The following is a 72,089-nucleotide window of genomic DNA, read 5'->3' as shown; positions in this document are numbered from 1 at the left end:
AAACAGGGAGACAGGACTGGGTAAGATAAACAAAGAACCGAGTCTCTATCCTAGGGCTAGTGACTTCTTGAGCCTCAGCTTCACTCCTGTAAAATGAGACCCTCTTAGCCTCCCTGCCTGTTCACCATATGACATTTCTTTCGAGGAGTCAGAACTTCTCTCCTGAGGTGCAAATACCTAAATACTGGGGGCTTTTCCTGACATGCTGGATACGAGGGCAGGCCTGTAACCCTATAGGAACTTTCTTAATTAGGAGGGGCTTAGGTCTAGTTGGAGGGGGGTAGAAGTTACCTAGGAAATTTGACTTGAAGCTCTGTCTCTGCAAGATTGAGACAACATTGGTTCCACAACAAAGAAAGTCCCCCCCAAAAAATGTAAAATTTTTTCTTCTATTGGGAGCATATGAAAATCTGTGTACTATTTTCTGCATGTTAAAAATCTTTCAACTAGCTGGACACATGGCACATACATGTAATTCCAGCAGCTCCGGAGGCTGGGGCAGGAGGATCATGAGTTCAAATCCAGCCTTAGCAATGGTGAGGCACTAAGCAACTCAAGTGAGATCCGGTCTCTAAATTAAATGCAAAATAGGGCTGGGGATGTTACTCATTGGTCGAGTGCCCCTAAGTTCAATGCTTGGTACACCCTCTCAAAATCTTTCCACTAGGGGCTGTGGGTGTAGCTCAGTGGTAAAGCACTTGCTTAGCACATGTGAAGCACTGGGTTTCAATCCTCAGCACCACATAAACTTAAATAAATTAAATAAAGGTATTGTGTCCATCTACATCTAATTTTTTTTTTTAATTTTTTGACTTAAACAAAAGGTTTTGGGGATTGATGGAGATTTGGAAAAAGGGTATCTGCCCCCATCCCATTGACACCTGATACAATTGTCTGTGGTTCTAAGATATCATCTTTATCTCCATCTCTAGCTTAACCTCCACATCTATCTAGCAGTTTATATATCCATCCATCTAAATCGATACATCAATGCTATGCTTCAGGCAAAGTGTAGAAGCTGGAATTAACTAGCTGGAGAGAGGAAATTTTCCAACTTTGGAGGGAGATTCACCTGGATTTCAATCCTGGCTTTATCCCTTAAGGACTGTGTGACTTTGGATTAGGGACATAATCAGCCTTCCTGAGCCTCAGTTTTGTTACATGTAAAATGGAATTTATAACAGCACAGTGGGCATCAGCTTAGTTGTGTAGGGAGAGCTCTCTGTAGGGCATCAGGTGGGGCACTGGGAGAAAAGTGTGGGGAGGAGGAGGTTGTCCTTCCCTTAGCCCAGAGGATGCTGCCTATCAATTTGCCCACTTCAGACCCAGGTGAGGTTTCTGTGAAGCACGGGGCAGGGGAGTTCTGTTGGCTTTTTGAGAAAGGCTTGGCGTCTCACGAGTAGTCAGTGTCCCCTCGGGCCACTGTGGGGAGCCTGAGCCAGGAGGCGCACTGGGTGTGGTGAGTGCATTGGGCGTGGCCTGCAAGTGCAGGGTGGGGCTGTGGCTCTGGCCCCGCCCTATGCTCACAGGCCACACCCCTACCCCGCCACTCAGGTCACGCCCTGGCCCAGCTCCAGCACGCAGTTCTGGGAGGTCGCTGGTGGCTCCTTGGGCAGTAGGGAACCCTGTGAGCAGAAAGGTCGGGGGCATGGAACACCTCGATGGATGCGATGGACAAAGGTTCCTACTTCCTCAGGACCACCCCTGCATCTCAGGCACAGCGACGAAGACCCAAGGGCTGAGTGCTCTGAGGCTGAACCAGATGAACCTGCCCACCAGGATGGGGAGGTGGCCAGCTATCGGCCTGGGGCCCTCTTTCACTTAAAAACAATTAAACTGCAAAACCTGGTTTTCAACATTTTCCTGTCTCCTTTTGCAAGGGAAGGAGTGCCCTTGCCTTCTCCCATTTTATCAGTTTGGCCCCTGAGTCCAGAAAGTTTCTGACCACCCCCCCCACCTTACTCCCTCCCAGAGAAGAGAGATCTAGAATGTGCCCTGAGGGAGTGTATCTAGTGAATCCACTGTGTCCCTTGGCTTGCCCCTCCCCCACTGGAAGTTCCACCAGGCAGGAGACCTTTTTGCTTTGCCCAGCTGCATCCCCTAGCACCTGGCCCAGGGCCTGTCCTAGGAGAGGTCAGTAAACATTCCTTAGGTGAAGAACACAAACTTTAAATTTACAGAGAGTAAGAGGTGATTTTTTTTTAATCACTGTTCTATGTCCTTGGCTCCTATGCTCCTCACAGCTGCCCTACAAGGTGGGAACAAGCATGTCCTCATTTTCAAAGATGAGGGAACTGAGTTAAATAAAAATGAACTTAACTTACTGGGAGGCAGAGAAGCTGAGAAAGGAATGACATCAGCTCTCATTCAGCAAACTCAGGATGCCAGGGCTCCTCCTTGGACCCCTCTTCCAACATTTCCTTGGTACCTGATGTTGGACTTGAGAATGTTGGCTTCAAAGATCAGCTCTACCATTTGTTGATACTGTGACCTTCTGCAACTCTTCCCCAGACATCAGTTTCCCCATGGGCCTTGGTGAGGGGGTGTCTGATCTTTCCTTCTCTGCCCACAAGCCCTTTAGGAATCCTTTCCTTGGATGGAAGGCAGCTCTGCTCCCAGGGACAGGAGAAGGTTTGGGGTGCAAACAGAGACTTCCTGAATCCTCCCCTCACTCCTGCTGTGGCTCTGGCTCTGGACAGGGGCTCCAGGGCCTCTCCCAGTGGGTGCTGGAGGCCAGAGCTGCCTTTGTCTGCCCCAGGAGGCCAGCCAGCCCCTGCCCAGGCCTGGGAGATGTTTTTTTTTTCCCTGAGTGTTGCAGCTGGGACCATTTATAATAGGAAAAAAAGAGAATGACCAGGCCAGCCAGCTGGAAAATAAACAGACTTAAAAAGAAAATGGCTAGGCCTGTTCTTCTCCTGTGGAGGCTTTGGTTAAGCAGAAAGTTTTAGTTCCTTTCTGAAAGGCATTTGGGCTTTTGAAGTCCCCTGCAGGGGCTCTCTCTTGCCCCTGGGAAGCCAGGCTCTGGCATGTCCCAATGTGCATGGCGAGGATGGGGCCAGTCCACTCAGAGAAGGCAGCAGCAGGCCCTGGGAAATGTAGCACCAGACTGGGTCCATTGGGGCCTTGGGCCCCACCCACTCTGCTCCTCTCCCAGTGGGGCCCAAGCCCCATAACCTCCCTTTAGTGGCCTCTTGCCTGAATTTCCTCTGATCCCTCTGGCTTTAAATGCTGGCTGCGTGCCATTTCAGCCAGAGGGTGGGAATGGACTGCTTCTTCATTCAGAGAACCAGAGAGATTTTGCAAACAGGGAGACTGAGGCAGAGAGGGCTTACCCCAGGCCATTCAGGAAACCTAAACATACTGAGTTGTCATTGTCCTGTAAATGTGAACAACAGCTACCATTTCTTAAGCACATATAATATGGAAGGATGAAGTTGATGAATCCAGGAATTCACCTGGCAGAGAAAACCCAGCGATCTGTCTCTCAAGGACACTGCCTGGCTAGCTCTCTTCTAGTCTTATTTAGTTCCAGTCCTTGCAAATGAGCCTCTTCTTTGTGTGGCCACCCATCGCTAGGGTCTCAGCTATATCTATTACTGATGAAGGAGCACTATCAAAATATATCTAATAGCTGGGCATGGTGGTTCACACCTGCCCAACTACTCAGGAGGCTGAGGCAGGATGATTGCAAGTTCAAGCCCAGTTTCAGCAACTTAGTTGAGAATCTGTTTCAAAAAAAAAAAAAAAAAGGGCTGAAGATGTGGCTCAGTGATAGAGTGCCCCTTGGTACCACAAAATTAAAAGGGCTGGGGATGTAGCTCACTGGTAAAGCACTATAATTACCGGTACTGCAAAAAAGGAAAGAAAAAAAATTAACAACAAGCACCTACCAGGTGCAAAGTGTCGTGTGCTAGACTAGACATGTTCCAGCTTTAGCCCTCTATCTGCTCTCCACACATCAATGAGCCTGGTCACTGTGGTGCTACCCTTCCAGGGCACCCTCCCCATGACCTACTTCCTCCAACAAGGCAACTAGGCCCTACCTCCTATAATGTCCACTACCTCCTGATGGTTTGTTAAAATATGTAGATTGATTCACTGATAAAGACAGAGCCCTCATGATCCAATCATTCCCCCAAGCCCTGCCTCTGAACATTGCTGCTCTGGGGACCAAGCCTTCAAGATAGGAGCCTCTGGGAAAGGTTTCAGGTACAAAGTGCAAAAGCTGGTAAACAGCACAGCTGGGATTATAATGCAGCCCTCCCTGGTTCTTTACATGATATGAGCCTGTGTGCTATGTGGCAGACCTCTCTGTCCAGTGCCCACCTCTGACCTCTGGGCATTGCCCTGACAGCTACTCCAGTCACCCCTCATTCACTGGGCAGGGAGTAGACACCATGATGAGATGGGGGTATATATCAAAATCTAGGCCTCTGTCCTGAAAGAGTTTTGGTTTACTTGGGTGGGCCAAGCTTTCTACCCCTGGTCCTCTTGTCCATGAGAGAGACTTTATGCGACAGTGCTTGAGTGCACTGTATATGGACCCCTCCTCTATATGCCAGCCAGGATGCTGGTCTTTCTCTTGATGACATCACTGCATTCCGAGCATCTGTAGGGCACAGGGAATGTAAAAGGAGCAGTAGACCCAGAGTGGATGAAAAAATTTCCCTCCTTTCTGCTGGTGGGTATTGGGTCCCCAAAAGCATTCCATGTGTTCATCTGAGGCAGTGACCACACATGCAGACACCTCCTTAATATATTTTCTGGGCCTGTGTACTTAGGAAATTCTTTCTATGACAGTAGAAAGTGGAGGTGCAGGAAAGGGCTATGCACACAGGAAAAAAAAAGTACCCATGCTGGGTGTAGGGGTACACACCAGTAATATCAGCTACATGGGAGGCTGAGACAGGAGGACTGCAAGTTTGAGGCCAGTCTGGGCAATTTAGGGAGATGCTACTTCAGAATAAATGGAAACAAACAAAAGTTTTAATTTTTCTCAGAATGATCTGAGCCAGTTTGGTGCTTCTTGGTAGATTCAGATAACAGTGTTATAAGAGAGGTTAGAGTCAGGTGTGGTCTCCTGCTGCCCTACAACCTCTCTAGCAGGTGATAGTGAAGGCAAATGTTAGACCAAATTTGCTACACAAGTTGACAGTCATAAAACACAGACATTCAGCAGCAAAGTGGGGTCTTTTTATTTTGGTGTGTGTGTATGTTGGGAATTGAACTCAGGGGCTCTCAACCACTGAGTCACATCCCCAGCCCTATTTTGTATTTTATTAACAGACAGGGTCTCACTGAGTTGATTAGTGCCTCGCCATTGCTGAGGCTGGCTTTTTGAATTCACGATCCTCTTGCCTCAGCCTCCTGAGCTGCTGGGATTACAGGCATGTGCCTCTGTGCCTGGCAAAAGTGGGGTCATTTTAAAGATAAAACAGGACCTAAAGTAGTTTCAACAGCTCAATGAAGTCCCAGCTCCATGTTTCAGGCTATCTGCCCCCTCCCCAGGGTGAGGAGCCCATCACATTCCTAGGCAGGCTTTGGTGTCCTCAGAATTTCTACTCATCGCTGGACACAGGATGGCCTGGGGGTGGAGCTGTGTGTGTAGGGGTTGTGCAGTTACCCCAGCCTCACCTGCATGCAAGGTAGAGAGCATTCTAGACTCTGTTTGTTAAACCATACCTCAAAGGCCTTGGACGTCACCAATGAGAGCCCATTTTTAAATCTACCACATTTTTGTTTGTTTGTTTTCTAATGTGATAATTAAATTTATTGGTGGCTGAATGATCTACTCAAGACCAAAGGACATGTGACTAGTCTTGGAGTGTGTCCACTGCCTGCTGGGGCTGTCTACCTGTGCACTCTGAGTCAAAGCTTATAATTCCAGGCCTCATATCACATTTATTATATTGAATTTTTAAAAAATTTGTTTTAAAATTAAAGAAAAGACTGCTGGGTATAGGGGTACATGCTGGTAATCCCAACTACATGGGAGGCTGAGGCAGGAGGATTGCAAGTTTGAGACCAGTCAGGGCAATTAGGGAGATGCTATTTCAGAATAAAAGATAAAAAGGATGGGGGAATGTAGCTGAGTGTAGCGTGCCCCGGGGTCCGATCCCTAGTACTGGGGAAAAAAATGAAAGCCAGTAACCAACATTGTAACAGAGAACAAAGCCACAAGTGAACCAGAGTCCAGCATCCACAGGCTCCAGTGTGCAGCAGCCCACCAAGGGCAGCTGAAGGTGGTTTGGGCGGAGGCTCCTGGGGCCAGGGCCAGGAGTTTCAAGCTCTCTGAGGGTGTGAATCCACCAGGGACTCTCCCAATGAGTTGCTTCCCTTGCTGCCTTGTGGGTGTTTCCTGTAAATACTGGTGATGCTTGAAGAACTAAATAATTATAATAATGATGATAAAATAGAGATGGCTTTCCCAGCTGAACAGAAACTGGAGAAGACAAGGAGGTTCCCACACACTACTTATTGTTTTTGGCACCAGGCTCCTGCAGCCTCAGGGGGGCAGATGTCTGGGTCTGCTGCTGGCCTCTTTGAGTTGTGGTCATGGGGGGGGGAAAACAATGGGGAACCTCTGGGGAATTTCAGAAGCATCTGAAGGTATTTTTCTCCCCGAAAATTGCAGGCTGAGAACTAGAAGCAAAGAAGGGGATACGCTCTTCTCTCTTGCCTTACCCTCTTGTGAATGCCTAGAAACTTCAAGACCAGCTGGGTGTTGTGGCACATACCTGTAATCTCAGTGACTGTGGAGGCAGAGGCAGGAGGATTGCATGTTTGAGGCCAGCCCAGGCAATTTAGTGAGATCCTGTCTTAAAATAAAAGAAAAGGTGCTGGGGTTGCAGCTCAGTGGCAAAGTGCTTACATGATGTAGGGAGAGGTCCCGGGTTCAACCCCTATGACCACAAAAAATGAAAAGAAGGAGAAGCCAAAACCTCAAGATGAGGAGGCTGAGGCAGGTGGATTGCAACTTTGAAGCCAGCCTCAGGAACATAGGGAGGCCCTGTTTCAAAATTAAAAACAAAAAGGACTTGGAAGGTAGCTCAATGGTAAAATGCCACTTGTTTCAAACCCCAGTACCAGAAGAAAAACCCCCATAAACAACAACAATACAACCTCAAGACCAGGTTCCTGGGGAAGAAACACTCAATCTGCCCAGACACTGGCATACTGGGAAAGAAGCAGCCAGATCCATCCTGGTGGGTGGCTACATGTGTTGCATCTGGCTACCCGACAGATTCAAGGAGAGCACATGGCCATTGCTTCCTTACTGCCCTCTTGACAGGATGCCCAGGGAAACGTGGATTCCACAGATAGATGTATCAATAAATGAAACAAAAACGCACAATGCTGAGGCTCTGGGTTCAATCTCAAGCACAAGTGCACAGAAAGCATACTGTCTCCTTGGTAGACCTAAAGCAGTAATCTTCTACAAAGCAAACACAAGTCTCAAGAGAACATGAGATGGGGGAGTGTCTGAATGAAAGGAGGGAATTTACAGTTATGTGGTTGGCTCTCTCTAAAATGGCGTTGACCTTGGCGGTGGTGAAGGTGAGATATGGGAAAGGAAGAGAGGGAAGTAAGGCCCGGTAACAGCTGTCTCGTGGCCTCTTTCTAGGCCAGACAGGCAGTGCTTACTGACATGAAATTCTCAGGACAATCTCATGAGATCTGTGCTATCAATACTCCCATTTTGCAGATGAGAAACTATAAACACAGACAGCCCTTTGCTTGAGGTTCTCCAGTGAGGCAATGAGGAAGATGGATTGGAAAGGGGATGGGATTGGTTATAATGCCTCCTTTGGTTCTTTGCGGGAGCTGTGACAACTTTTCATTGCAAACAACCAGCTTCCTCTCACCTCAGGCCCTTTGCATATACTATACATTCTATCCTTTTCCTTGACTCCTTCCTTCTCTTCCTTCAGCATGTTAGCCAAACCACTTTTGACCCTTATTTTTCTGGCTTCATTTGTATTATCTTTTTTTTCTTCTCAGGATTTGTTCAAAACTGTTTAAATCATTATTCTCATGATATTCTATTAAAAGTTAGTCTTAGGGCTAACTTTTATACCGCTAAGCCACAACCCCCCCCTCCCTTAGGGGCTGGGGTTGTAGCGATAGAATGCCTGACTAGCATGTGTGAAGCCCTGGGTTTTATCCTCAGAACCACATAAAAATAAATAAATAAAATAAAGGTATTGTGTCCAACTACAACTAAAAAATATATTTTTTAAAAAAAGTTACCCTTAGCTGGGTGCGATGGCACATGCCTGTAATCCCAGCAGCTAGGGAGGCTGAGGCAGGAGGATTGCAAGTTCAAAGCCAGCCTCAGCAAAAGCGAGGCACTAAGCGATTCAGTGGGACCCTGTCTCTAAATGAAATACAAAACAGGGCTGAGGATGTGGCTCAGTGGTGGAGAGCCCCTGAGTTTAACCCCTGGTATCCATCTCCCCAACAAAATCCTCAAAAAAAAAAAAAAAAAAAGACTTTTTCATCACCCTAGCAAACAAGCCCCAGCAGGGAAGAGTTGTAATCCTTCTGCATTGTTGTACCCTCAATCTTGGCACACAGTAGGCACACAATCAATAAATAAATGTTGAATAAACAGGTGAACCAAGGAAGTTATAAAGCTTTCTCCCCAAAATGACTGATTCTCAGGGGCTGATGCAAGTTTTCCGCACAGAGAGTGAGACTTTCAAGTAATTAACCAGCAAGCAAAAGTTGCAAATTTCAGATTGCATATATCCAAGTGACAGGTATCATTTAATGTAAGTGTGCATGTGTGTGTGCACATACAAGTAGAAATATGTAGGGGAGAAGGTGGTCACTGGGTCACTTACTGAAAGCATCTTTTTTTTTTTTAACTGGTATTGGGACTTGAATCCAAAGATGCTCTACCACTGAGCTCTATCCCTAGCCTTTGTGTTTTATTTTGAGACAGTATCTCCCTAAGTTGCCCAGGCTGGTCTTGAATTTATGCCCCTTTTGTCTCAGCTGCCCTGATAACTGGGATTGCAGGCATGTGCCACTGTGCCTGGCTTGCAAAGCATCTCTTAAAAGACTCTGGGAACTCTTCAGGATCTAATTTAGAGGCCACAAAGGGAACTCTAACATAGGATTTTGTTGGGGGTGGGGGGTGGATACCAGGGATTGAACTCAGGGGCACTCAACCACTGTGTCACATCCCCGGCTTTATTTTGTATTTTATTTAGAGTCAGGGTCTCACTGAGTAGCTTTGCACCTTGCTTTTGCTTAGGCTGACTTTGAACTTGCAATCCTCTTGCCTCCGCCTCCTGAGCCACTGGGATTACAGATGTGTGCCCTGCGCCGGGCTCTACAGTTTTACAGGTTTGTTTTTGTTGCTGACTGGACTCTTGCATTCACCAGATCGCTCTGGATGATACACTTGCCTTTTCTTGGAAATTCAGAGCAGCAGCCTCACTTGCTCCATGTTCAGAGAAACATTCTCAAGATGCATCATTTGGGAGTATGGCAGCTCTTTGGCTTCCCCTCTTCCATCCACATGACGACTGAGGGAAAATGCCTATTTATGTGAGCAAGTCTTCTTTGTTTTCAAAATCATCAACTTGTAATCTTTCTTGCATTTATGATGTTGGTTTCTTACAGTTTACTCTGGGTTTCCCAACCACTTCTCTGAGCAGGGCAGAAGAAGTTGCCTCCTCTAAATCTTGATCCACCTAAAGCAGATGAAATTGAGGTCAGAAAATGCCTTTTAAGTGTTATAATTGCCATGTGCGGTGGCACAGACTTGTAATCCTAGTAGACCTGTAATCCTAGCAGCTCAGGAGGCTGAGGCAAGAGGATCACAAGTTCAAAGCCAGCCTCAGCAAAAGCAAGGCACTAAGCAACTCAGTGAGACCCTGTCTCTAAAGAAAATATAAAATAGGGCTGGAAATATGGCTCAGTGGTAGAGTGCCCCTGGGTTCAATCTCCAGTACAAAAAAGTTATTGTTTCTATTATTATTATTATTATTATTATTATTATTATTATTATTATTATCATCATTGTGGATTGAACCCAGGAGCACTCTACCACCAAGCTACATATATAGTCTTTTTCATTTTTTTTTATTTTTGAGATAGGCCCTTGATAGATTGCACAGGCTGGCCTCAAACTTGAGATCTTCTTGCCTCCTCAGTTGCTGGAATAACAGGCATGCACCTTGGGCCAAAGGGACCTTTTTAACAAGGGAGGGGCCCTAAACCCTGGATTCCCTGCTGGAGGTAGGCAGATGCTGTAAAATACATCACCTGAAAATGACTATCTGGTACAGAGTCACCAGATTGGTGAGAAGTAAGGCCCAGGCTTCAACAAATGTCCCTTGAGACCCTTCAGGTATGAATCCGAGCTCAACAGGGCTAGGGTAGTAAGAGGGATAGTACTGGTTTTTTGCAGCTCTGAGATTTTCCTTATAACAACATTTTTCTGGAAGGAGTTTAAAATGAAACAAGCTTTAGAGGAAACAGGAGAAACGAGGCAGGAGGAGGTCGAGCTCCCTCCGCACCCTGGTGCACCCTGACTGTAGCTGACAGGGGCACAACAGCCAGGTCTTGGGTGGGGGCGGGGTGAGGGCCTCTGCACCCTGACTGTAGCTGACAGAGACACAGCTGCCAGGTCTGGAGTGGGGGCGGGGTGAGGGTCTAGTGGCAAACATGCTTCAGAGCAGTGCGGGCAACTCATCCAAAAAAAAAAAAAAAATTGTGTGCTGCTCCAGGACCTTCATCCTTGAGGATTAGTTCCAAAAGGTCTTTGGTCATCCCTGCCACCCCCCCACCCTCCCAATTTCCCCCGCGCCCCGCCCAGTCCATTCTGTTACCTCCACCTCCGGCCTCTGAGCCTCCCGCAGTTCCCTTAGGACAGAGAAAGGGCAGAGGCAATGGCGCCCCTTCCCGCCAGATGACCCCCTCCTTTCATCCAACGCAACCCATCCCCACCTCGCTCCTTTTGTTTGCCACTTCTCTCCTGGATGGGTATGATTTGCAGTTTCCACCCCCCCCCCCCCCCCCCAGAACAAGGGCCCTCTCTCCATGGGCCTGGATCCCAGGCGCCAGTGGGGGTGGGGGGGCGGCTGGTTCGGCCCCTCCTTCCTGGCTCTTTCCCAGTCGCCTAGCAAACTCTGCCCTCTCCTGGGCCCTTGGCACTCTTCAGTCTAACCCTGGCCATCCCTGGCTGCAGGAGGCGGATCCTTGGAAATGTTGGACATTCTCGGACTCATGACCTGGGGAGGGTGGTGGCTGAGGGTGGCAACCCTATTCCGGAGAAGGGGAGGACCTCGGGGTCTAGGTCTTACTTAGTGGATGACAGGCTAAGGCCTGTCCGGGTATCCTCATGCTCGGTCTCTTCTGTTGGTGTGTTTGCCTGGACATTGCATTTCCCCTGTCACCCCACTGTACCTCGGAGATGGCCTTGGGCGCATGCGCAGGGCCCCCCTGCTTAAGGCCTTTCTCCGCATCTGCAGGCCTGCTCTCCCTAGCAGCAGGGGTGCGGGGTGGCGTCTACCTCAGCAATCAGACCAGCACGGGGTTGGCGAGCAGGGTCCTTCGGGACTGCAGAAGCTAGCTGAGGGGGCCGCGGGCAGGCGGAACTGCGGAGTGCGGGCACCCTGCTTGGGGCAGCGCCGCTTCTGGGCTGGTCCAGCGCTGCTCTCGGAGGCAGCGGTTTTTCCGTGAAAGGTTGCCCTGGGTAACTCGACTCTGAGGGGACACAGCCCTCCCCTCTCCAAGTGGCAACTTATCCATCCCCAAGATTGATAACCTCCAGCTCTGCTCCGTGCACCCGCTCAGCTCTCCAGGCTCAAGGTGCGCAGGCCCAAGGTGGCGCCACTTGCCTGGGAGGGGGAGATGTGGGGGCCTCTCCCCTACTCGGGACCTGGAAGCCTGCAGCTGGCGGGGGTGGTGGACGCTTCAAAGTAAAGGTTTAGGGGAGCCGCCCAGGGAAGACTTTCCTTAAGCATGTGCCCTTCCAGGACCCCAGGACCTGCTAGGAGATCTGAGCCTCAACTAGTTCAAGAACTACAGGGACTTGAGGCGCCCCCTGGCAAAACTTTGTGGAAAGTAGCAACTGGTTTATTTTTGCCAACCTCGGAGGGAAGGGGTGCTACTGCAGTTTTCCTGAGATAAGGTGTTAGAGTCACAGCCTGGAAGTGCGCACCAGGCTCAAGAACCCTACAAATGAGGGTATAGGCTAGTCCAGTGGTGTAAGAATTTGTTGGATGTGGGGTAAAAGTGGTCTTGGAAAACCAACCCATAGTCAAAAGTCAATTGAGAGGGAACAGCTAGGTCTGAGGATAATTCTAGTGCGTGGGGCACAAGAAGCAATGTTAGGGTAGCTAACCTGTTTGCTCCCCCATTCTTTTAATTTTTGCAGTTTATAAACATAATGCATCTGGGTGAGCTTGACAGCCCTAGTGGGCCTTCTGTTCCCTCCTCCCACCCCCATGCAGCCAGAGCCCGCCCCGCAAGCCAGTGCGGTGCCCACGACCCCGCGGTGCCTGCTGCAGCCGCGCCACAGTCCGGTTTTGCTGGCTGCCAAGCCAGCGCTGTCCATCGCTCAGTGCTGTTGGCCCTCTCTCCGTCTGATCCGAGCTGGAGCAGTGCAGGCCGCCCCACGGGATCAGAGCGTTCCACTGCTGGGACTCTGCTCCTCACATCCTCCTGCTGGGACCCGGCTACATTTCCAGCCAAGCCTGGCTTTAGTCTCTGCAGTGCAGCCCCAGCAGCCGGATTGGGAGGAGGAGAGCCAGCGACCACAAAGAAGACAGGAGGCCTGCAAACTTTGCACAAAAATCCGGCAAGGGGCAGAGGAGGAGGAGAAGGAGGAGGAGGAGAAGGAGGAGGAGGGTGAGGGTGGTGGGGGGTGGGGGAGAGAGGGACGGGCCCCTAGGGGCCGGCTGGGGGTAGGTAGGAGGAGGGGGGGGCGTGTTTTTCTTTTATTTTTATTTATTTTTTTTGCATAACTGGGCTCGGCCACTCACCGCAAGTACCCCCGCTGGGACCGGGATCCCTCGGCTTCTGCATTGCAACCAGCAGGGCCCCCGGCGTGCCGGGCCTTACCCCCCCCCCCCCCCCCCCCCGCCCCCAGAGAGGCCGCCCTGGACTGGCGGTCCGCAGCCACCAACCCAGCTGCAAAAAGAGTTTCCATGAGGCAGGCAGAGAAGGGGGAGGAGGGCTGTTACCTCTGTTGACCGGTGATGAGTCCTTGCTTCCCCAATGTTGAAGAATAACACCAAAGAAGCACGCCGAGGCAAGGTCAGAGTAGAAATTAGAAGTTTATTAAAGGACAGCAGAAAAGACTTCTCCCGGAGGAAGAAGGGGACCCAAGAGGTGGAATCCGTGGAAGTGCGGTTGTCTCCCCTTTTTATAGTTTTGGTGATGGAATGTAGGTGGGAAGGCCCAGGGGTGGGACACAGGTGGGCCAAAGAAGTAATCTGGTCAGGAAGGACTTCTGAGTCAGCACCTTTTTGCTGGGGGCTGTTCATTAACATTTCTTTGAGGTGGACTTTGGCCTAGGGCCTTTTCGGGACTTCATTAACATTCCAGGAGTTGTCCTGTGTTTTCCCTGAGTCATTCTCCGCACGGCCTCCATTTTAGATTTCACTCGGCATTAGACCCGATTACCTAACTACACTGACTACCTAACTTTAAATCTGGCTTCAGGGCTACCCAGAGCGGGGAAGGGCGGCTGGGGGCCCTGGCCGCGGAGGGCGACGGAGCTCCAGGAGTCCGGGACAAGCCCAGGCAGAAGCAGGGGAAGCCGCGCTCAGGGAAAGGTGAGTGTGGGAGGCCCGGAGGAGGCGGGAGGGAAGGAGAGAGGGAGGAAGGACTGGCGAGCGGGTGGGCAGCTGGGGACCCGCGCGAGCGAGGGGAGAGGATGAGGAGGAGGAAGAGGAGGGGGAGGAGGAAGCCAGGAGCGGGAGGCGGAGGCGGTGGAGGGGGCACGCCGTGGACACCCTACCGGCCTGGACCCTCTCCGGGCCTGGAGCCACCTCTAGCCGGGGACCCGGGCCTGCGGTCGCCTACAAGGGGCCCTGGTCGCTCCCTCCTTGTGGCCCCAAGCCCCCCGTCGCCAATCAAGGGGCCCCGCTGACTTGGCGGGGATTGCGGAATCTCGGTGGCAGCGAAAGGAAGGAAGAGGCGGCGAGGACGGGCGCCCAGGAGGCTGGCAGCTTCCAGGCCCCCCTTGCTGGCCCCGGGACTCTCTGGCTTTCTCCAGCCCCCTCCTTGTTGCCCAGGGATGTGGAGAGCAGAGGGAGCGTGCTTCAGGTGCGGCAGTCTGGTCCCAGGCCACCCGGCGCCCCCTCCCCCCCCCCGTGCCCCTCCCCCCCCAGCCCAGACCGTGCTCCCAGCTCAGCTGTGCACTTCCTGCCTGCTGCACGGAGGCCAACCTGGCAGGGAGCCTCTGCCCGTGAGTTCATTGTCTAGGCCAAGGGGACGCAGGTCCCCAGGGAGCGCTGCAGCAGTCAGGAGCGCCTCTCCACGCAGTGTGCCGGGTACCCCACCTCTGGCACACTCACCTTCCACACCCTGGCCAGCTTCCTGCACCGAGTCCCCAGGGTGTGCATGTTTGTGATGAGATATGGATGTATAGGTATGCACATGCACAGCACATGCAGGCACTCCTTCTCCTTGCTTTGCTTTCTATTTACACGAGGTCCCCAGCTCCAGGGGCCCCTGGAGAGCAGAGGCCCTGGGAAGAGGCAGTGCGAGGGCTGAGCCCCTCCCCTGCCCTTTTCCCCTAACAGGCCGCCCTCTCCTGGCCTGGCCTGCTGCTTTGTCCCAATTCCAGCCCCTCAGATGGGTGCTTAGCCGCCTGGACACACTGAGGGATGACTGAGGAACAGGATGAGAGTGGCTATATGCCTCTGGAGCCTTAAAGTCCTGAGGCCCTTGTCCTCTCCCAACTCCCTTGATGACCTCTGGCCGCAGCCCAGTTCTGCTCTGAAAAGTTCATTTCCTGAAGGCCTGCACTAGAAGGCGGTGGGGCCCCTCTCTCTTCCTGCCAGCCTTGCTCTTGGCTGGAGTGGTTGAGACTGAATCTGGCAACACGGGTGATACACTAGCCACCTCCCTCCTTCTAAAGTCCCAGGAAAGCCAGTGGCAGCCGGCCTGAAGAGATGCTCCCTGTCATCTTAGAAGAAAACCACTCAGTTCAACTTTCAGCAGTGGGACTACACCTCTATTATGCTTTGGGAAAAGTTGGTCTTACTTCTGCTCCTTGTTCTGTATCACAATTCGGAATAGCCTATTCTGTCCCACAGAGGTGGGGGTACCAAGGGAAGGAAACCAGAAGAGAGACTCCCAGAACAGTAGAGGGAAGAAGGGTCAATGTTTGTCCTTTTGCTGAATAGAAGGGCACCCAGAGCTTTAAGTAATATTTGATTTCTTTTCTCTTTTCCTGGCTCATTTCTCACTCCTTCTAGAGCCACTTAAGAAGAAGATATTGGAATTGGAACTACTGGATGCAAATAGAGTTTTCTTTAAATCAGGCAGTTGATTTTGGGTTAAACTTGCAGATTTTTTTTTTTTTTTTTTTTTTTTTTTTTTTTGGTAAAGATGCAAAGCTTGCTTACCTATAACCTGGTAATGTGTCTTCAGATCACCTTATTTTAGAAGGCAAGCCACAGAAAGGAAAGGTAGAACAGTTTGCAGTGAACAGATGGGTGGGTGTTTCAGAGTTGCTTGAACTGAATTCTAAAACCACTCTGTGAATCTCAGAGAAAGACTCAAGAATTGATCTTTAGCCTTTCATGAAATGAGCCTTGAAATGATTTTAAATGAATCTACATGTACATGTGTGTATATGTAGCTGACAATTCAAGCAAATTGAGGAAGGAAGATAGCTAGGTGGGAGAAGACTAGTGAAGGCATTTTGATAAGTGTTGTACCAGCCACACAATCTCTCTGCAGAACCTTGGCATCGGAAGCCCCCTGATTCTTCCCATGGAGCTTTACATTTTCTAAAAGCAGCCACAACCTTTGTCTCTCACCATTTTGCCTTTTATTCAGTTTACTGGAGTGCATAGGGTGGAGATGTGGCCACTTATCAAGGGAGGAATTAAGAGAGTATATAATTTGAATAGATAAGAGTTACAGCAGGTGAGAGATTTATTGCTTTTCAAGAACTGCCCCCCTTCTTGAAAGCAATATTCAAAAGTGTGTTCTTAAGTGTGGACAGCTCCGTACCAAGCATTTGAAATGGCAAGGTCTTCACCTTTAAAGATGCTTGAAGGTTCTTCTTAAGGAACAGTGGTGCCTTTTACATTTTAATTTATTTTATTTTGCCTCCACTGATGTGTGTCAGGGCTAACGTGGTGGCATTGTGGACTTCCCCAGCTCCAAACATTCTGCATTGGAAGTCTCTTGACCATAATTCATAATTGATCTTGGAAATATGAAAGCCCATAGCAGGAAGGAAAGACAGAAATGTAACAATTTTGAATGGATGCTCAGAGAGTGTGATTTGAAAGCATAGGCATTGCTGCTTTGAAAATCAATCAGGCCTCAGGGGGGCTCACTTCCCACTTCAGGGACACAGCCTCCCTCTGGAGTGGGGAATTATTTGTCCCCCCAGGATGTTTGTCCTTCTTTGGAAAACCCAGATTTACTGGAGGGAGGATACCCAACAAATAGAGAAGGGGGCTGGGGTGGTAGGGCAGGGAGTGAGCAGCCTCATTGGTTTTCCAAGGCCTTGTGATTTTGTTAAAAAAAAGAAAAGAAAAAAAAGAAAAAGAAAAAAAAAAAAACTAACAAATCCATGAATGTTACAAAAGTCGTATTTTCTGACTTATTTTCCTACACCCCCTTTCCCCTTTTGTGAGTCCTGGTGGTGCGGCATGGTAGTTGCAATGATTTGTTCCCTTTGATAATTTTGGCCTCATTCTCCAGGCTGTTCCCATCTTGCTCACTGATGTTATTTCGGCTGGCAGTTCCCTCTGTCCCTCAATGTTAAGGACCCCTGTCTCCCTTTACCCTATGGCTGGCTGCTGCTGGCTTCCTCAGATCCACACAACAACTTCTCTCATTTCTTTGGAAAAGGAATACGTCTTTTTTTCCCATCCTTTTAAAAACTTTTGAATAATTTGTACTGCTGTCAGTTTTTCTCCATCTAGCAACTGCCTGTTAATTACAGTTCTTAATATTAACTAGCACTCAGGCTGTGTCCACATACCCCCACCCCAACATCCAAAACTGCCCCCAATGACTTTTCTCTCCTTCCCTCCCCTTCTTTGTCTTCTTCTGCCAGCCCAGAGCTCCTCCAAAGTCCATTTTATAAATTTGGTTGTCTAGGGACCTGGGAACAGTGTAGCTTGCCATTGCTAGTGTTTCCATAGAAATAATTGAGATGTAATAAATAGAGGCATTCTGAGGTTACAGGTTTCTTGATTCATCTGAGACCACATACAAGTGTAAATTGTTGACATTTGTTTGGCTAAATGTACATAATCTTGCGGGAAGGGCAAAACAAATCCTTTGTACATTCCATAGCTTTCTATGTGGATTGGGGTAACTGATATTTAATCCTAATATTAATCCCCCCCAATTAAGTTACCTATTCTTAGCTTTGGAAGGGCCTGTTTCATTCTAGAAAACATTCTTTATGTCTAATAATTGCTGTTTAGATTCTTACACCTGTTTCCTTGCAAAAACTTAATAAGCAATAAAATAACTATGTGCCTCTGGCAGGAGAATCCTGCTAACATTTAACCATAAGGTGCCAAGTGTGCATTAATAATGAAAGGTGAAAAATGCTGGTGACTTAGCAGTCATAAAGTAATTCCACAGAACTCGCCAGCCCTGACAAATGTTGTGGCCTGCTACAGCGTGTTCACAGAGGAGGAGGAGGGGGAACCATGCAAGGAGGAAACTGGAGCTAGGAATCTTGGAGTCGGAAGGCTGGGGATATGGTTCAATCTAATACAAAGTTGTAATAATTGCTATGTCAGTAGCCAACTCTTCAGCTGGTGGCTGTGGAATTCTTCCCCTGATGTAGGATTTAATAGTCTGGCAATTAGATGCATTGATTTATCTTAACTGTTCATTTGGATGTGTAAACGAAAGGAACTCACCACTGAGGCCAGCGTGCAGACTTGCTGCCTGTCTCTGGAAAAGACTCATTTAGGTAGCAGTGGTGGGAGAGTGTGTTTTCAAGGCAGTGTTAGGACCAGCTCCCTCTTCTTTTAACATTTCTCTCCATTTTATCAATGAAATGAAGGGAGCCTGTTCAAACACTGTTTAAAAAGACACAACAGTGTCTACTTCTGTCTGAAAAAGTAAAAGCAACCGTTGCTGCCTCTGGTGCTTTGAGAGTAACATCTTTGTCTCAGGGTGACTCGACTTGGTTGCAAACTTTTGGCATGTGGTCTGTTGGATATCAGAGGGACAAAACACTTTGTCTGGGCTCTTCAGCAAAGTGTCTTTCTCTCTTCCTCTCCTCCTTCACAACATTCTAGGACTTGGAGCTACCTGTACCAGGAGCTCTGTCAAGCCCTGAGTGGGGGTGACCTCCTTTGGGTGTTAAGGCCATCATCTTGGACCTTTTGGAAGGCTGGTGGCTGGATACATCAATGATTCAGAAAGTGTGTAGATTATAAACTCTCTTGAACATTAGTTCCCCCTTACTTCCTGCTCTGGGACCTGCAGTTTTCCTGAAGTGTCACTAACTTATGGCATGCAGGCATCTTAACTGTTTCAAGGTAATCTAGTGGTGGATGGCTAGGTTTCCTGATGGCCCCATCCATGTTGCAAGTTGGGTGGGTGGCTTTAGGTGCTTGCTTTTCCTGAACCCTGGCTGAAGTAAAGTCCAAACTTGTCTATGCATGGTACACTGATGTTTGCAAAGAGTATTATCTTTATGTCTTGAAAATATTTGTATAGATATCAGGGTTTCTTCCTATCTGAGTGAGTGTCTAGGGTAATTAAAAGAGAAGAGTACCTTGGAAACTCTTAGTGCCTGTTTATAATAGGTAACCTCAATAGGTGTGGTTGGGCCAATTTGTCAATTTCTGCAAATTCCCATTGGCTTGCAAGGGCGTTTTGTGTGTAGTTATATTAGTCTGTAATCAGAGTAGTTTTGAACTCAAAGTGGACTAGTGAAGCCTGTATTGGTTATATATCCCACTTGAATATTTCAGTGCTGGCTGTCAGTTCCCTTAGCCTGCTGTGGGTGCCAGGCAGGGTGAAGTGAGTGGGGGAGATAAAGATGGAAACTTTGGATTCATAGTGTACCTGCCAGGATGGGGTGGCAGCCAGCGACTGGGGTTGTACACTCAGTAAATAAAAATATTTTACTGCTTTCAAGGATCACCAATTATCTGATTGCTCTGCATGGCTGTCTTTAAGGAGAGTGCTGTTTTACCTATCTTCTTGTACAAAGGTTTGATTTTTAATGTCTTGTGAAAAGGGTTCTCTTTGTCTTGATTGATGTCAGGAATAAAAGCATGATGGTAATATCCCTTTGAAAGCTATTGTATTGTCAGCCCTGCCTGACAGTGGGAGGGCCTCCCAGTGTTATAGATTAGTGCTGTGAAAACACTGACATTTTCTTTGTTACATTGCTGTTGTTCTACTTGCAAAGTCAATTACACAATGTTGGAGCTCATTTACCCAGTTGACTTTGGATGTAGCAGTGTCTTTCACTGTCTTCTTAAAGATATAATTTTGTATTGTTATTGTTGCTTTGTTTTCTCCTTTTCCTTTTGAACCTGCCTCCCTCCCTGGTTACCTCCCCTTCCATGTGCTAACCGCACCCCCCCACGCCCCCTCCCCATAGTCTGAACATGTGTGCAAAGCAAACACTCTGGTTTTAATTGTGACCATCCAAATTCAAAGAGCGCTACATCATTATCTCTGAATTCTTCTGCTCATTCACATCTCAGTAGCTTTTTATTGATATAGTGACTACAGCAGCCAAGATACATAAAAAACCCATCCAACGAGATTATAGTGTTGATAATCTCTTATCAAGTGGGTTGTTCTCTGGATTGGGGGTCACTAAGGTTGGCAAATTCAGAGCTTAATTTTTAAATATTTTTCCTCCTCCCACTTCCTAGAGCCTGCAATTCGAGCTGAACCAGGTTCCCTGGTAGATGGGACCCTGGCAAACAGTTTATTATTATTATTATTATTATTATTATTATTATTATTATTATTATTATTATTATTACAGATGTAGCATTCAGCTAGAGTCATTGAGTTTGGGGTTTAGGATCCTGAATGGCCTTTTGTCACGGATGGAAGTGGTCTCATAGGAGAAGCATGCAGTCCATTCTCCCACTGCAGATGACAAATCGGGTTATAAGATGTTGTTCTGAGGGGATTCCAATCTGCCTTTTTGGGCAAACTTGGACTTGGGAAGGATTTACATCCCTGTGTGAAATCTGCTACTGAATGGAAGGAAGCCTCGACATGTCTAAAGCTGAAAATGGTTCCAGAGGGTGTTTTTATTTACCTGCCATCTTCACCATCCCTCCCTTCTCCAGAACATCTGAAAGTCCTGAGTTCCCTAACCTGGTCACGGAAGAGGCGGTCACCTGGAGGAGGGGCTCGCAGAACCGTCTCTCTTGCCCCACAGAACAGGGTGTAGGAGATACGCTGGTGCTGCCCGCCACCACCGCAGACTGCAGATGATGGGCTCCATCAGGAAACTCCGTCCAAGGACACTAATGGTGAGCCCCCGAAGTTATTATTATGAACCACCAGACAAGAGCCTGTGTTCGCCAACAATTTGTCAGAACTAATTTTGTTTTTCTCCAATAATTGAAAATTAAGGTCTTGAAGTGAAAGCAGATGTTCATGTCATCTTCTGAATTGGGATATAAAATGGGGCTCTGTGGATGTGCTCACTAATCTAACAAAATTTCCCTCTCCTCCATAATGGGGGTTGCTCAGCCTATGTCACCTAAGGCCAGAGATTGGGAGCTGAGAGAAGGGGCCCTGGGTGGCACTCCTTGTGCTACTTGGGGGTTTGTTTGGGAGGGAGACTGCACCAATAAAAATCTTTTTGTTTGAGCTCTGAAACTTGGAGAGTTCATTGTTGAGGATGTTCAGTCGCTGGAGACATATTTGCTGAGATAATTCAAAGCATTGTGCTGGGATAGGTAAGGGGAGCCCTGGCAGGGGGAGAGTGGCTTCCTACAGATATGTGGGTCCCCAACTGTCATGTCCTTTCACTGTTGCATGGTGAAGCTGCTTAAAGTCACGCATTCCTGGGCCTGGATCCCAGAGACCTCTGCTCACCTGGCTGACCCAAGCAGGGGCTCAGAACTCTGTGTCTCTCCTTTTCTAAAAACTCTGTGTCTCTCCTTTTTTAAAAATGGGGGTAAAATATGCATAATATAAAATTTACATCTTAACCATTTTTAAGTAGTATTTAGTGATGGTTGGGGGAAGGCCATCAGTTCAAACTTCAGTCTTCCAGGGCAGATGTGAAAAAACTGGCTCAGAAGATGATGTGGGGTCTCAAAAGCTCACAGTTCTTTTTCTTAGTCCAGAGTGAGAGGTGAGTCAGGTCTGCCTGCCACTAAAAGAGAGCAGGAGCCTAGCCCCATCAGGGCCAGTGGGACTAGGGTGCCAGGGACAAGGACAGGAACTTTCTAGTGATCTGGTGACCATTCCCAGGATTAGAACATTTGCCCTCTCTTTGGGGGGTGCCATTCTTCTGGAGACTAAGCCTGGCTGGGTGTGAGCTCCCCTAGTGACCCTCATAGGCCAGATCTCGAGTGGCTCCCGCACTTGCCTGCCAGTGCCCAGGCAGCATTGGCTCACCCAGCCCAGTGCACTTGGGGCAGGTTTGTCTGTGATGGGGAGAAGGGAGGAGCAGCTGTTACAGGACGGCCACCTGGCTGCCTTGATTTGTGGTGTCCTTGAAGCCCCATGTTGGGCCTGTAGTTCTGGGCTTTGCCTCAGCATGTAGTCTCCTCTCTGCCTCCTCCAAAGTGCTGGGGAACTTTTTCCTTCCCTGATTTCCCTGTAATTGAGATTTGCCCTTTCGCCACCTGGGCATGAATTATTTTGTGCAGTGTTGTCATTCCCTGTCCTGCTGTGAGGTTTATCTATTCTGTTGATCCTAATTAAATAAAACATACTGTTCACCTAACTCCTGTTGCACCAAATTTTACCTGCCTGAAAGCAGAGTGATGGCCATCTGGGCCTGGTCAGGGAGCAGGGCGTTCCTGGAGATAGCGGGGGTGGGGTGGGGTGGGGGGGTGGCAGGCGAGGAGCTGTGCCCCTTGGACTGGGTGAGGTGGGACTATGGAACACCAGCAGTATACAGTGTGTTTCTGCTTCCTGAACAAGAGGTTTGGTTTTGTCCTTAGCCCCCATGTGGCTGTAGGTTTGAATTTGGGGAGATGGGAGACAATCACCAGCTCCAGGGACTCCCCAGGGAGAGGACAAGGGAGGAGAGCAGGCTGGCAGGCTGGTGGCTGGAAGATGGAAAAAAGGGATAGTTTCCCATCACCTGAGGTGGAGGCTGCAGAGAGCGCTGGGTTCTCTGGGGATTCGCGAGCAGTACACCTGTTCTTGGTGTCCCAAAAGAGTGTCTGCAGATGCCCTGTTCCCCCCAGAGGGACAGTGGTCAGCCAGGGCCCTGGGCATGTATATTGGGAAGATTCAGGCCTTTACTGTTTTTGCCTTTGAATCTCTCAAAATCCTGAAAACCACGGAAAAGGGACCCTGGAGTTCCTTCATTCAGACGTGTGTGTGTGTGTGTGTGTGTGTGTGTGTGTGTGTGTGTGTGAGACTGGACCTGAACACTGCTGTTCTCAGGGAGCTCTCTTTCTCTCTCTGTGCCACATCTGTGCATCTTTAATTTCACACATCCATCTGCAATCTGGCTCCCACAATTTAGGTGTGTGGGTACTCGTTCCACCTGTTGGGGCCACAGAGAACCACTCAGGTTCCCAGTCCCCAAAGCAACCCTGTGGAGAGCTGGTCAGGCTGGTCCTGCCTTCCTCATGGGAGAGCACCTTGCCTGGCACAAGGCAGCCTGGGGGGGCCTCCAGGACCTCATGCTCCATCACAGATGAGGACCCAAGCTGGGATTCTGGACTACTGTGTTTAAAAATAAAAGGACTTCTGAACTGAATGAGTGAAGGTGTAAACTGTTGAGGGAATGAACTGGTTAGCAAGCGAGTAAGTGAATGAATGATCAAGTTGTGGCTAATGAATTTCTAAGAGAAATAGCAAGTGGGTGAGCTCCCAGGCAGGACTTGGGCTCCAGTGGGTGTTACTCTCTCTCGTCTCTTCTACCCTCCTGGTCTCCCTCCGCCTTTTTTCCTGCTCAGGAGGTGAGGCTGCCAGCCCTCATGCCCCAGAGCTAGGGGTGGCTTTTGCCATCCTCTTCCTTCTCAGGTGCTCCATGTGGTGAGACGGTAGTTGCTGCTCACGGGGGGCCTTTGCCCTGTATGGTCCTAGGCTTGAAAAATAGTCTTTTAAAAATGATAAAAGCAATATGAGATTTTTATATTAATTTGAAATAAAACAGAATGCTTGACTCAATAAATTCCCATCCTGCTGCTTATATTCATCCTGCCACAGAGATTCAGGGGTCAGACAGGACATCCTTAACTGGCTTGGTGCTGGCCAGTGCTGGGCAGTTCAGCTACCATTGAGTGGCCTTCAGGACCCTCCTCATCTTTCAGGGAGGGTTTGCCCCAGGATTAGCACTAAGAGTGAGGGGTAGGGTCGGGAGAAGGAAGCAGGAGGGAGGAAATGGGCAGTGCTTTCAGGGAAACCTGCTTCCCAGAGTAAAAAACCAAGGCTCACTCTGAGCTGGCAGAGTGGTGCATGCTTATGATCCCAGCAAGTTATCTCAGGAGTCTGAGGCAGGAGGATTGCAAATTTGAGGCAAGCCTTGGCATTTTAGTGATGCCCTTAACAATTTAGCCAGATCCTATCTAAAAATAAAAAAAAAATAAAAAGGGCTGGGGATGTAGCTAGGTGGAAAAGCACCTCTGCATTCAATAATCCCCAGTTCTGTAAAAAAAAAACAACGAACAACCCTATCTCCAAGGTGAGGCACAAAATGCTTTGTTTTTCTTGTGGGGGATGGGTGTGGGTTGCAGGCAATGTGTTCCATGATCTGGGGAGAGACAGTGTCCTCTTTCAGTCTTAGTTTTCCTATCTCGAAATGGGATGGAACCAGTTGGATCAGCTGCATGTCTTATGTGCTATAGGATTTTAATTCCTGGAACACAAGAAGTGGCAAACACACAAAACTTGGGTTTTAAAATAATGCAGGCTAAGCTGGGTGCGGTAGTGCAGGCCTGTAATCTCAGCAACTCGGGAGGCTGAGGTGGGAGGATTGCAAGTTCAAAGCCAGCCTCAGCAATGGCGCAGCACTAAACAACTCAGTGAGGCCCTGTCTCTAAATAAAATATAAAATGGGGCTGGGGATGTGACTCAGAGGTTGAGTGCCCCTGAGTTTAATCCCAAGTACCCCCCCCAAAAAAGTTTCTTTTCCAAGTGCTGGGGCCACAGTGGATACATCTGAGTTGACTGCTCTAGGGCATCTGCTGCAGGGCAGCTGGGTTCTTTCTAGCCCTTTATAAGGTTTAGGGTGAGCAACAGATTAGGAGAGGCTTGAGGCTTGATGGTGATGTTTCCAGGTGTCTGAGAGGGAGAATTGGTGGTGATGGGCATCTTTGGTCCCAGCTGGGGGTGTCTCAGGCTCTTTGGCTCCAGGTGTTCTGCAAAGCACTGCTGGTCATCTGGGTGCTGCTATAATCCAGTGGTGACCAGGCCAGACACATATCCATCCAGAGTCACCAGCCCTGATCCCTGTGGAGGACACATGGAGGGACAGTCAGGACCTGGCTCTTTGGGCACCATGGGGCTCTGTCTTACTCTTGTCCCCTGTTCCTCCATGAGATTCTCACAGCAGCTTTCTGATTTACTTATCTCCGTTTCACAGGTGCGCAGACTGAGGCACAGAAGTCCCTTGCCCAAGGTCATACTGCTAGAAGTAGCAGAGCTGGGATTTGGGGGCAGGCCTTATCTAGGTCCAGAGCCTGAGCAGTCACCACCACCTTTATTTATAACTACTCTGTGGCTGTGAAGGACAGCAGAGGCCCACCTCTGGTTTGTATGAGACAGCCATGAATAAAGACACCCAGGGGGAGCCCTCCTTCCCACCCATTTGTCCATCCATGGAGTTCTGCCTTTAGGGCTGTCCATTTTCCAATCTGGGGGGGGGGGGATTGACATCTTAAAAAACAGTCCCGCTCTTTTCCCAGAGCACTAGCATCCTGGGTGCCCCCTTACCCAGAGCCTTTACAGTGGTACCTTTACACTAGACCTGGGTGTGTACACCTGTGTGTGTCAGTTTAAACACAGATGGTGCCTCCTACTCCCTGGCTACACTGACTCTCATTTCATATTTTCACGTAGCAGAGATTTCAGTTTTGGTTGCACAATTAAGATCATTGTAGGCACTCAAAAATAAATAAATAAATAAATAACTTGACCTGGGCCCAGCATCTGGAGTCTTTGAGGAGGGGTTCCAGGTCAGTGTTTCTTTGAAAACTTTGAAAAATTCTGGGAAACTTGAATGTGCAGCCAGGGTTAAGGATTGTTGGTGAAAGAGTTAGCACCACGTGTGCATCACACATCTCCACATTACAGCCAGAGGGGCTCTATGGAGAGGATGCACCAGAATTATTGATTGTTTTAATGGAGTTGGGGATCAGACCCAGGACCTTCAGTACCCTAGGCAAGAACTGGACCACTGAGCTACATTCTCAGCCCTCTAGAACTTACAGTCATCTAGCAGTGGACATACAGTTGCTTTCTACTGTTTTACTGTTAGTGACAGTGTTGCAGTGAGCATCCTCAGGTATCCATTTTTGTGTTCTTGTTTGAGTATTTCTTAGGCTGGACTCCTAGAAGTGGAATTATTGGGTCTAAGTGTATCACTCCAAAAATTTGATACTTTTTTTTGTACTATGGATTGAACTCAGGGGGTACCTGGCCACTGAGCCATATCCCCAGCCCTATTTGATATTGTGTTTGGAGACAGGGTCTCATTGAGTTGCTTAGTGCCTTGAGTTGCTGAGACTGGCTTTAAATTTGTGATCCTCCTTTCTTAGTCTTCTGAGCTGCCGGGATTACAGGCTTGCACCACTGTGCCCAGCAATTTGGTAGATCTTTCTGAGTCACCTTGTGCAAAGGCTGTGCCGGGGAACTCTTCAACAACAGGGCCCAGGTGCATGGCACATTCCTCTGAACCCTTGCCCACCTAGGAGGTTTTCTTTCTTCTCTTTGTTTCTGTCATCCCCCACACCCTTTTTGCTTTTTGCCCATCAGGCAAGCAAGACATTGCACATTGTTTTTGTTTGTACTTCTTTTATTATTATTAGCAAAGTTGACCACTTTGGTTTCATTTCTTCTCTGGGCAGCTTGGCTGCACTGGGTGTAGGGCAGGCTGCACCCAGTAGGCATCTCTTTCCTTTGGTGAGTCCTTCAGTCTTTCCCCCACCTCCCTTGCATACATCCATTCTTCCATCTAAATCCAGAGCATCTTACCAGCTGATCTTAGCCTGGACTCCCAGGAAGATGCTTGAGAACCAAGAGGAAGCCATGTTTTCAGGGAGCCCATAGACTGGAAGGGTATGAGGCCTCAATCCCCAGACCAGACAGGGCAGTCCAGCATTGAGGTCCAGGCTTAGGGCTGGGGGGTTGGGGCAGTTGGGGAAGATTCTTTTTGATAGGGGAAATCAGGCAAAGCATACGGAAAGGCATTTTGTTTTGACCCTGAAGGGTGAAATCAGACCACAAGGAGCAGCTAACATCAGAAGAGCCCTCTTGGTACAGATGCCGGCCTGTGTTCTTTACAGGCAGGGTCTCATTTAATATTGGCACTAATTGACACTTAGGTGGGGCCTCGGGCTTTCTTTTGCATGAGCAACAATGGATCTTGGAGAATCCTCAGCTGAGCATTCTTCTCATATGGATGGTCAGACTTGCCCAGAGAGATGCAAGTCAAGTGTCCAAGGTTATACAGTGACCTTGAGGCAGAACTCTGCCTAAGAGAGGGGCAAGATGTGCTGTGGGAGCTTGCTGCAGCCACTGACCCAGGCTAGGACCCACTTTGGAGACAGCCTGGAGACCCCTAAACTTCTGGAGTGTCGGGCAATTCTGAGCAGATGGGTATGGGCTCCCAACCCTGCTCCCACACACACTTGCTGTGTTACTGCTGAGTCTTAGTTTATTTTCCTCCCTCCCGGGGGAAGTGTGAGGACAACTCCATGGAGCAGTGGTGGTGCAGGCTTATAATCTCAGTGATTCAGGAGGCTGAAGCAGGAGGATTGCAAGATCAAAGCCAGCCTCCGCAACTTATTGAGGTCCTAAGCAACTCAACAAGACCCTGTGTCAGAACAAAAAAATAAAAGTGCTAGGGATATGGCTCAGTGGTTAAGCATCCCTGGGCTCAACCCATAGTTCAAAACATAGAAAGAAATCTTAAGGGAGAGAGAGCTGTAAGTTGAGTAGCCATACAGAGGAGGGTTAGTTATTTCTTCTGGTGGGATCCCACTGCAGACTCTCCCATTCCCTCTCATCTATATCTATACTCAAAATGCAGCGCTGGAGATAATGGGCAGGAAACAACAAACTTTTAATCTGTCACCTGCTGGGTGACACCTAGCCCTCTTGGTGATGCCAGATTGTGCATCCCTCCTCATGTCCATCCTCTCACCCCCCAGAGGACTGCTGCCCATCTCAGGAGCCTCCTCGGCCAGGCACAGTGAAGCTGGTTGTGTGGGAGGGAAGGCGTATGCCCCAGAATGGGTTGCCCATGTGTCTGTGTGTGCATGAGTCCATGTGCTTGTGGCTATGTGTACTTGTATGTGAGTGTATTTGTGCTGGTGTGCTCATGTGTGCTCACACATGCATCTGTACATGTGTGCATAAGTTAATGTGAATGAATGTATATGAATGGCCTTGTGTGTCTGCAGCTGAGGGAAAGGACTTTTGTCATTACTTGCCCGGTTCAGAATCTCAGTACAGGGGCTGTGTTACTTTGGGTACAGTTTGTACCAAAAGTTTGAACTCCTAGGCTCATAGGTTTTCACCTGGGAGAATGCACATGGGTGAATTTACTTTATAAGCATTCATTAAAATAATTGGAGCATCTTCCGTGTGTGGAGCACTGTGCTAGACTCAGTCCTATAAAAACAAAGAAGCAAGTTCTTTCTTCTAAGAATCAGTTGACCATTTATAAAGCTGTGGTCGTGAGGGTGGTTAAAAAGTATTTTCTATGGCCAAATGCATTTGGCAAACACTGGAATAAACAATTAAAAAGTTTTTTAAACCTTTAGGTCTTCTCTGAGCCTTTAAAATGCTAATGTAGGACTCAGATATTTTTAGTAGTTTGTAATTTCCAAACTTATTAGATCACTCTTTGTGGAGTCCTCTTATCTTGGACACAGTTTGGGTTTCAAGGCTTTTAGAGTTGACATTATTTACTGGCTCTTCATTTGTTCATTCATTCAGCCCAAGTGTTTGCTGAGCACCTATTATATGCCAGGTATGCTCAAGGTGTTGAAGCTCCACAGGTGAGAAGACAGAAGTGTATTCTAGTAAAATTGAGTGACCCATCTACAAGTATATGGGTCCATTCATCCTGAAAAGCCAAACCTGGAATAGGCAGGGAATGGTGTGGGAGGCTTTCTGGTTAAGGCCATCCTGGAGGTGACACTTGAGCTCAAATGACAGGGGGGTTCATGAGGGGATTTATGGACCCAAAAGTCTTTGCAGTTGATGATTCGGAGGGCCTGGGAGGGGCTGGGGGATTTTGGGAAAGTCTGGAGAGAGGGCTCTCTGAATCTTGTCCTCACATTCTGGGAGCTCCTGCTACCAACTCAGTACCCTTTTGGTTTCCCTGGTGCAGTCCAGAAACCAGAGAGAGGCTTCCCCTGGTGTTGAGTCAGTTAAACGGGATTGTTGCAGGCACGGGTGCTTCAGGGTTCCAATCTTGTCCTAGGAACCTCAGTGGCTTGGCCCATTTCTCTGCCCTAGACCTATCTCGTTGTAACTCTCACCATGAAAGGAGGAGGATGACTCCTCCCTGGGCCTGCCTGCTGTGCACACCACCCGGCCAAGCACCTCACTTGTGTGCCCACGCCATGTCCCCAGCGCCTGGCACTGGACTCACATTCCTCCCACCCCCCATCTGACAGATGGGGGAATGAGTCCAGGAGGCTCCCCAGACCATTTCCGGAGAGGTCCGGCCCAGAATCCAACCCTTTTCCAAGCCAGGCTGTGACCTGAGGCTGGTGGTGTGTGTGGGGCTGCGCCTCAGTGTTGGGGACAACAGAGATTTCCAGGACGGGATAGCTGAGGCCCCTTAAAGCCTCCTGGCGCCTGTCTGCAGAGTGGCCCTGAAGGGTTTGGGTCCTGAGAGAGGAGCAGGAAGAGTGAGCGGGTGGGAAGTGGGGTAGGAGGAGGGGGATGGAGAAGCCGCGGGGGAGGGGAAGCGGGCAAGGGTGGGAGAGGGCGCAGAGCTGGGGTGGGGTGGGGTAGGCAGTTGGGTAGAAGTTGGGGGGGAGGGCGGTGGTGATGACACAGAGTTGGGTAAGGCAGGGGAGGGAGCCTGGGGGATCTTCCCGCCCCTCCACCTGGGTGAGCCCAGCTGGTGCTTGGGAATGCTGCTCCTCCTGGGCCCTTGTCTGCCCAGCTCTCGGGGGGCAGCCCAGGACCTCTTTGAGGCTGCTGTCCTGGGAACGCATCGGGCCTCCCCCTGCCCGGGAGGACTCCAAGGCTGCAATAACTCAGGGCCAGGTTTGGGCACAAAGCGGCAGTGGCAGGGGTCTGGCTGGGAAGGCGCAGGCTGCGTCACTTGCTCGCTCACTTGCACTGCCCTGGTGGGGCTGGCTTGTTCCGTGCCGCGGGGCCGCCTGCTCCTCAGAGTCTGGCGCCCCCAAGACTGCCGAGTCCCAGGCCCCGCGCTGAGGGGCACCTACCAAAGGGCATCTCACCCTCAGCTGGGCGCCGGTTGGTGGGCTGACGCCCCCCCGCTGGCCAGATGTTCGCCTTGGGGGAGCCCTGGGGTCGCTGAGCAATGATTGGCCCTCAGATTTGGGGAGGAGTTAAAGGAGGCATGGAGTGCAGCCTGGACCATCCGAATGTATGGCAATAAAAATAAATGCACTTTCCAGGTCCTAGGGACTGTTCTGCGCACTCACTTCATTCATTCCTTAACATGCACTTCACAGTATCTATGAGTAAGGCCATGATTATCCCCGTTTTTCAGATGAGGAAACTAAGGCACAGCTAGGACCAGATAGGATCCGAATATAGGCCTCTCTGACTCCAGAACCATGTCCTCCCTGTAGGGTGTCCAGGCATGCATGGATGGCCTGGGCATCTGGGCATGGGGGCCGTTCTGAGTGCATTTGCACATGTCCAAGAAATTAAAGATAGGTTAGCAGGCAGATCGTAGTCATTCTGGGTTTGCCATTTCAAATTCATTCACAGGCTCCTTCCTCTGAGGGATATTCTGAGTCCGGGCCAGGCCTTTTGCTTTTGTGGGGTCTCTCTACCTTGGGGGAGCAGACAGTCAGTGGGGTGGGGTATGTGGCAGTAAGACCCCAGTAAAGAGTAAACAGTTCCACCAAGAGGCAATTTCTTGCTGAGAGACTGCTCTGCTTATCTGACTTAGACAGGGTCCTCGGGGAGGACATTGTAGAGGACATTAGTGCAGGATGAAGAGAGGTGACTGCTGAGGAAGGTGTTTAGTCCCCTCTGGCTCTAAGTGCCTTCCCCAGGGTTGCAAAGGAGAAGGAGAAGAGGAGGCTGTGGCCGCTGTCTGTAAGGCCCTTAAAGGATGAAATCTGGGGAATCTTGGGCACGTATGTCTGGAAGGGCAGGGACGAGTGCTGACTGGCTCTCCTGAGAGGATTGGAGCCCAGGTGAAGAAAAGCCAGGGCAGGACAGTGTTAGAGACTGCCTGGCATGGGTTGCATTGTGGGATGGCCCTCAGTTCATGCACATAGGGTCTGTCTGAAGAGTCCCCAGGGCAGGCCACCTGGACCTCGAGAATTGACCCTCAAGGTCCCCAGAGATTTTCATTGGTACCTGCGAGTACCAGGGAGTAGGTTGTAGGAATCTTTCTTATTTGTCTAATGAGGACAGGAGGGCCACAGAGGCCAGCAGCCTTGTCCTGCTGCACCTGCAGCAGGGCTTGTGACCATCTGTCAGTTGGGACGTTCATTTCCTGGGTCTCTAGATCCCATGGAGAGGAGTTTACCAAGGCCTGCCTCCCGCTCACCCCAATGTTAGGGTTGGAGGTGGAAAGGAGATGCTGGTGGGTGCCCCATTACATGCACCTGAGTTTCTGAGCCTGGTTCTAGACTGAGCTACCCCCATCCAACCAGGATCTAGCTAGGTCATTAAAAAAACAGCTGCCCGCATGTGCCCATTGTATCCCCAAGTCCACTTTAATTGGGTCTCCAAACGGGCTTTATTCTGAATTTCCTGTCTGGCTCCAAATACCCATTGCTCAGGCTCTTCTAGGGGAATGGAGAGGGCTATGGATTCCCAGGACTGAGTTTTTTTTTTTTTTTTTTTTTTTCCACTTGGACTTGCTGGGCGAGTCTGAGCCTGTCCCAGAACTTCTCTGTGCCTCTTGTTTTGCTTTATTTTTCTTAGGAGAGTCCCAAGTCTGCTTCCAGGGAGGGAGGTTTGACTTGAGACAAAGGGGACAGGACATTTATCTATAGTGCTCACTAAGGTGTACTCTGGGCCAGCTGCATGCTGAGTGCTTGATGAGCCATTTCTCATGAGCCCTATCAACAGCTCGGTGAAGTTGGTTCCATTATTCTCACCTGTCTGCAGTTGAGATGGCTTTGAGGGACAGCCACGGATCCAAGGTCATATAGGTGGCCTGATGCCACCCACCATGCCTGCCTGAGTCACTCCCAGGACAGCTTCTACATACCTGGTGAACCACTGACATCATGGTCCCCCTCCCCCAGGAGCTTGTCTTGGGGACAGATGAGCAAACAGTTATGAACTCTGAGGCTGGAGACACTGTGTTAACCCTGAGGAGCCAGCTGTGGCCAGCCCCACCCTATCCCCTACTCTGGGCCTGGCAAGCTGCTGAGGTTCAAGTGGGGGAGAAGCAGCTTGGACTGGTCAGTGGTGGGAGGATGAGGCCAGGTTCTGGGACATTTGAGTGGGTGCTGGGCTGGGCTTTACCTGCTTCTTGGTTTCTTGGCTACTCCAACATAGCAGTGTCCATCACTGGGCCCAGCTGGGCCAGCAACTCTGTCCTGCCATGTGGGAGGTGCTTACCTCTTTTAGGGACTTGGGGTGGACAGTCCTCTCTTTTATTCTGTCCCCTTCTATCCTATCCCCCAGGCCTCAGGAGCTCCACTGGCTCAACTTGGAAACTTGGATGTGCTTGGTGAGAGTGTGTGGCTTTGCTGAGGGACTCAAATCGGGGCCCTGCCTTCTGGACCTCTTTCTGCCTCTACCCAAACTGCCCTCTGGTCCAGGGCCTGGCCTGTAAGTCTGCATCATCTTCACTGTGACATCTCTGCAGAACGGGTGGGTGTGTGCCCCCTCCCAATCTTGCTTTCTCAGGCTGCCCTTCGTGGGGCACCCGTGCTGGCTGAGGGGCTCTGAGCTCCAGCCCTTCTCCCTCCTGAAGTCTAGCTAATCGGCCACTGGGTAGACCCTCTGCATTCTCTGCCCTCCGCCCGCTCCTTTGCTGGCTTCCTGGAACCCAGGGACCCTGGAGGTTTCTGGACCCTATAAAGTTGCCTGGGTGTTGTTTTTTTTTTTTTTTTTTTTTTTTTTTGGGGGGGGGGGCATGCTGAGTGGAGGAGCTGGAAGCTGGGAGACAGGCCGATGACTGGGTCAGGGCCAGCCAGGGGTGGAGGCAGACACCAGCCCGTGTCTCCCTGGATCAAACTGTGATCCCCAGTCCCTTCCTCTGGTGGTCCAGGGCCTGGCTTCCCCACCCTCTTTGGCATTTCCTGTCTGCCTCCATTTCATTTTGCACCCAGGCTCCCCAGGGGTTCCTCTGGCGGGGGGAGAGCCTTCTCTAACCTTTCTCCCTGGTGACAGGACCTGACTTGGCCTGACATGGCTGTGGTCCCACTGAGCCTGGGGTTTGGCTTGACCTCGTCTCCCTACATTTCTCCACACCCACCTTCTGGCTGGGCAGCGGGGTCCCAGCCGGGCTCCCCTCCAGGTCTGAGCCAGTGAGCCATGGTCTGAGATGCTCCTCAGAGACCCCTGGGCTGGGGCCAGTCATGCCTGTGGGCTCTGGAAGAGGCTGAAGGATTAGGGATGAGGAGAGGCAAGACTGGCCTTCTGGGGCAGGAGTCGGGACCCATGCCTCTCTGGACTTAATTCTGAGGCGATTTTGAGGACCTCCAAAGTCACAGCACCTCGCTGCTCTCCCCACCCCCCAGGCCCATCCCACACATGGGTTTGCCTTTCCAGGCATCCTCCCCTGGTCCCCTCCCCCTGGGTGCCTTCTTGAGCTCCTTGGGCCCCTCCCCCAGCCCTCCTGGGCACCCTCCTTCCTCCTTGACCCACTTTAGTCCCCTGCTGCTGGGGGAGGGGAGCGCACAGCTGGCCGCTCTGATCCTGGCTGCCTCCCCCAGCATCCCTTGGGGCGGGCTCTGGATGGAGCCAGCAGGCTGAGCCGGCCTGGCCCCAGGGACTGGCACACTGCATGCTCCTAGTGACAGCCTCCTTGCCCCCTCCACAGACAGACAGTTCTGGACAGCTACCCCTGCACAGGCCCTGGGGAGGCCCTGCCAGGACCCAGCTCCAGTTCCCCCCAGCCCTAGAGAGCAGTGGCTTCAGAGGTTCCTCCTACCTTCTTGCCATGCACCATTCCCAGAGGGGAGGGGGGCAGGGCCAGGTCCTGGCCTCCACCCATCCTTCCCCTAAGTCTCTACTGGACAGCATGAAGCTCCAGTCAAGTCCTGTGTCTGCTGTTAATCTGTGTGACTTGGGGAGCTCCACCAGCCCTCTCTGGACCTCATCTGTGCATTTAGGGCATGGAGCAGATCACTGACGTTTACCAAGCCTCACTGTGTTCCAGGGACTCGGCTGTACATTGATGACCTCATGGTCCCGTGGGAATGCCATGAGCACACTTTCCTATTTGGAACGTGAGGCAACCGAGGCACAGTAAGGGGAAGAAACAAACTTTTGAGGTCACTCATACATGGGGTCCTGGGCAGCCTGATGGGTGACTTGTCTTCACTCTGCCATTCTCTAATTGATCCTGGCACTGGGGCTATTAACTCTTCAGGGACTAGGTCAGGGCCCTCTGAGGACTTGAGATGGGGGCTTCTCCTTGGGGGGCCATTTATTCTGTCCTGCTCAGGTGCCCTGCTGCCCTGCCACATGACAGACTGTGGGAAGGTGAGTCCCCAGATATCCCAGCTGGAGACACCCCCTCCCCCATTCTGAGTCCTAGTCCTGGGGTTCAGGGACCTGACTCCAGCCTGACTGTGCTCTCAAATGAACATCACCCCCAGTACAGGAGGGGTCCTTCTCCCAGCATGCCAGCTGCAGGGCCAGGAGCAAACAGGAGTTGCCTATTAGGACCACAGCAACCCTCCCTCCCATTTCCCAGCCAATGAGAAATGCAAAAAATAGGGTGGGTTGGCCCTAAGGGGCTGTTTGAATTTTGGAATCTGCACTCCCCTCATCTCCACATTTACCTTGGCATGTGTCCTGTCTCTGGGAACCTTTTCATGTCACCTCATTGTCTTGCTGAATAAAAGAGGGGGTGGGAGGTGGGAGGGGGCTCTGGGAGCGAAGTCAGGAAATCTTTACTTATTTTCCTAATTTCCTCACTCAAATGTGTCTTGTGATTAAATATTGCTTCATTCTATCCTGTGTGCTTAGGTCAGAGGCCAGGTTTCTCTTCTGAACAGGGCATTGAGAGTATCTGGTCTTTCCATCTTGAGATTTCTCACTCCATTCCCTCTATTTCTCTTTTTTATCTCCCTCTCCTGGAAAAGCCATGGTCTTCCCTTCTGGAACCTATCTCCTCTAGAGAGAGCACATGAGTGGTGCCAAGTGTCAGTCAAAGTCAGTGACCCTTACAGTGCTCACTCAGTGGAAAAGACTGCAATAATTTGGTCATGCTGCCCTCCTTGGTCCAGGGTAAGGCACCGAGCAGATTGGGCAGTGGATATATAACAAGAAGTCCTGTGTTCTTGGTCCTGGTCCTTCTGGCCTTGCCTGAGCCTGCACTCCATCACTGTGATCTCTCATGGCCCTTTACATGCCTGCCCTTGGGGGTGATTAAAATACTGTCTATCCTGAGCTTCCTAGCCATGGTCTCCTCTCCTTGTCTTCCTTTCCCAGGTTCATCTTGCAGTCATGCTTATTCAGGAACCTCCATGGCTCCTGTTACAGCTGGGTTAGGGATGGTCAGGGTGAGTCCACTCTTTTAAAAGTAGAAAGAGAAAATATCAGGATGTTACTGTCTATGGAGGAAGAAAAACTTTAAATTGTCTTCTAAAACAGAGATAAAATTTACAGAGCTTACTGTATGCCAGACACGGGGCTCGATGCTTTGTCCACCCATATCTCTCAGTCTTCCTGAAAATTCCATGAGGTGGGTCCTATTCTTCCCATTTATTAATAATGAATCAGCATAAAGAAGTTAACCTTGCTAAGCACATATGGTCTGGGTGTGTACCAGGGCCTTATCATTTTTCTTGCGCCTTTGTCTCTCTATGAGTTTATTGGCACCAAAACAAGCATGCTAAATGCAGAGTAGGTTTCCTGATAAATTCCCCCAGAAGCCAATCGGGTCACTCATTGCAAACTAATGTCTCTCAGGCCCAAAATGCAGCTCCATGGCTCCCGGGCATACCTTGGTTTTACAAGGATTCTAGTTATGTGGAGTCTCCCATTCATCCCCACAGCCTGTTCTTTGAACCCCAATACCACCATAGGATCCAGAACTGCATAAGGCCCACTTTGCATATGTGGAATGAGCAGGCGGATTGCTGTAGCAATTAGCCAAGGCTGTGGGGTGTGTATGTGGCTGGACTGGAAAACAGACCTAGGTTCTCACAGTTTCTGAAAGCCTGCAAGAGTCACTCACAGGCTACAAAACACTGGAAAGTGACATTATTTTTTAAGCAAAAATAGCCATTGGAGATCTAAATCCTGAGCTTATAATGGAACAGTGAGAACTCCATCTTTTGTTTTTCTACCCACATCTTTCCCAGGAGGTTATTTGAGGACAGAGTCCCACTTTTAATAAACACAGAATGATGGAAGTTGGAATTGCAATGCCTACGTATATATAATTAGAGGAACCACCCTCATTCTTGTATTTTAGTCAATATTTAGATTCAATATATCTCAGAGCATTTGAGAGCCTTACAGTGACTATTAGAATCAACTGGGACAATGTAACAGAATTAGTTCATTGGGACTTACATGCAAGACAAATTTTAAAATGTCTCAACCTTATCATACCACTTGATTTTGATTATATTATCATTTCAATCCCTGGGTACCTTGCAAACGCTTTGGTCTTAACCAGATGTAATTCAAATATGGTCACTATTAGTGGTTATGGAACAATGCAACAAACCACAATGAGAAGTGACTTTTGGACATAGGTGAAGTCCAGCCTTTGGCCAATGGAATGGGTGATTCACAGTGCCAAGCTTAGGCACCCCTTCCCCAGGATGTACAATGTGAATCAAGTGGGAGAATGGTGAGAATGGCCTTAGGCCTGGGCCTAAGCAACTCCATTTTAAAAACTCCAGTTTGAAACCTGCAGTCTCACCAGGCACACCCACAGATCCCTCAAGTATGACCTCAGACAATTACTTCCCCTTACTCTGAAAAACACAGTGAAGACTCTGGCAGGCTGTCCTCTCCTGATAAGAAGATAAAGTGAGAAGATAAGGGTGGAGACCACCAGCAGATGGTTCTGACCCCAGGGTAAATGATGTCCTGGAGAAATCTGGTGGTAGCTGATAAGGATTGCAAGGGGGGTCATAAAGCCCCCAAATTTAGTGTAAAAATAGAGCTAATGAACAGGGATTCATCCAACTGAAACAAGGATGCACTTGGGCTTGAGAGCCTGGTGAGGAACTGGACTGACATCTCATTACTTATCATCATTCTCCTGACGAGATCCTCTCAAACTCTATAACCTCATCTGGATGGTGAGAGCCTCAACTTCTTTCTATGACCCTCTCCTCAACAGGTCATCCACTCCATGCCAGGAAAAACCTGCCTTGGTTATGGACCTGATTACTGTGAATCTTCTTCACATGATATCTCAGAATCAAATAAATTAAGATGGACTTGTTCTCATCAAGGAGACAGTATTCTAAAAGCAAAAGCAAAATCATTAAAAAGTATTTCCTGACTAGGTACCTGAAAAGTACTCTTTCATAGCCACACATTTACATAAGCCATAAAAAATAAGAAGAGCCCTGACCCAAAGTTTGGAGAATACATTCTGCATTTGGCTACAGTAGGAGTAAAATCACATTACCAAATTTCTGTACACAGATAAGGCTAAAGGACTACTGCTATTATGGCACTAATTCTGCCTTTTGTAAAAGATGAGGTTTATACAGCTGTTTGGTATCAAAAAATATTTTCAAATTCCCACAAGTACTGTGTGTGTGTGTGTGTGTGTGTGTGTGTGTGTTTATATGAGTGTAGTACTGATGGATAAACTGAGGGAATATTATTCCTGAGCTATATCTTCAATTTTTTTCTTTATTTTTTTAGTTTTGAGACAGAATCTTACAAATATGATTTCTTGTGTGCCCATAATTTTTAAGTACATATCAAGAACAAATATGCCTGAACCAAAGGCAAATCTTATCTCATTTAGGAGCCATGATTCATCGTTATTTTTAAATTCTCTTAAAAGTTAAGTAGTCACATTTTTTTTTCAAAAAGGGGGTTACACACATATGGTGGCTCATGTCAGCAATCTTAATAATTTGGGAGACTTAATCAGGAGAATCACAATTTCTAATTGAGCCTAAATATTATGAGAGGGCCCTAAGCATCTAAGCAACACTTTGTCTGAAAATAAAATAAAATACAATTAAAAAGGGCTTGTGATACAGGGGTTTAGGAGAACTATCCTGGGTTAAGTACTCATTCCTCTCCCCTTAAAAGGAAAAGAAAAGAAAAGAATAAAAAAATTACATCTGGTGAACTTTCTATTAAATGGGGATTATATGTTTGAGAAAAACTTCTGAAGCTTATAGCAAGGATTTAAAATAAACTTGGGAAATGGCTGAGAACTGAAGTGAAAATCAAGGACAAGAAACATTTTTAAAATTTCTTATCAGGAGAAACTTAAAAACAGATATATTTCATTAGAGTCATGATAAAAATGCAGCATGGTATGGAAAATGCAACAAAACCACTGTATTTGTATCACAAAAGTTTTATAAATCGAGAATATGAAACATAAAACACTACATAAAAAAGTGAGGGGGAGACAACATTTGTCGCGACCCCTTGCCCGCAAGGAAGACGCAACACTCAGGAATCTTCTCTCAGCAGTTTATTCAGGTCCCTTGATATTTCTTATTCTTTCTTCTTCTCTCTTCCCGGATGCCCTCCCAGCCTTAATAAAGCATCCCAAGCCCCAATGCAAAGCTGCCGCGTGGAACTTTCTCACAGGGTGGTGAAAAATCATGTGCCAACTCTCTCAGATAAGGAGTTGTTTGTCACATACCACAGCAGAGCCAGCGCCATCTCGTAATGGCGACCATAGTCTGCAGAAACGGCAGAAGCGGCTCACCACAGTTCCCCCTTTCTGTTTTATTAAAACAATACAGGCGAGAGTAGAGGTCCTATCCCACTGTGCAGAAGTGGCTGCATAGTATGGCTCAGTCCTAAGGAGGGCCCTTCCCCAGATCCGAGGCCATATCAGCCGACGCCTTTTTTCGTGGGGCGGGGCGTGGACGCGTCTAACCCGCATGCAATAGGACATGCTCTCCTTGAGGTCCACGTCAAGGATCACTCAAGTGCAGTGCCTTGCCTCGCATCCTGTATCGTGACGATGGTGGACGAAGGGGGATAGCTGAGGCTGAACTGTGGCTGTATTAATGACAAACAAGTTGACAGCACCCTGAAAGAAAGGCACGGACTTTAAAGCGATAGAAAAGCACTAGTGTGAAAACCCATCTGCGTGCAATGGCAGCAAGACCGGCAGAGTGCAAGGGCTTTCCAACACTAAGAGAATAACAAGGAAAGTCATGTCGATCCCAGTGCAATGTTATAATAACTTGGGGTGCAACGACCATGACAAAGGTTTACTGTTTAAGATGCGCAAGCCAGACTTGAGGTGAGTTGCCATTTTCTAAAGCTGCAAGAGCTTGTATGATCATAGCCTTTTCTTGTGCATGGTGAGTTTTAAGGCGACAGAGAAACGACAAACAAAGTATAACACTGAAGCAACACATTGCACCAAAAATGCCTACCCCCACCCACTCTTTGAAGAAGGAAAAAGCAGAAGATATCCAATCGGTGAATTGACCCAAAGTCACTGGTTCAACGCGGGTACTATTCAAAACAGCAATCTGAGTTAGTTGAGACTGGATCATGTCTTCCGCTGCCATGGACCAATTTCCGGCCAAATATTCGCCAATGATGCGGGAGGCATTTCTGGAATCATTAAATCTGACAGAGGTTATGCATAAATGTGCACGTTGATCAACACAACCCAAAAGCACTAAGTCAGCCAATTCTTCTACCTGAGCTTGAAGTAAATCTATCCTTTGGTTGGCAGCTAAAATCCCTGACAAAATATGTTGATTAATTGAATTTTGGGATTCAAGTATGGTGGAGGTTTGTTGAACAACTTGATTAATAGTGGCAGCAGTTTGTACTTGACTGGCCATGGCTACTCCAGCTGTAACTGCTGCAGCAGCAGACACTGCCACAGCTGTCACTATAGCTGCCGTAATTCCAAAATCTCTGCAGACTCTAAGTAGTTCAACAATGGGGAATTTATCTGGGTCCGCAGTGACTGGGATTGGGACAAAGGTTGGAATTTTCATAACCACTGCTACAGTCCAAGAACCATTCCAACACTCAGATAAGAGACAGGTAACACTAGAACAATCCAGCATCCCCGATGAGGTATTATTAGCCAAAAGGAGCAAGAACGGGGATTGGACGCAGACCATTGCAGGAGGCAATGTGGCATTATATAGCAAAGAGTTGAGCGAAACAGATGTGAGCCTATTACCTCGTTCACTTCTCCTAACAGTGCCAGAAACATTAGCCAGCCAGGTTTTGGCTCCTAGCAATTGAGCCAATGCAGAAATATCAGCTGAAGCCCCCTTCTCATTGGAAATCAGCCATTGAAACCAGGACCAACCTACTCCTGTAGAGGAGTTGGCACTATGGTTAAAATTATAAACATACCTCTTAAGAGAGGGGGAAAAGGAGAAACCCTTAGCAACTTGAAGTTTCTCCCAAGAATGATCCTGACAAGGCGTAAATGTTGGGGGGAAACCAAGATTAGGGGTACAGTAAGGAGAGGCCTTGAAATGAGTGGCATTGTAAGTACTATTAAAAGAAGGAGGTACTGGGATTAGTACCTTGGAGATCATAGCCAAGGTAGTTATGTTTAAAGCAGAGCTATTTACAGGGGTCCCTGAACCTGATTGCTTCCCCGAAACTACTTGGCTCAGTACAGCATTAATAATACTCCCTGAGACCTGATTGGACCGCAATGGGTCCTCCCAGTTAGTCAAATTTTTGGTCTTAAGGCTAATGCAATTAGCGTTTCCAAGGCTGAAACAAAAAACTCCTGTGAGATTAACCTGAGATCGATTAAAAATGCTTTCCACGTCCCCTCTAGGAGAGGCACAGGGAGCAGACATCTCACATGAGGTAGAGAAAAGAGTGGGGAGGACACTAGAACTACCATGAACCGGCATCGGCATTGGCCAAGCCCGTGCCACTGCCCACCACTGCATTGGTGTCGTCTGTGCCATCGGCACCAGCACCAGAACCAGAGCACGTAGCAGAGTGAAGATCCTCATCACAGGGTTGCTGTGGTATCTCTTGTTGCTGGTCGGTTGATGTCAAGACTCTTCTTGTCAGGCGTTCAGGGACCCACAACGGCTCCGTGCGATCCTGGGGAAAAACACATACAGATCCTCGTGCCCATGTCAGCACGGGGTCGGGGCCGTTCCATTGGCCTGTAAGAACATCCTTCCACTTAACATAACCAATCACAGAGGGCTGAGGGGACACATGTCTATCAGCCACAGAGCGACCATGAATATCCAAATTTAAAAAATTAATGGTAAAGAGAGCTAAGGACAGGCGTTCTTTAGGAGTGTGTTCAGCTCCTATTCCCCCTTTTTGTTTTTGTAAAGTTTCCTTTAAGGTGCGATGAGCACGCTCAACAATGCCTTGTCCTTGAGGATTGTAAGGCAGACCATGAGTAAGTTGTACTCCCATGGTAGAACAAAAGGATGTAAATTGTCTGCCAGTATAAGCAGGTCCATTATCAGTCTTAAGGGATGCAGGAGCACCCCATGCTGCCCATGCTTCTAGGCAATGAGTGATAACATTACGTGCCTTCTCTCCCGACAAAGCAGAGGCATGAATAACTCCAGAGCACGTATCAACAGAAACATGTACATACTTGAGGTTACCAAAGTCAGGTATGTGCGTCACATCCATTTGCCAGACAACCAATGGTTTTAATCCCCGTGGGTTCACTCCATAAGTAGGGGGATGAAGAAATGTGACACAATGAGGACATTGTAATACTATCTGACGAGCATCCGCTCTTGAAATGGAAAAACGCCTGTGCAGCGTTAAAGCATTAACATGGAAATTTTGGTGAAATAATTTAGCCCCCTCTAAGGAGGAAGCCAAGCATATCAACTGGCCTCTAGTGGCTGAGTCCGCACAGGCATTACCCTGTGATAACGGACCAGGAAGAGAAGTATGAGCCCGTATGTGCATTGGATAAAAAGGAGCAGTGCGGCTACAGATAAGTTGTTGAAGCTGATTAAAGTAAGCAGATACATTATGGGCATTACTAATAGCTCCCACGGCCTCCAGGACTTTGAGTGCTTGTACCACATAAATGGAGTCCGAGATAAGATTAAAAGGAAAAGAACACTGTTTAAAAACCTCAATAACAATTTGCAGTTCAACCCATTGTGGATTACCAGGAGCAAATTGATGCTGAACAGGGGGAGAATCATTAATTACATAAGCTCCCATTCCAGACTTGGAACCATCAGTGAAAATATTAACAGCCCCCGGAATTGGATTGGTTGAAGTTACCTTAGGGAAAATGATGGGATGTTCTTTAACAAAATGGAGTAATGGATGGGAAGGGTAATGATTATCAATATCCCCTTGAAACGAGCAACATAGAATAGCCCAGTTGTCTAGAGTAGCACACAAAACATTAAGTTGAGCCTTAGTATAGGGTATAATAAGAGAAGAAGGTGATTGTCCAAAAAATTGAATGCTTTGGTGAATCCCTTTAAGTGCTAACGCTGCAACAGCATCAGGATAGTATTCTAAAGATTTTCCTGGGGATATATGTGGATGGATCCATAGTAAAGGCCCATCTTGCCACAGTACTCCAGTAGGCTGCCGCATAGTGGCAAGCACACATAACTGGAAAGATTTATCACTTTGGAGCCTGCATAGAGTAGCATGTTGTATAGCTTCTTCTACTGTTATAAGGGCCGCTCTAGCCTCTTTGGTGAGGCTACGAGGAGAAGCAAGATCTGGATCACCCTTAAGGGTAGCATACAAAGGCTGGAGCACACCATTAGGAATATGTAAATATCCCCTTATCCAATTAATATCTCCCAACAGTTTTTGAAAATCATTTAGAGTTTGGAGATCTTGAGTTCTTATGGTGATTTTTTGTGGTTTCAGTTTATCATACCCAATTATTGCTCCCAAATACTCAATAGAATTTCCCCTTTGAACTTTTTCAGGTGCAATATGTAGCCCATATTGAGCTAACAGCTTTACTAAGTCTTTATAGGCCTCATTAACTATCTGCTCTAACTTAGCGGCCAATAACACATCATCCATATAATGAATAATCTTGATGGAGGAATACTTATGTCTGAGAGGTGCGAGTGCCTTCCCCACATACATCTGGCACATCGTGGGACTATAAGCCATTCCCTGTGGCAACACTACCCACTCAAACCTAAGATCTGGCTCCTCGTGGTTACACGAGGGAAGGGTGAAAGCAAAACGTTGTGAGTCTTTAGGATGCAAAGGAATAGAAAAGAAACAGTCTTTAATGTCAATAGCAATAATATGCCAGCCCTGAGGAATAGAGGAGAGCAGAGGTAGCCCTCTTTGAATGGGCCCCATAAGTTGCATTTGAGCATTAACTGCTCGTAAATCATGCAGTAGGCGCCACTTTCCTGATTTTTTCCTAATAACAAATATGGGAGTATTCCATGGAGAAGTAGAAGGTTGGATGTGACCCAAGTTTAGTTGTTCTTTAATTAAATTATGGGCCGCTGCCAATTTAACCGAGGGAAGAGGCCACTGAGGCACCCAAACAGGCTCCTCGGTGAGCCATGTTATGGGTATTTGAGCCCCAGTGGCCCCTAGGAAAAACCCAGACCAAATCTGTTAAGCTTTTGATGACCTTGTACAGGATGCCTACACCCCTGTAGGTGTTTTCCTAGTCCTAGACCTGGCCTATACCCCATATTTTGCATAATCTGTTGAGACACCGGAGAATAGTCATTACTAAGAGTGAACCCCATGTCTTTCATCAGATCACGACCCCATAAAGAGATAGGTAAATCAAGTACATAAGGCTGAAAGGTGCCATTGTGTCCTTCTGGGTCCTTCCAAGATAGATGTCTACAGCTGATTTGAGGGGCCTGGGCATATCCCAAACCTCTTAGTGATTGATCTGAGAGCTGCACCGGCCACCCCTTTGACCAGTCCTTTTGTGCTATTATACTATGATCTGCTCCAGTATCTAGCAATCCCAAAATTGATTTACCTTCTATGGTTAAGTTTAAAGTAGGACGGTCATTCATATCTAAGGACAAATAAACAGAATTCCCTCCAGTGACTCCAATCTCATCACTTGTCCTTGAAAAGGAATCAGCAGGAAAGCGGGTATGCAGACTGGGTAGAATTAGCAATTGAGCAATCCGGTCTCCTGGGGAAATGGACACAATACCCCTTGGAGCTTCCACCATAACCTTTACTGATCCTACAGTATCAGGACTAATGACTCCAGGAAAGACATGAAGACCTTGCAATATAGAGGATGCACGTCCAATTAGCAAACCTACAGTGCCAGGTGGTAAAGGCCCTTTGAATTCAGTTTCCACCAATTGGACTCCCATCTTAGGTGTTAGTACGAGTCTGGATGTGGAACAGAGGTCCAATCCCGCGGCACCTGTAGTGGCTCTCCGCGTCTCATGGGATGGCGTAGAGATGGCCATGTCTCGGGTTTGGGTGTGACATTCTCCATTGCCCCATATATTTGTGGGCCCTGGGGTCGGGGGCCCCTTCGGCCGTTTTTTGGCCCAGCTGAAACAGGCTGTCCATAGATGTCCCTCACTGATCTACACTCTTTTGCCCAATGCTTTCCCTTTTTACATTTTGGACACAGCCCCGGTTGACGAAGGCCATTGGAAGGGCCACCGCGAGGGGGTCCAGTAAAATTATCTTTTTTAGGACATTCACGTCTGAAATGACCAGGTTGACCACAATGGAAGCATGTTCTGGCACCAGGACTGCCCCCTTTTGCCATCCGAAGGACAGCAGCTGCAAGACCTGCATTAGTTAAAGGTCCTCCAATCTCTCTACACACTTTCATCCATGCTTCTATGCCCTTATTTTTATAAGGAGTGATTGCTGCTTTACATTCCTTGGTGCACTGCTCAAAGACCAATTGCTTGATAAGGGGCATGGCTCTATCAGGATCCCCAAAAATCTTTCCAGCGGCATCCACCATCCTTGCTACAAAATCTGAAAAGGGTTCTGTAGGGCCTTGTAGAATCTTGGTCAAATTACCAGACACCTCTCCTCTATTTGGAAGCGACTTCCATGCCCGAATGCAAATGTTGTTAATTTGATCATATGCCTCAAGAGGAAATCCTGTCTGTTGATTTGCAAATCTACCCTGCCCTAAGAGCATATCCTTGTCCCAATGGGGATGTCCCGCCGCATGGTTTTGGGCGGCCTGCTCTATTGCGCCCTCTAGCACGAATGCTCTCCAGTCCAGATATTTACCCGGGGAAACGCAAGCCCGAACAAGGCTAGCCCAATCAGAGGGAGTCATACAGTATCTAGATAGATTCTCCACCTGAGTCAGTGTGAAGGCGGCATCCACCCCATAAGTACGCACAGACTCCGCCAGGGTCTTTACAATTTTAAAATCTAAGGGTTCATGGACTCTTCCCCTGTTGTCATCCTGAAAAACTGGATAAGCAAGACCCATCTCAGCGTGAACAGCCCTCCATGTTTGGGCATGGAAAGCTCTCCCCGTAGTGCCCCCACCATACGGCGGTGGATCCGGGGGATCGTTCTTCCTGAGCCCTTGTTTCTTTTTATTCCCTTCTCCTATAGCTAAACTCCCTAGCTGACAAGACAGCCTCCCGAGCTCTTCCTCCTCATCCTCCTCCTCCTCTGACCCACTTTCGCATTGGGGTGTACGCAGCATACTGAGATCTGGATACAACCGTCTCCTCCCCCGTGTCATGCTCCACACACTCCCCTCTTCCCGAGTCACTTCACTTTCTGCCGTCTCCGACTTTTCCTCATGTAATCGCTCTAAAACCTCCTGTCCTTTAGCAAGTGCTTCCTGGCATCTGCCATCCGTAAGGCAACCACGGACCATTTTCCAAAGGGGTATCACCCCACCCTCTAACATGCCGTGCTCAGATGCAAAATCAAGATCTTTGCCTAATTTATCCCAACTAGGCACAGTAAGGCTGCCCGAAAATGCAAACCACGGTGCAGCGATATCTACCTTCTGTAAAAATCTCTGTAATGTACTATGCTTCACTTCCAGTCCCTTGGAACGTAACAGGCCATCTAGGGCCAGAAGAAGCGGACTTGAAGATGTGGCACCCATGACACAACGACAAAAAAAATACAGACAGCAGAAACACACTGACGCAGCGGAAAAAACACAGAAAACAAAAGCGAAAGTAGAAGCAAAAGTACACGGCGCAGCTGCAATAAAATGCAAGGCTTCCTCTTTCATTACAGAAGAGCTGCCCCGCTTTAGTCGCGGATCCCACTTACCTAGGGACTAACCCCGCTTTGAACGCAGATCCCCCTTACCTGGGGACTAACCCCGCTTTGATCGCGGATCCCACTTACCTGGGGACTAACCGGTGCACCACCCCTGACTACTGAGAGTTCTGATTTCCCGGGTTTCGGCACCACTTGTCGCGACCCCTTGCCCGCAAGGAAGACGCAACACTCAGGAATCTTCTCTCAGCAGTTTATTCAGGTCCCTTGATATTTCTTATTCTTTCTTCTTCTCTCTTCCCGGATGCCCTCCCAGCCTTAATAAAGCATCCCAAGCCCCAATGCAAAGCTGCCGCGTGGAACTTTCTCACAGGGTGGTGAAAAATCATGTGCCAACTCTCTCAGATAAGGAGTTGTTTGTCACATACCACAGCGGAGCCAGCGCCATCTCGTAATGGCGACCATAGTCTGCAGAAACGGCAGAAGCGGCTCACCACAAACATTAAGGCAATATATATAATCTAAAATAAATAATTCACTAAATATCCACTATATAAATATTATCTGGGAGCATGTCTACAAAACAAAACAATACTCCTTGCATAAAGCAGAGGATTTGTGATAGTCTCAAATTAAAAATAGTTTCACATCTGTGGCTGCTGTGTAGGGGCTCATATCAAAAAAGCAATGTTTGGGGCTCAAGCAGTTGAAAGAAGATGTGAGGAACTTTTTTTATTTATTTTTTACCATGTGATTTTTAATTTTTTTTTTTAGTCATACATGACAGCAGAATGTATTTTGACATATACATACATGGAATGTACATACATCAATCATATTGTCTATTCTGCTGCCCTTTCTATCCTCCCTACTCCTGCCCTCCTGTTCCATCCTTTCTCTTTATTCAATCTAATGTGACACACTGCCACAGTCTGTCTGGGCACAAATAACTAAGCCGCCACAAAAGCCTTGTAGGCTCAAACAGCAAGTCTTTATTCCCGAACTCTCACTGACTCTCTACACACACTTCTCGGAAACACACAACACACTCCCTCCACTGGGCTCCGTGTGCCAATTCTTCCTGAACACCCCCCCCCACCCCCTCACCCCCGCGAGAACTCAACTGGAACTCCAAAGTAGCAGGTGCCCAAGGCAGCAGGATCTGCCCTAATCCTGGAACTGCCCTATTCCTGGAGCAGGGTCACCTTTCAACCATTCCCTCTAGCAAAATGCCAGGTGTCATTCCAACTAAACTGTGGCTCTCAACAACACACTTTTTTTTTCTTTTTCTCATCACAACATCATATATGTATTCTGTATAACAATGAGGTCCTCCTTCCATCTTCCATGCAACTCCCCTTCTCCTTCTTTTTCCCTCCCACCTCTCTTCCTATTTAGTGGTAGTCTTCTTCTCATGCTCTTCTTCCCTATCCCATTTTGAGTCATCCCTCTTATATCAGAGAAGACATTCAGCATTTATTTTTTTTTAGGATTGGCTAACTTCACTTAGCATAATCTGTTCTAATTCCATCCATTTGCCTGAAAAAATCCATGATCTTGTTATTTTTTAGTGCTTTGTAATATTCCATTGTGTACAAATGCCACATTTTTTTAATCCATTCATCTACTGAAGGGCATCTAGGTTGGTTACACATTCTAGCTATTGTGAATTGTGCTGCTATAAATATTGATGTGGCTGTGTCCCTGTAGTATGCTCTTTTTAGGTCTTTTAGGTATAGTATGAGAAGGGGAATAGCTGGGTCAAATGGTGGGTTCATTTCCAGCCTTCCAAGGAATCTTCATACTGATTTCCAAATTGACTGCACCAATTTGCAGTCCCACCAGCAACATATGAGTGTACCTCCCCCCCCCCCATCCTCGCCAGCAATTATTGTTGTTTGACTTCATAATGGCTGCCATTCTTATTGGAGTGAGATGGTATCTTATAGTAGTTTTAATTTGCATTTCTCTGATTGCTAGAGATGGTGAGCATTTTTTCATGTATTTGTTGATTGATTCTATATCCTCTTCTGAGAAGTTTCTGTTCAAATCCTTGGCCCATTTGTTGATTGGGTTATTTGCTTTTTTGTTGTTTAACTTTTTAAGTTCTTTGTATACTCTAGAGATTAGAGCTTTATCTGATGTTTGAGGGGTAAAAATTTGTTCCCAGGGTGTAGGCTCCCTATTCACCAGATGTGAGGAACTTTTCAGATGGTAGGCTTGCTGCTTCTGAAGGCAGTAATAGCCCATAACCAGCCTCTAGCTTCTATCCCTCAGCCCCCAAAGTTATTAAATAGAATTTTTTTATGCAGGTCAGACAAAGAAGGCATATCAACAACATTTGACTAATGTAAGAGCATGCTCACACACAAATGTTTTTGACCCTGAGTACATACATTGAATCTGAGTGTTTATGACCTTGGCTACTTTCTAAAAACATAGCCCTCTGGAAGCTGTACTAACACAGTTGGTCTTTTTGGTCTTTTTTTGGCCCCAAATGCCTCATGGAATTGAGCATTTTACAACTTCTACTGTAAGGAGCAATGCTAACCTCACCATTTATAGGGTGCAACACAAAATGCTGTTTATCTCTAATTCTAACATACAAAAAATAATAATCTTGCTCTCTTGATACCTGGGTAAATTTTTTTTAAGTCCATCAGTTCTGGTTAACAGGTAAAATAGGTTAAACTTTGATACCTGGGCTGGCCATGCCAGTTGTTCATTGGAGCCATTGGCTACTGTTGTTTCTTTTTATGCATCATCCAATGACTGGACTTGAAGGCCTTTATCCTTCTTCTCTAGAGACTCAACATCACAATGGGGAAGGTTGATAGGTATTTTCAAAATACAGAGATCTTACTCTACTGGATGTATTTTGGATTCCTAGACCTCTTGACTATCTTGCAATTCCTCATTCTGGTAGTCTCTCATACACTTGCATCAGTTTTTGCTCTCAGATCTATAGAAACCATTCATCCCATGGCCAGAGCAGCTGCACATGACTCATTTGCCTACTTACCCAAATCATCTATGCCACTGCTGCCACTTTTTTCTTTGGCCAGGGGCTGGGGCCTAGGCTTCAACACTTAATTGACACTTCAACTTGCAGGGTTCATGTTTGCCCACAGTGCAGTCAGAATCCTTATTTCTGCTTACAAGGAACTAATCCCATTATATCACAACTCTCCATAGGAGTCCACTGTAATAGGACTGAGGCAACTAGGTGTTGTATGCTTTTAGGTGTCCATAGGTGCCACCACTCCCCTAACAACCTCTGTTAATCTATCAGGACTGAGATATCTCTCACCTACAAATATCCTAAAGACTTTGCCAGTTGCTGTGTGGATGTTGAGACCCAGGATGTAAAATTTGGGTCTCTAGCAATTGAGAGATGTGAGGCAGAGTTGGCAGTGTGGTCATGCTTATGCAAAAAAAACACAATAGCTCCCAGACAGCCCAGAACCTTCAGCCCTTAGATTCCTGCATCATTCCATAGGCCTTTTCATATATAGGACAGAAAACAAAGGTGAATGGTCAATATTTTACATAATGAACACATGCTCAAAAGAAAATGTTTATGACAATGAATGAATACACTAAATCAGGGTATTTATTACTTCAATAAATAATAATAATAATAATAATAATAATAATAATAATAATAATAACAGCAACAGCAACAACAACAATAACCTGTTGGAAGCATCAACAATAGAGTAGCTATAGCCATGTTGGGCCTTTCCAATCATCCACACTTTTAGGATTCATCATCAAAAAATCTACACACCTGAAGTCTTCTGCAATAATCTATTAGCAAGGAAGTAAGAGCTCTGCATCCACAGGCCACAAAAAATACACTGTATTGTGATATGACTAGAACACAATCCCCCTGCCTAGGATTACTAAAAGCATTGTCCAGATATTATTCTGACAAGCTCATCATTCTTTCAACTTATCATTGATCAACTGCTGTGTGGCTGCAACTAAAGATGTAATATATATTGAAGTAATACTGATATTATTTTGGTGATCTAGAATATGCATACAACTGGATATGGCAGAAATCCATTCCTGTGCTGCTGTTAACAAACCAAGTGCCATGTGGTTTTGCAACACAACTTTTTGTATTTGATATTTTTCTTTATTAACTAGAGATAGAGCCTGCTTTGTATGATTTAAGATTTGGCTGTGTACTCTATCTTATTCACCAAGGATACATAAAAAAATAACAAAAAAATACCTCATCCTCTTTAGTTTAAAATTTTATTTATCATATAGTCTTTTCTTTAGCTATAACCACACCTTAATTTTCCATAGGCTGTAAGGTTTGAACCTAGTATCCTAATAATGCCAGCAGAAAAACCAGAAGTTCAAATATATTGAATAATCTTTTAAAATTAAATAAAAGTTTAGGCAGTAAAAAAAAAAAATGTCTGGATAGAATGGAGATCAACAGACTGTTGACTATAATAGATAATGTTACCTTCAGTATACATTGAAATATTGGTTTCAATATTTAAACCTTAGGAAATAAGCTAGAATTAACAAAGGGGTGATTTTAACTGCTGTTTTTATGCTTAGCATTTCAATTTTGCCTGTTAATTTCATAAACCAGGAAACAAGAGCCAATATTGTAATACATGTCTGTAATTTCAGTGACTCAAGAGGCTGAGGAAGAAGGATTTTAAGTTCAAGGCTAGTCTCAGCAACTCAGTGGGACCTTAAGCATCTTAGTGAGAACTTGGCTTGTCTTTAAAAACAAATGGGCTGGAGATGCGATTTGTGATAAAGTGTTCTGAGTCCAGTCCTTGGTACAAAAAAAAATTCTGCTTTTGTGTGCCACTATCTAACTTCTAAGACAATAATGAAAGATTTATAAGATCAATTTTTTGGTCCCTTCTTTTCTTTTCTTTTATTTGGTACTTGGAATTAAACTCAGGGGAATTGAGCCACATCCCCAAACATATTTTGTATGACATTTAGAGACAATGTCTCACTGAGTTGCTTAAGGCCTCACTTTTGCTGATGCTGGCTTTGAGCTCACAATACACCTGTCTCAGCCTCCCAAGGTACTGGGATTACAATTGTGCACCAACAGGTCCAGCTCTCTTCTTGTATTTAAAGAAAAACATGCTAAAGTTTTGGTAGGAAAATAGTATATGTTAAATTGAGTTAAAATAGTTGTCTTTGTAATGATTAGTTTTATTTATGCACATGCTATTTTATGTGCTTTTGTAAATTTTTATTTAGTTTGTGATAAGTTCCACATATTTTCCTTGAAATCCATTATACATGTGATGTATTTAACAGATGTAACTTCAGTATAATACTTATGTGGTATTTTGTACTCTAATTAAACCAAAAATCTTTCTGGGCTCCAGAAACCATTTTTTCTCAAACTTTATTATTTTTTTCTTTTCTGAATCATTTCCTCTTTCCTCCTAGGCCTCATATTTCTACTGTATTGACAAGTATACCTCTAGTCTTATGGTATCACATACTTGTACACTGTCATGGTATACACATACTATAATTTCTACAGGTTTAGGCTGCTTGGTGAGGAGTATTTCATATATATATATGCCTTAGCCTCACAATCCAATGGGATTAGAGGTGTGTGCCATGGAACCTGGTTCTATTTTATTTTTATATTGAAATATATATTACTTCTGAAAATAATTTATTCTTGATATTAAGAAAGCATAGAATACCATTTTCCCCCACAAATAACTCCCCCTTTTTTTGGGAAAAGATGTCAGTAGTGCCAGATGTATAATTTATTAATGTCTAAATGGCAAGTGTATTATTATTATTATTATTATTATTATTATGCTATGTATTAGTTACAAAACTTTATCTGTTCATATTATTATAAGGTATATACTCTTTTCTATAACTTCATAGCATACATCATTGTGTATCAAAATGACCTTTTGGGGGTTGGGAGGTGAGGGGAGGGATCATGGGGTTAGACATGATGGTGGAATATGATGTATATTGTTATATAAAGTATATGTATAAAGAAGTGAATTCATGTAAATATAATTTGTATAAAACCATAGAAATGAAAAATTGTGCTCTATATGTGTAATAAGAATTGTAATGCATTCTGTTGTCATATAATTAAAAATATTTAAAAATTAAAGATAAATGATGGTATTATGTTCTGACTGAAAATAAGTACTACTACTTTTAAAAATTGAAAAAAAAAAAAAAAGATCTGCTCATCAGTTGCAAACTTTATAAAGTACAAAATGTATCCTGAACTTATGGTAATACATAAACCTAGATGTAGGTATTTATAGTGTCAGCAAAATTTAAAAAAAAATTACTGTAGAGTTCATTTTTTGCAATGTACACTCATAATTATATGAGATGCATTTTGTACATATACATGTATACTACCATTATATATAATTAATAAATGATTACTACATCTCACATTAACTACATCTATTTCAAATTAATTTGTTTTTTGAAAGCACCAATATATGACACTCTTTGATATATACACTTGGTGTTCTTCAAATTTGTCACTTTTATGTATTATGTTCTTTTTTATTCTCCTTTTTATAGAATTTCTTTTTCCAAATTATTGAGATTAATGAATTTTAAACAATTCAGTTTAACAGTGCAGTCTGTAGATTCTCTTTTTTAACCTAAGACAAAATACATCCCAATTTTAATAGGCTTATTGTTGTGTATATATAACACCCTTACCTGACCTTACTCTGGACTATTGATATCTGGGTGGAGGGGATCTCAAAGTGATCCATGGAAAAGGCAGAACAGGGATGGATCAGGATGTGAGATTAGTGGATACTGAGTATATAGTAGTGAGTATTTATGAAAAAGTATTTGTGGAATAGGTACGGGTAGAGAAAAAAGTGCTGTGAAGGAAAGAAGGAAAGAATGACCAGCTCAAGAGTTCAGATTTAAAAAGTCTAATGGTGGATCAATGGTAGTATGAGGGTAAAGGGTAATTTCATTGGAGGCAGAAATAAGGTAGAAGTGAAAGAAGAAGGTAACTCTGGCACAGTCCCCAAGAGAAGAAAGAGTCAAATGAACACTACCCTCTACCCTCTATATTCATGATATATATATATATATATATATATATATATATATATATATATATATATATATATATATATATATCAAACTTCTATAACATTAGATTAAAGTCAGCCAGCCTCAGCAACTTAGTGAGGCTCTAAGAAAAATAGTGAAACCCTTTTTCTTTAAAGAATAATTTATTAAAGGCTGAGAGTGTTTCTTAGTAAAAAAGCATTTCTGATTTCAATTTGTCATGAGAGAGAGAGAGAGAGAGAGAGAGAGAGAGAGAGAGAGAGAGAGAGAGAGAGATCTTGAAAAAATAAAAAAAAAGTAATCAGTGACAGTCTTAGTGTCAAGGATGTAAATAATTTAAAAGTAATAGTGAGCTACTTGGAAAACTCATATAGGTTATTAACTACTGCTTGGGAAGTTAGTATACTCTCCAAAATATAAAAGTGAGAGAGGAATTCTTTATTAAAGTGTATATAAGAAAAAAGAGGACTTTTGACAGAGCTTTTAGTTGATCCAGACTGGGTCAACTTTAGTGGGTGATTAGGATTCTGCAAAGATGATAAATACTTGAGTTATTTGGAATAATGTGATTTTATCTAGTCTTCATAAATGAAGATTGAGGTCTAATATAAAGCATGCTTGGTAAAGGAAAAACATTTCAATGAAAAGTAAATGTATGAATAAACACATATAACAATATTTAACCAAAAGTCAACATTCAGAATATTTATGCAATTATGTAATCACCAGTAATGTAAAAACAATGACAACTAAAGAAAAAGTGAATTAATAAAAAAACAAATTATTAAGGTAATGAATGAATTAATTAATGAATAGCTAACAAGTGCAAAGATGTAATGTGACTGGAATTGTCAAAATCAGCTTGTAGCCATGAAAAAATGTAAAGGTACATAGAAATGGTGTTTTACTACTTACTGAGACATACCCTATGAACTATAAATTCCACTCCTAGGTGGGAAGAGTTGAACAGAGAACCCATTCACCTGGCTCTCTCACTTGGGAACTGTGCAAAAAATTACCTTTTTCTTTCCCTCAAATTTTATTGCTGCTTCCAAGAACACTACCCTCTATATTCACGCTATCATTATAGACTTGTAGCATGTGAACCCCTCTACTGTTGAAGTTTTTCTTGTTTTTTTCATTGCTCTTTTTCTCCCTACCCCCATATCATCCACCAATACTTATTTTGATTAGCAAAATCTACATACTCAGCAATCACCAGTCTTATATCTTACTATATTCATTTCCTACCTTGTGCATGACCACTTTGAGATACCCTACATCAAAACATCTATAGTCCAAAGTGATCAGAATGGGGGAAAAATTTGCAGAATATTAAAGGTCAGTAATACAACAAGAAATCTATTTATTCACAAATTGCTTTAACCCTATAAACAGTTATAAGTGTCAATAAATTTTTCTCTGGGCTAGGTCCTATTATTGGAAGAAAACTTTGCCTTAAAATAACCCCATACAGAGACATTTAATGCAATTAAAAGGCTAATAATAATAATGATGATGATGATAATAATAATAATAATAATAATAATAATAATAATAAGTGAGTGAGGTGGGGAGGATTTCAGGGTTGTGAAGCATAACTGTAATATAAGTTACTTGAAAGTACATCACAGGAGAATTTTATACACTGTCTGAAGAAATATATGTATATATTATTTATAAAAGTGTTTATGAGTTCTGTAGTGAGGGTGCACCAGTGCAATACACATTCTTTTTTTTTTCTTGAAAAAAAAAAAAATATATATATATATATATATATATATATATATATATATATATATATATATATATATATATAGTAAATGGACACAGTATCATTAATAGTTTGTTTGTTGGCTTTTAAAAAATATTTATTTTTAGTTTTTGGTGGACACAACATCTTTGTTTGTATGTGGTGCTGAGGATCAAACCTGGGCCACCCACATGCCAGGCGAGTGCACTACTGCTTGAGCCACATCCCCTCTTGGGTGGCTTTTTAATGCGGTGCTGGGTGTTCAACCCAGTATCTCACGCAGGCTAGGGAAGTTCTCTACCACTGATCCATAACCCTAGTCCCCAAAGTCCTTTACTTAATTTTTTTTTTCCTTTGGTGGGGGGAGAGTTTATGCGTGTAGTGCAGGGGATTGAATCCATGGCCTTATATCAGCAAAACAAGCACTCTACTGACTAAGCTATATTCTCAGCCCTGATCTGTAGTCGGTTAACAATGACAATGGAGCAGCCTGTCATTCAGACTTTGATTCTGTGCCCATTTGGCTCAGGTTGGAGGCAGTGCCTGAAGCCTTGACCAATCAGTCACTTAGGTGAGAACTGTCCAATCCTCACACAGCCAGTGATGAGGGGGAGGGCTTCCACAATCTTCTGTTCCCTTGGTGTCTGGAACCCGCCATTTTTAAAATCTTTTTGTAGGCTTCTGTCCTGGATCCAGAGCCCAGGTGTCTGTGCTATGCAGAATCTGAAAACAAACCACAGGGAGAGCGCTGAGAACCCTGAGAGCCAGGAGATGGTAAGTGTGCCTTGTTATATTGAGACTGCATAGGAAGGTGGCTTAAAGCTGACAGGAGTGGCAATGGTGGAAACTGGCAGTCATGGCTATGGACTCCTCCTGGTTCTCTCCAGAGTCTTGTGGCCAGAGGGTCTCTCTGGGGTAGCTTAGCCTTCACCTTCCTCTGACTAGTCTAGTGAGGCTTAGACCAGCAGTTGAAAACCTGGGCATTTTGTTCCATAATTGTATGGTGTTTTCAGCTTCTTTCTAAAGCCCTTTGTGGGCTTCCATGTGCCATGAGTCCAGCATGTCTCCAAATTGCATAGTGAAGACTGAGATAATTATCAAGAGAGAACTCCAAATCCATTTATTGTATTCATGCATGAGAGAGGCTGTTAATTTTAGGGCTTGTTACTCATGAGGGTTTGTTTGTTTATTTTTTATTATTATTATTATTATTATTATTATTATTATTATTATTATTATTATTATTATTTGTGTGTGTGTGTGTGTGTGTGTGTGTGTGTGTGTTGTTTTCTTTTTGGTACCAGAAATTCAACCCGGAGTTGTTCGTCCACTGATTCACATTCCCACCCATTTTTTAATATTTTTATTTAGAGACAGGGTCCCTTTGAATTTCTTAGGGCCTCACAAATTTCATGATGCTGGCTTTTAACTCATTCTCTTCATGAGTCCTGAGATTTTTAAATGTAGCAGAAGCAGTATCTCAAATCCAGAACAAAAATCTGAAATCCAGAACTTCAGTGTAGCTCTCCATAGGTCTCAGAATAAACCCCTAGTTTTCTAGCTCTCTGTTCACATATCCAAATCTAGGGTTCTCTTTTCACAGAGATTAAATATAAAATAGAACAGATAGTATAATGACCATGTAATGTGGATAATGGGCCTCACTCAAACACACCTGGTGGCTAACTGAAAGATGTTATTGAGCACCAATAAGGCCTATTTCAAATGTAAAAGGCCTTGAAGCCAACTTGTGGGAACACCTTCAACAAAGTCCTTTGTCCCAGGGGTGATTCCTGATTGAATTTGAAGAAAAAAGGATGGGTCACAAAAGAATGAATGTGAACCCATATGGTAGTCAGGATGCCTTTTTCAAAGCCTATTCTAAATGCATTATGCTCCATGTTCTGCCCTAAACCATCTGTAAACTTCTAAGATGGTACACAAAAATGAGTTTTTTTTCTTTTTTCTGGTATCATTCCTCCCTCATACCACATGGTAGGCATTCTATTCTTCTTGCTTAAATAGATTTTTTTTCTTCAAAATTTATGAGACAAGCACCCAGATTCAATTGGCAAACTGAGAAATTTTGGTTCATCTCAAAACTCCACATTCAGCATTATTGATCATTATTTTCCCATGTTTTATTTCAAAGGTATGCATCATTTATAATGTTTTTCTTCAAGAACTGGAGGACATTTTTAAAAGATTTAATTTATCATTCTGAGATTTTTCTCATGAGAAGAAAGCAGAATAAAATTAGGTGACATTAAAAAGAATGAATCTCTCCTAAATGAGGTTTATGTGTCCCAATTAAGGATTTTTCAAAACTGTAATGGGTCATCAATTGAGGGTTTATTTATTTATTAATTTGTTTGTTTGTTTATTTATTTATGGTCAGACATTCTGGGGTTGTGGCTCAGTGATAGAGCACTCACCTAGCACGTGCAAGGTCCTGGGTTCGATCCTCAGCACCACATAAAATTAAGTTAATAAATAAATAAATAAATAAATAAAAAACCAACAAAAACATTTCAGGAAACTTTTTTATTCTGGTGTGGCAGAAAAAAATAAAAGTGGGACTAACTTGAATTTAAATTACATGCAATTTCAATCTCTCTCTCTCTCTCTCTCTCTCTCTCTCTCTCTCTCTCTCTCTCTCTCTCTCTCTCTCTCTCTTTCTCTCTGTACTGGGGATTGACCCCAGGGCCTCATGCTTAGAAAGCAAGCACTCTACAAGCTGAACTATTTACTCAGCCCCATTTTTTTGGGGGGGGTGGGAGACCAGGGATTTAAGTCAGGGGCACTCTACCACTGAGCCACATCCCTACCCCTATTTTGTATTTTACTTAGAGACAGGGTTTCACTGAGTTGCTTAGTGCCTCACCATTGATGAGACGGGTTTTGAATTCATGATCCTTATGTCTCAGTCTTGTAAACAGCTGATATTACAGGAATGCATCACCATGCCTGGCCAACTTCAATCTTTTTTTTAAGAGAGAGTGTGAGAGAGAGAATTTTTTTTAATATTTATTTTTCATTTTTTGGCAGACACATCTTTGTTTGTATGTGGTGCTGAGGATTGAACCTGGGCCGCACGCATGCCAGGCAAGCACGCCACCGTTTGATCCACATCCCCAGCCCCAACCAACATCAATCTTAAGAGCTAAAGTACACGCAAATTAGATAAAAGTCCATGTCAATATCTTGGTAGTATTTATATGAAGTTGTTGATAGACCTTATATTTTATTTACTTACATGTGGAGCTGAGAATTGATTCGAGAGCCTCACATGTGCCAGACAAGTGAGCTGCACTAAGCCCCAGCCCCAGCCCCCTGGTACATTTTTATGGGGGATATTGGAGATTCAACTCAGGAACACTTGACTACTAAGACAAATCCCCAGGATTTTTTTTTTTTTTACTTTATTTAGAGACAGGATCTCACTGAGTTTCTTAGCACCTCACTTCTGCTGAGGCTAGCTTTGAACTTTTGATAATTCTTCCTCAGCCTCTTCAACAACTGGGATTACAGGCTTGCACAAACACACCCAGCCCTGATACATTTATAATACCTGTTTTATGTAGATTTTAACCAGTATCCTTAACTTATTTTCTAATGTATATTTGATTTGAATCCATAACCCAGAAATCAGTGAAACAGAATCTATTTTTTATCTCCAACACTGCTTTTGGTTATGTCAGTGTCTGAGTTAAGATTCTCCATTAAAGAATTTACTATATCTTGTGTTCTTATTCTGACCTCCCATAGGACCTAGTCCTGAGTTTTAGAATATCTGAAACAAGGTTCCCAGAGATTCCAAATTTTTTGAGTATAAAACACCACCCTCTGAGTCTTGCCTTTTAGGGACCAGTTTGAATTTTAAGTGTGTAGCTTCTGAAGGGATGGACTAATTGGATGCTTTGCAGAGGGAAGACATTTTCTGATATAATTTCTATCTAAAAGATACTTTATTTGTTTCCTTTTATTAGATACTGTGAATAAAGGTACAATAAAAATAGATGTGTGGCAATATATTTAGCAAAAGGATTCCAAATTTTTTACATATATACCCAGAGTTATTATTATTGGATTGTATGGCTTTTTTTTTTTTTTACCAAGAATTATTATTTATATTTTTTTATTTATTGAAATACTGGAGATTAACCCCATGGCACTTTACCAGTGTGCTACATACCCAGTGTCCAACACTTTTATTTATTTATTTGTTTTTGAGAGAGGGTTTTACTGAGTTTCTTAGGACCTTGCCAATTTCTTGAGGCTGGACTTTAACTTGAGAATGAATTCCTAGTTTTCTACCTCTTTTTCTCCTAAGCCACTGAGTGTACAGGCATGTACGATTTTGCACTGCTACCCCAAATTATTACTAGTGGATTATGTGGCATTTTTATTTTGGGCTTTTAAAGAATCTTAACACTTTTATAAAAATATATTTATTACATTTATATTGTCACCAACATTTATACATATTTGTGTACCATGTAATCCCTATTAATTATGAGATATTTGCTTGGTTTTCTATGGTTTGGTGCTGAGTATTGAACCCAGAGATGCATACCACTGAGATACATCCACATTCTTTTTTATGTTATATTTTGAGACAGGCTCTCATTAAGTTGATTGTAGCTTTGTTATATTACTGAGGCTGTCTTTGTACTAACAATTCTCCTGTGTCATTTTCCATAGATTCTAGAATTTCAGCTTTATGCCACTATACATGACAATTTTAAATTTTTATAATAGCCATTCCAACAGCACTGCATAGGCTGAATAAAATCTATTTGATTACTGCATTAAATCCCTGAGGCAAGTTTATGTGAAGTAGCCAGTGTAGGAGTGTTGTGTAAATATTAGCAAGGATTGTGGAATGAGATAGACATTATTATCTAAAGTACATATATGGAACTGGGGATGTGGCTCATGGGGTAGTGTGCTCGCCTGGCATGCTTGCGGCCAGGGTTCGATCCTCAGCACCACATACAAACAAAGATGTTGTGTCCGCCAAACACTAAAAAATAAAAATATTAAAATTCTCTCTCTCTCTCTCTCTCTCTTTCTCTTTAAAAAGATAAAGTACATATATGGAGACAGGAATTGATATGAACATAGTTTATATACAAACAGAGGTATGAAAAATTGTTCTATATGTGTAATAAGAATTTCGATGCATTCCACTATCATGTATTTAAAAAATAAAACAAAAAAACTCTTTATATATTTTGCTGAGAATCAAACTCAGTGCTTTGCACATGTTTTTAGCAAAGTAGTCTACCACTGGGACACAACTCCAGCCCATGTACCTACTTTTTATACTCTCTTTGTAGTAATCAGAAACAACTTTAAAAATTAAAATTGCATTTATATCACTTTTCCTAGTACAGTAATGTATTACTAACTAAACTTATTCTTAGTATTTTTAAAAAATAATCTAATGGTTGACTGTTATTTTTTTCAGAGATTATTTTATCACTTCTTTAGGGCTTGGTGAGGGGTCTTTTTTTTCAGAATATTGATGTCTTCTATTATCAAATGGGTCCATGCTAAGTGTGTTGAAAATAGTGATTCTAAAAGTTCACACAATCTACACATTTCTAAGACTATAGGGGAAAGGGAAAGACAATATTCACAACCAAGAAACCATTTCCCATGGAAGCATAGTATCAGTGTCCAACCTGGAGTGTAATCTAGATCTTTCAGTGGTAAGGTTGTTTAAGAACCACAACCATAGGTTTTTGAGATCCTCTACAGTTCACTGAATGGCTTTAAATCACTTTCTCTTCTTCAAAATAAAATTTCTGTTACCTACTTAAAAAATAAAGCACTGTGAATGAGAAAGGTGAATGAGACGTAAGTTCTGTGGAGGTACTGAGGTTGACCTTTAATTATAGTTTATAAATAGTCAAATAAGAAGGGCCTTAGAGTTGTCTCATCTTTTGCAACACATGATAGGGAATACTTAGATGAACTGACAAGAAATAATAAAAATGCATTTCAGGGAAGTGATATCACAGAAATTTTCATGGTAGAATCTTGGAAATGTGGGAAAAACATATTCATATACATATGCATTTCTATAGAAAAAATAAGTGATAAGTACATGAGTATGAGGGTAAATTCAGTGTGCCTCATGCATTGTATGTTGAGGGTAATGATAAAGTAGTAAATGAGGAGATCCAGAACTCTATAATTGTGGGAGACATTAATAGCAATTTAGAAAAAGAAAATATAGTTAAATCCCTTTAAATTTGCCTCAGTCCTCTGTTCCTCTTATGAATTTGATTCTGTCAAATGAGATTATGTGGGTATGGTTCTCTCTGAATTTATGTTTTCTTTTGTTTTTAGGATTATGTCAGCTATGTCATGTAGAGCCCTGTTTTAAACTCACTTTGGAGGCTCTTTTACCTCCTGTTCTGGACTGCAGAGCAGAGACTCACCTCACTCATTCTGTACAATGAATTGACTTTTGTCAATCTTTGCAAATAATGGTTGGAAGAACAAGCATATTGGAGCGTCTTTCATATCCTATAATATGGTTGTCAGACACTGTGGGTTAAAGGGTAGTTACTTGCTATGTTAGAAACATCTTCCCTATGAGAAGGGCTTACCTATATATATATATATTTTTTTTTTTGTTTTGTTTTGGAAGCCCCATAAAAACAGAAGAGAAGCATTTATGGTTAAAAACAAAGGAATGCCAGAAGCCATTAGATATTAGAATATACTAAAATAAAATAAAATAAAATCTTCTCATAGAGCTCTTTGAGGTAAAAAGTTTATTTCTGTTTTGTGTAAGAAAACTAAAATTTCTCTTTGGCCTGACAATATTTTGATGTTTTAAACTTGCTTGCAATTTCTACCTGTGTTTTGAATTCACCTATGCCTGGCTATCCCTTACCAGATAACAACACTCTCTAAAACCTTACTGGTGCCTCATAAATTCTGGCTCCCACTGACCAAATAACAATTCTCTCTGAATCTCAGTGGCAGCTCATAAATTCTAATGTCTGGAGATGAATTTATTTTCTACCTTGAAATGTTAGTCATGTAGATCCTTAACATGCTATTTGCCTTTGTACTATGATTGTCAAAATATTGTTAGCTGTAAGTACCTTAGACATCCACCTCCTTTGTAACTTTTTGTGTTGTAAAAACTTTTTCCTGAAGATCAGGGGGATGATCTTTAGCATAGAATCTTGTAAGAGGCAGTCCTGGCCAGCTTTTATGTACACAATACAATCTTGATTTAATTTGATTTAAAATTTGAGTTGGTGGTCTTTTCTTTGTGTTTTGGTTTAACATTAACCTTTTTTTGAACTTCACTGTAAATAAAATCAAAGAACACAACAACACTCCTGTAAATGAGCCAGGTGCATGCAAATAGTCATTCTTTACTGAAAGCACAGTATTCATTATAGAAATAATATAAGCTTAAAAATTAAACGATATCTCAAATATCAAGGGAGTTTAGGAGTTAGAAATTTTTTCTTTCAGAATATACGTAGTAAAATAGGACAAAAGAGAAAATGTGAAGCATAAATATATTAAGTAATATGCAAAAAATCACCAAAATATTTATTACAAAAAAATCATATCTACAGAAATGGTTCAAAAAAGCAGTCTTTTTGTCAGGAATAAACATTTGAACAGGAATGGAAATTTTGGTTCTCTTTTTAAGTAGTTTTACTCCTAGTGAATAATCTTTATACTATTTCTGCATTTTACTGGTTGGAATTAATTATAATTTATATATCTGCGAAAAAGGTGCTGAATGCTGAAAAATATTATTGTTCATGTTTAAATCACCTACATTATCTGATCTTTCCCTTTTAAACCAAAAATCTGCATAAAACCATCTCTTAATAAATTAATAAATATCTCTATCTCTCTATATTAGCAGCAACTGAGTTATAAAATTTGCTATGATAACTTGTCTCTTCATATGCTTAAAGACTATGAATTTGCTGCTTAGCACTTAGGTATAATTCTCTATAATGTTCTCTATTTATTTATGTCTCTATGCCAAGTTTTATACCAAGCTCTTAGTATGTGCTTTAAATACTCTGTGTAGCAATGTAGGATTTATGTCTTATTTATGACACTTTGTTCCCAGAACTGTGTCTAAAGGGAAATATATACAAAATGATTATCCAGGAAAAAAAATCTATCTAATATTATATTTATTAATATATCTATGTATACATATTTTTATTATTTAGAAACACTTTGTTCTGAAACTACAGTGATACTAATGTATTTTAGCTTGAATTGGTTGTGAGAAACAAACTAAAAAGACTTTTCTCTGTGTTGGTTGGTGATTTCTGCAACCTCAAGAACCTAGTGAATAATAGCAGAAATAAATAAGTAACTCTCTAGTTTGAGCTGGAACCACCAAACTAGATGATGTTTTACTTCTGCTTTCTATCTTGATTATTAGAAACATACCTTTAAATTTACATGGAACACTTTTGGAATTCTGTTCTATTAGTTCTTCTAAAAAATCAATGAAAGTGAAAAATAATGCAGGAAAGATAAATAATTAATTTCAAACAATTCATTTCTTAAAATAAATATTTTTTTTTCAAATCACCAAAAATTCTGAAATGTTAGAAAAGTTAAAAGCTTTAAAATATCCTAAGGCAATTTCTCTTTAGCTCAGAACAGTAGACTATGTCTCCAACTCATTATTCTCTACAATTGGACTGTGTGCAAATATGAAAAAAAAGTGCTACAATGACCCACATGGCTTATAAGTTTTAAAATCCCAACAGGAGCTTAAATCTGCCATTTTTCTACTTTACAAAATACAAAATCTTAAATTTGTATACTTAACAAACATTTGCAGAAGTGTAATTCAAAATGACCTAAAAAAAAAAAGTAAAATATCATTGAAGGACTGACACACTGAACATGAGGGACTTATAATATTTAATCCCTTATATTAAATGTCTTTTTATCATTGTCAAAATTTTCCATGTTTATATTATTAATATATTAATCAAAATGTTTATGCATTTAATAACAAATATCTAATTTTCTATTTTATTCAGTCTTTTAAAAAATTAGTAGTAATTAATATTAATAATTTAATTCTCATACTTGATAAAGTATGAAACATATACTTTAAAAGCTATGGCCATAGCAAATGAAAAATCCAGCCTAATTTCCTTTTAAGATTGGGAGCCATGTCATCACAAAGGTATGAAAAGTTAATTTCTGCTTCATTATAAATTACTGTGATTTGTAAACTTGTTTGAAATCCCTACCAGTGCTTTCAACTCACCCATGTCAGGTTTTCCCTGATGAGATAACAACTCTCACTGAAACTTTAGTGATGACTCATAAATTCTGGCTTTCCCTGACCAAATAACAACTCACTCTGAAACTTTAGTGGTGCATCATAAATTCTGATATTGTGTTCTAAATTTACTCCCTAAGTGCTTAACCATTTAGACCATTAACCTACTATGTGTCTTTGTATTATGCTTGTGAAAATCTTGTTATTCCTTTAAGTTCTCAAGTCACCCCACATTTGTAACTTTTTGTGCTATAAAACTACAGTCATAGAGAATTGGGGTGCTGAATTCTTTTCCCATGGGTTTCAGGAGAGATTGTTATGCTCAAATGCGGGACCCCCAAAAGACCACCAGAGACCAAGATCGATGTAAAAACCAAAGAGGTTTTTATTGCAAGCTAGGTCAGTTCTCCACACACACAGCAACTGGTGGCTTAGAGGACCTGAGCCCAGGGTTTGCAGCCATTTTATAACTCTTTGGGGAATGCAGGTACCCCACATACATCTAGCATCTCTTAGCAAATCATCACACACCTTGGGAAAATCATAAACAACTCTAAAACATGATTTAGCACATTCACTGGTGGGAACAAGTTGGGTAAGTGTGATTGGTTAGTACAAGATGGGGATTCATTTGCACAGATTGGCTTAGGCCATTAGGGGAGTATATGCTGAACTATATGGTTTCCCAAAATGTTATCAACCACCATAAAGTACTGGAAGTGTCATTTGGAATCCCAGGAATTTTCCCTGTCTCATGCTGATTGGTGGCTTCTAGGGGGTTGCTATGGATCTCCACTTAGCCTGATTGAGTCAGGGACAGCAGGCACAGCAGATCTCTCCTGTTATTTGTAGAGAAACAAATCAGTAAGGATGGGTTTGAGCCTAGGAGTGCTTGGTGTGTGTTTCCAAGGACAAGAGTCATGCCCCCTTCCTTGGATAGTCTTTGCTCTGAGGTAGAGGCTGGTTTCTCACCTTATACCTTATGTTTTTTTTTTTTTTTTTTTTTTTTTTTTTTTTTTTTTTTTAGCTGTATCTGGACACAATACCTTTATTTCACTTATTTGTTTTTATGTAGTACTGAGGATTGAACCCAAGATCTTGCACATGGGAAGTGAGCTCTCTACTGCTGAGCCACCATCCCAGCCCCTTATGTGTTGTTTTTATTGGGCATTTTTATATTAGGGGTTTTCTTCCCAGTTCAAAGTTCAATCTGTCACCTAAAAAGAGCAGAGATCAAAAAATAAATAAATAAAATTTGATAATTATTGTCATTATTTTATATTAATTCCTGAATAATATGCAAGCATATATAATCCATAAACTCAAATTACTTTATATGTAAGTTTAAATGAAAATGTTCTGCTGGTTGGGTTAGTTCCCACTTATGGGAAACAACCTTGCCTTAAAGTAACAGCAGCCTGAGACTCTGGGGTACATTTCTCAGATTAAAAACAAAACAAAACAAAACAACAACAACAAAAAAAACAGCACTCAAAGAACTGAGATTCTAGCCCTTCTTCATGCCTGGATTGGATAATATTCCCTGTCACTCTAAAAAGGGTTCACTTCTCTCAGATTCAATGTTTATGATCTAAAGCCCCTTCCAATCAAGAGCATTTTGTGGGAACTGTCCAATCAGGTTTCATCAGGGAGGGTGGGATTTTCACTTCTTATCTCCTGAATCCTCCATTTTTGCCCTCTATAGTCTCACACTTCAGAGTTACATGATGTTCTGTTTTGCAGGAACTGAGCATCCCAAGTAGCCCTACTCCTGAGAACCAGGAAATGGTAAGTGTGCATTGGCCTAGCAAGGAAGGCTGGGGGAGGAAGACTATTGGAACCACAAGACTGGCTGTGTTGAAAACAGGAGCTAGCAGATTGGGACAATGGGCAGTCTCTGGAGTCTGCAGGCTTAACTCCTCCACTGGGCCACTATTTCCTCAGTCCTACCGGCCAACCAGGTGGGGAACATACCAGTGGCAGAGACTTTTTGCTGCCTTCCTTATGCTCAAAGGGCATCCTCAGAATCTGCTAAAATACTATGTGGCAGGTGTGTTCCTACAGCCCAGTGTCTTACCAGATGCTGGAGATTGACCGGTGGAATAATTATCAAAATCAAATCTCCAAGGTCCATTTTCCTGCAGGAGAGGAGCTGTAATTTTGGGGTACCTAATTTTCTTTTGAGCTAGCTAATTTTCATTTTGACATTCTTTTATTTTTAATTTGACCATTATTATTTTGTTAAAGTTAGGTGAACTTAGGAATACTGTACTACTTAGCCATATCCTTGGTAGTGAAGCCAGATTTACAGATAGGTAGTTAGTGTAGTTAGGTAAATTGGGTCTAATATCCAGCAAAATCAAGAATGAACACCATATTGAGAATGGAGTCCAGGATAAGGGGAATTGAAAATGTCCCCAAGGCCCTGAGCCCATCCCTAGGAAATTTTAATGAAGCAGCTCACAGCAAACATGGAGATGTGCCGCAGTCTTGCTGGGCACACAATCAGGAGCCACCACACAGCTTGTAGATTCAAACAGCAACTCTTTATTCCCGAACTCACACCAGCACTCTACAATCACCTTCTGGGGAAATCCACGTTCTCTGCCCAAATCCACCCCCACTGGGCTTCTGTCTCCCAAAAAATACTGTGTGAATCCCCTGAGAACTCAAGGGGACTCAGGCAGCAGGATACGCCCTATTCCCAGCAGGAATAACCTTAAACCTGGAACCACCCTAAACCCTGATTGTCTTCCCAAGGGCATGCTGGAAAGGCAGGAAGGGAGAGCCTGGGGACCCTCCTCAGGCAACTTCCCTGGTAACACCCTAAACCCGGATCTGCCCTGGTCCTTGAAGGTCACCTTACATGCAATATCACTGCAAAATGTCCTATTTCCACGAGTCCTTCCACTAAGCAACATGGGGTACGCTGGCAAGGAAATTGTCATACCTACTTGGCTAATGGCTCCCAGCAGAGATGCTAATCCAAAAGCCCTTCCAGCCCAAATTACTCCTTCAGCCCACCTGTCCTCCACACTTTGGGCCTTCCCACCTACATTCCAACACTGCAAGATAACAGAACAGAGGACAGGAATGTGACAGGAATGCAGGATAGCTGAAGGAAGACCTTAGCTATAAAAAAGCTAAAAAGACCTTAGTTTAAAAAAAAATCCCTTTCATGGATTTTACCTCTGTGGACCCCTTTTTTCTTCTGGGGAGAAGTCTTTTCTACTGTCCTTTAATAAAGCTTCTACTCTCCACTCTAAATGTGCCCTGGTGCACTTCTCTGGTGTTATACTTCAGCATTGGGGAAGCAAGGACTCTTCATCAGTAAACAGCCCTAACAGGTTTAAATTTACTTTGAGAAAGTCCCTAGCTAAGTTGCTGAGATTATTTTTGTTATGGTTTGATTTATCTAGAATTTGCTTTTGCAATAAAGCATACTGTTTTTACATACATATGTATTCATATGGGGATCTTATTTATATTGTGATTCTTTATTATTGTAATATTATAATTTCACAATATATATGAATAGTAGGCCATGATAAGTTCTTTTTTTGCTCTTATAATTGAAAAGGTTTTTGGCTAAAGTTACATATAACTTTGTAGATGAATTTTAAAAATTTATGCTTTGGTTTCTTACTTCATTTAAAGTAAAGCTTGATGTTTTTTTTTTTTTTTTTTTTATTGCATTATTCTTGTATTTAATAGTCTGGTTTATTTTGACATAACCATGAAACATGAAATATAATTTGCTCCCCTTCAGTATCCAGTAGTTCCCCTTTCCCTATTCTCCTATTTTCTTCTATCATATATTTATTTATAGTTTTTTGAACTATTGCTTTATAGAATACACGTAAAAGTAGACTTCACTCTGATAAATTCATATTTGTACATAGCAGTTTAGGTGAGATATATTGTCAGTTAATTTTGGGGAAAATTTTCACCTTTGTAATGATGAGTTTTATTATTGACATGGGATGTATAATTCAGTCTTTTATGTGCTTTTTGTGACTTTTATTTTCTCATAAGTTCTACATATTTTGTTTCTAAAAATGTACACATGTGAAATACCAATTGTGTAAGGCACCTATGTAAAATTTATACATAGTGTTTTATGCTCTTTTTTGAACTGGATATATTATGATTGTTACTGGCCCCAGTGACCATTTTTTTCCTACAGATTATTATTTATCTCTTCCAAGATGTATTTTGTATTGAGCCATGCCCTTGGGCTTCAAGTGTTTGGATGAGTACCATTGCATACTTACATGTTATCATGATCACATATGCTCTAATTTCAGTAAGTCTCTGTGATGGGGAGTATCATGTATATTCAATAGCAAAATAGTTTCCACAAATAGACACTAATTTAAACTCCTTTTGAGTTAATGATTATTAATTTGTTTTAAATCTTCATCAATATTACTTAATTTTTCCCATGATGGGTTTTTATTTTCTGTTTCTTAAATTTCTAAAGATTTTGATTTTTTTTTTTTAGTTAATAAACATATCTCATGTATAAATTTGAAGTTCAATCTTTTGTCTTTTATATATTTTTGGCTTAAAAGATGATAAAAGGATCCAAAAATGCAGCTAGAGATTGATTTAAAAAAAATAAAAAGGTTTAAATTATTTTTTAAATTGATTTTTTTTCTTTGCTTATCATTTATTATAGGTTTCTTGTATGATTGTAAGGGTAGGTTATTTAAAGTGGATTCTAGGGTTTATCATTGTTAATTACTACAGGAAAAATAAATAAGAAATTTCTCTACAGTATGGCTGCAGGAAAGTGAATAAATTTCTTTAAAATCATATGGTAATAAAATTGTTAAATGACATATTTACTAAACATCCACTCCTTAAATTTTTTTTCTGTAATATTTTTGGAAGTGAATCATGAATTCTATTATCTGGACTTTGGAATTTAATATAAAATCATATGGAATAATATTTGGCCAATCCTAGAAATATTCATATATAATTTGTTGTTCACCTAATGACATGTTGTGTAGATAGCAACTAATGAACATATTTATTTTTAGAAATAGTTACATTTTTGCTTTTCAGTTTCTTATAAGCCTTTTAGATTTATTTCCTTATTGATTCACTCAGGGCCACTGATGTGTGTGTTTTTTTTTTTTTTTTGGTTTTTTTTTTTTTTTTAATTTTGTAATCTCCAGGCATTTACCCTTCTAAGAAATCTGTCTTGTGAGCTCTGTTTCTGAAGAGTTTCTTAACATGAAAGAAAAAAAAAAAAAAAAGGATTTATGTTTCCCCTGAAATATATTCTCAATGCACTCTCTTCAAAATGGAGAGAAAATAATATTTCCCCAGACTGACATCCCTGTGTCAGGAGCTAACAATACACTGATGGTCTTTGAAGAAACTTCATACAGTTCTGTCTCTGGGTAGTTTTATGTGGGCTGCTGAATTGCCATTTAGTATCCACATACCTATGTCTTTTCATCTGTACTATGGGAATAATTTTAGAGGGCACAGATGAATAATGTTCTTCATGATGCTATGAATACCTATATGTTCTGTAGTGAACAGCTGACAAAGCCCCTGGAATACACTGTGAAGATTCTATTTGGTTAACCATTATCTGCCACTCACATGAATTTTCTTTCAAAAGCTTGTAATAACCTTTTCACTTTAGGCATCCATGTCATCCACATTCTGAAGTATAAAAGTTTGAATCTTTCTTTTCTGGATTCCAGGTTCCATTTCTCTTGTGGTTCAATGTGGTACAAATAATTATGTTTTTTCTTTGTTTTACACTTTGTTTCTAATAAAAATCTTCTCTGCTCTAAACCTATATTTCCCATGTCCAGCTATGTTTAGAAAATGACATAGATAATTGTGTTTGATAATTTATAAAGGAGAGTTGAGAATAATTCTTGCTCGTGTTTCCCCTCCTTAGAAACTGAACCAGAACTGTTTTGGTCCTGAAAAGGGAGGACCATAACCAATCAGATATATATAAAAAAAAAAAAGTTGATTAATTGTATATTCTCTTCTAAGAAGTCTCTGTTCAGATCCTTGGGCCATTTCTTGATTGGGTTATTATTATTATTATTATCATCATTATTATTATGATTATCATCATCATCAGCAGCAGCATTATTATCATCACTATTATTATTATTTGCTTAGTTTTTTTAGTTCTTTATGTACCTTAGAGATTAGTGCTCTATCTGATATGTGAGCAGTAAAATATTCCTCCTAAAATGTAGGCTCTGTCTTCACCTCAGAGATTGTTTCTTTTGCTGAAAATAAACTTTTTAGTTTGATTCTATCCCATTTATTGATTATTTGTTTTAATTCTTGTGCTATCAGTGTCTTATTAAAGAAATTGGGGCCTAATCCCACATTATGAAGATTAGAGCCTGTATTTTATTCCATTAGACACAGAGTATCTGGTTTAATTCCTAGGTTCTTGATACACTTGGAGTTGAGTTTTGTGAGAGATAGTGGTTTGTTGAAGGGGCTATCATTTCTCCAGTGCATGTTTTGACACCTTTGTCTAATATATAATAATTATAATTTTGTGGGTTAGTCTCTGTGACCTCTATTCTGTACCATTCGTCTCCAGTCTCTTTTTCTTTTTTTTGCAAATGCAATGCTGTTTTTGTTACCATTGCTCTGTAGTATGGTTTAAGGTCTGGTATAGTGATGCCACCTGCTTCACTCTTTCTGCTAAGGGTTACATTAGCTATTCTTGGTCTCTTATTTTTCCAGATAAATTTCATTGTTGCTTTTTCTATTTCTATGAGGAATGCCATTAGGATTTTGAAAAGAATTGCAGTAAATCTGTATAGTGCTTTGATAGCATTGTCATTTTGATAATATTAATTGTGCCTATTGATGAGCAAAGAAGATATTTCCATCTTTTAAGGTCTTTTTTGATTTTTTTCTTTAGGTTTCTGTAGTTTTCCTTGTATACACCCTTCACCTCTTTAATTAACTTGATTCCCAAGTATCTTTTTTTTTTGAAGTTATTGTAAATGGGGTAGTTTTCTTCATTTCTTTCTCAGAAGATTTTTCACTGATATACAGAAATGCCTTTGATTTATGAATGTTGATTTTATATCCTGCTACTTTTTTTATTGGTTGTTCAAAACGTTACAAATCTCTTGACATATCATATTTCATACATTAGGTTCAAGTGGGTTATGAACTCCCATTTTTACCCCAAATACAGATTGCAGAATCACATCGGTTACACATCCACATTTTTACATAATGCCATATTAGTAACTGTTGTATTCTGCTACCTTTCCTATCTTCTACTATCCCCCCTCCCCTCTCCTCCCATCTTCTCTGTATACCCCATCTACTGTAATTCATTTCTCTCCTTGTTTTTTTTTTTCCATTCCCCTCACAACCTCTTATATGTAATTTTGTATAACAATGAGGGTCTCCTTCCATTTCCATACAATTTCCCTTTTCTCTTCCTTTCCCTCCCACCTCATGTCTCTGTTTAATGTTAATCTTTTCCTCCTTTTTTCCCTCCCTGCTCTGTTCTTAGTTGCTCTCATTATATCAAAGAAGACATTTGACATTTGTTTTTAGGGATTGGCTAGCTTCACTTAGCATAATCTGCTCTAGTGCCATCCATTTCCCTGCAAATTCCACGATTTTGTCATTTTTTAGTGCTGCGTAATACACCATCGTGTATAA

General features: G+C 43.7%; 1 long non-coding RNA gene across 1 annotated transcript; it reads left to right on the top strand.

Annotated features, from left to right (window-relative positions):
• Positions 1-13,192: 13,192 nt before the first annotated feature.
• LOC139707727 (uncharacterized) lies at positions 13,193-55,838 on the top strand. The gene is made up of 3 exons (XR_011709189.1): positions 13,193-13,796; positions 20,505-20,690; positions 55,765-55,838. It is a non-coding gene; the product is annotated as an uncharacterized lncRNA (long non-coding RNA).
• Positions 55,839-72,089: the final 16,251 nt, after the last annotated feature.

Source organism: Marmota flaviventris, chromosome 11 (assembly GCF_047511675.1).
Source record: "Marmota flaviventris isolate mMarFla1 chromosome 11, mMarFla1.hap1, whole genome shotgun sequence".
Classification (NCBI taxonomy): Eukaryota; Metazoa; Chordata; class Mammalia; order Rodentia; family Sciuridae; genus Marmota; species Marmota flaviventris.
The sequence above is the reverse complement of the archived record's forward strand: the minus strand, read 5'-3'. Positions and strand labels throughout refer to the sequence as shown.